Source organism: Erigeron canadensis, chromosome 1 (assembly GCF_010389155.1).
Source record: "Erigeron canadensis isolate Cc75 chromosome 1, C_canadensis_v1, whole genome shotgun sequence".
Lineage (NCBI taxonomy): Eukaryota > Viridiplantae > Streptophyta > Magnoliopsida > Asterales > Asteraceae > Erigeron > Erigeron canadensis.
The window spans coordinates 53,704,827-53,776,915 of record NC_057761.1 but is presented as its reverse complement, the minus strand read 5'-3'; the positions used below and the strand labels follow the sequence as shown (position 1 = coordinate 53,776,915).

General features: G+C 32.2%; 6 protein-coding genes and 2 long non-coding RNA genes across 9 annotated transcripts; 1 reads left to right on the top strand and 7 right to left on the bottom strand.

The window, feature by feature from the left end:
- Positions 1-15,293: 15,293 nt before the first annotated feature.
- LOC122583054 (MYB-like transcription factor EOBII) lies at positions 15,294-17,193 on the bottom strand. Its single transcript, XM_043755496.1, has 4 exons — positions 16,591-17,193; positions 16,358-16,487; positions 15,918-16,015; positions 15,294-15,838 (listed from the first exon to the last, which is right to left on the bottom strand). The coding sequence occupies exons 1-4, from the start codon at positions 16,712-16,714 to the stop codon at positions 15,486-15,488; spliced, it is 705 nt and encodes a 234-aa protein (XP_043611431.1). The 5' UTR covers positions 16,715-17,193; the 3' UTR covers positions 15,294-15,485.
- An 88-nt stretch (positions 17,194-17,281) lies between these two features.
- On the bottom strand, positions 17,282-21,485 carry LOC122583061. The gene is made up of 4 exons (XM_043755507.1): positions 21,132-21,485; positions 20,006-20,116; positions 18,399-18,467; positions 17,282-17,601 (listed from the first exon to the last, which is right to left on the bottom strand). The coding sequence occupies exons 1-4, from the start codon at positions 21,282-21,284 to the stop codon at positions 17,551-17,553; spliced, it is 384 nt and encodes a 127-aa protein (XP_043611442.1). The 5' UTR covers positions 21,285-21,485; the 3' UTR covers positions 17,282-17,550.
- Positions 21,486-22,727: 1,242 nt separating this feature from the next.
- LOC122585326 (serine/threonine protein phosphatase 2A 57 kDa regulatory subunit B' beta isoform-like) lies at positions 22,728-27,204 on the bottom strand. Its single transcript, XM_043757453.1, has 2 exons — positions 25,625-27,204; positions 22,728-23,369 (listed from the first exon to the last, which is right to left on the bottom strand). The coding sequence occupies exons 1-2, from the start codon at positions 26,753-26,755 to the stop codon at positions 23,061-23,063; spliced, it is 1,440 nt and encodes a 479-aa protein (XP_043613388.1). The 5' UTR covers positions 26,756-27,204; the 3' UTR covers positions 22,728-23,060.
- A 9,740-nt stretch (positions 27,205-36,944) lies between these two features.
- LOC122583747 (ACT domain-containing protein ACR10-like) lies at positions 36,945-41,492 on the bottom strand. Its single transcript, XM_043756150.1, has 6 exons — positions 41,153-41,492; positions 40,277-40,495; positions 40,077-40,182; positions 38,721-39,060; positions 37,989-38,273; positions 36,945-37,905 (listed from the first exon to the last, which is right to left on the bottom strand). The coding sequence occupies exons 1-6, from the start codon at positions 41,304-41,306 to the stop codon at positions 37,768-37,770; spliced, it is 1,242 nt and encodes a 413-aa protein (XP_043612085.1). The 5' UTR covers positions 41,307-41,492; the 3' UTR covers positions 36,945-37,767.
- An 8,426-nt stretch (positions 41,493-49,918) lies between these two features.
- On the bottom strand, positions 49,919-51,020 carry LOC122585756. The gene is made up of 3 exons (XR_006321778.1): positions 50,952-51,020; positions 50,588-50,665; positions 49,919-50,240 (listed from the first exon to the last, which is right to left on the bottom strand). It is a non-coding gene; the product is annotated as an uncharacterized LOC122585756 (long non-coding RNA).
- A 1,342-nt stretch (positions 51,021-52,362) lies between these two features.
- Positions 52,363-52,987, bottom strand: LOC122585755. 2 transcript variants are annotated; one of them, XR_006321776.1, is made up of 2 exons: positions 52,909-52,987; positions 52,363-52,653 (listed from the first exon to the last, which is right to left on the bottom strand). It is a non-coding gene; the product is annotated as an uncharacterized LOC122585755 (long non-coding RNA). The 2 variants fall into 2 exon arrangements; XR_006321777.1 differs by having other exon boundaries at positions 52,914-52,985.
- Positions 52,988-56,245: 3,258 nt separating this feature from the next.
- LOC122578185 (probable inactive ATP-dependent zinc metalloprotease FTSHI 4, chloroplastic) lies at positions 56,246-68,065 on the top strand. The gene is made up of 17 exons (XM_043750094.1): positions 56,246-56,633; positions 56,703-56,958; positions 57,316-57,682; positions 58,444-58,702; positions 59,119-59,250; positions 60,066-60,140; positions 60,214-60,339; positions 60,438-60,547; positions 61,243-61,321; positions 61,416-61,553; positions 62,803-62,914; positions 63,012-63,175; positions 63,355-63,460; positions 63,810-63,886; positions 64,454-64,597; positions 64,671-64,832; positions 67,559-68,065. The coding sequence occupies exons 1-16, from the start codon at positions 56,409-56,411 to the stop codon at positions 64,812-64,814; spliced, it is 2,514 nt and encodes an 837-aa protein (XP_043606029.1). The 5' UTR covers positions 56,246-56,408; the 3' UTR covers positions 64,815-64,832; positions 67,559-68,065.
- A 950-nt stretch (positions 68,066-69,015) lies between these two features.
- On the bottom strand, positions 69,016-70,186 carry LOC122582906 (dual specificity phosphatase Cdc25). The gene is made up of 3 exons (XM_043755339.1): positions 70,027-70,186; positions 69,781-69,919; positions 69,016-69,377 (listed from the first exon to the last, which is right to left on the bottom strand). Exons 1-3 carry the CDS (start codon positions 70,107-70,109, stop codon positions 69,210-69,212), a joined length of 390 nt encoding a protein of 129 aa, XP_043611274.1. The 5' UTR covers positions 70,110-70,186; the 3' UTR covers positions 69,016-69,209.
- Positions 70,187-72,089: the final 1,903 nt, after the last annotated feature.

Sequence of the window (72,089 nt, the reverse complement as noted above, 5' to 3'; positions counted from 1 at the left end):
TCCGAATAAAGGATAAACTGTTTGCATTACAGGTCTTCGTTCACCAAACAAACACAATGTCCAAAAGCGGTCCATAAGCAAACCTACTGCTCTAAACCTGAAAAGCATGAAGAAAAAGTGTCAACTACGAGAGTTGAGTGAATTCATAGGTTTTTAACTAATACAATAAGCATATATACACATCATAACAAAATAAATTAGGAATCACCAATATCCATGAATATTTCCAATTCATCCTTTGATAATCGTTTGTTCAATTCAATTTTTAACCCATGTAAATAAATCCTTGGCATATGACCACAAGGGTCTAATTTCATTTTCTTAGATGAGTAAATGCTTGGGCCACTACTACTACCATTTTATTCAAGTCCGATTACAATCCAATAATTCAATTCATAGCACAAGCTGTCAATCAAGTGCCGTAAAAATAATAACAATAATGATAATGGGTCGTGCCATGGAGACGCCCGATTATCTTAAGGTAGTTAGAACACCCGGGGGCCAGACTAGAAGTGGAAGTTGTCACGAAGGCAACCAACCTTCCAACGGTACGCTTTGGGTGGGCGGACGAAACCTAGTTGCGCAACTAACTAACTACAGGCCTCCACTTTCGGAGTAAATAGTAGTGTACCGAACGCCGCGGTTTGACAGAACTCAAGCTCATCACATAATATCCCTTATTATCATGAATCATACGAAACAATTTCATTTCATACTCATATATCAAGAATCATTTCATATAACAAACTCTCTTTCAAGAAACATTGCATATATAGAAAGTAGTTTCATTTATCATGCTTTTCACCCCGAAAGTAAAACACATAAAAGAGTTTGAAAGGGGGCTATGACTCACTTGATTTGAGAGTAATGGGGGCTGATCAAATACGAGATGTGCGCCTAGTGGTGTCGTCCCTCAAGCAAGCCTAAACCATGGTATTCAAATATACACAACGTAAGTGCGTGTTACATGAACTAGTGAACTAGATCATGAGATTTATGCTAGTAGGCTTGCCTATCTTTAGTTGTTACTTAATTATGGAATCAAGGTGCATTATGATGTTTAAGATGTTTGGTTGAATTGGAATTGATGGTTAGAGTAGTTTTTGCGTTAAGCGTTTTTGCACGTTTGTTGGAATTTCGGTAATTCGGCTTTGATTCGCGAGATTTCTTTTGCACACTATGCTTTGTACTATTATTTGATATTGGTATTGTAGTATTTTGGATTTTAAAATATATTTCCTGATTCATATTAATTTCCTTGATTTATTATTATTTAATTAATTATTTATTCCATTTATTCATTAATTAATTAAATAATTCCTTATAATGATTCTTAGGTTCTTAAATTACCTTTAAAATTTATGGATAATTATATTTGGATTATCTACTGATTATTATGTTCTTAAACTTGTAATATTATATTTTATTTATTTATTTAGGCTTTACTATTAATTATTTAATAATAGTGATTAATTAGTGATGTTAACTTAGTTATTTATTCTTAAATTATGTAAAACTTGTTTCTCTCCTTGAAATTATTTTTCTCCAGTAGGTTTGGGTTATCTTAACATTAGTTATGTGATTTTGTCCAAGTTCATGATTTATATAATTTATTATTGATTTATTTATTCCTTAAAATCCCTTTTAAATTCACTAAATTATAAAAACACTTAGAAATCATCACAAGAGCTTTTGTCCAAAAATCCCAGGCCTTTTTAGGCAAATTTTATCAATAAAAATTTGTAACCATTCAACCTCTCTTGTGTCCTTATAATTTGAGGACTTTTAAACGTAAAATCGTTTACCAAAATAGTGATTTTTGCCTCATTTCTCAACCAAATTAAATGTTTCAAAAGGGATTTTTGTTCCTATTTCATTTTGTCCAGAATATCCATCATATTTTGATGTCCTAAATCGTGATTGTGGTGGTGGTGTGCTATGTGCAATTTTGTGCTTTCGGTTGGTGATTATTTGACCCGAAAAGACGATTTTTGAGCTTATTCTTGCCATGCATCAAATGACTTGAGTTTTATACTTTTAATATGTCATATTTCCAGTATGTTCATCACATTTTCATGGTCATAAAGTCATGGTGCATGTGTGTGCTCAAAATGCATTTTAACAAGCTTTCGGTTCTCGATTTCAAGCCTATTTTGCCTTGTTTGGTTCCATAATCATATTTTTGTTATTACCATAATTTTTCCAGAATATAACCCTCATATTATTCATAAATATAACCATTTTTCAAAGGAAAAATCACATCAAGAACTACTAAACATATATCCACACTTTTGGGTCTTAAACTAGTTGAATCCTTGGATCTTTCTTCATGGATTCAACATGCATGAGCATGGAAAGAAAGATCCTACCAACTTTGCCTTCATCAAGTGTATATTCAAGAGAAACATGAAGAAAACATGGACTTTTGATAAAACCTTTTTAATATAAACAAGAATAAGATTAATCTAATAAAGAGATGAAGATATATACCCTTGAAGAACACTTTGAGATAAAGAAAAGATGGCAGAAAATCGTGACTAAAATGGCTCCAAAAACCCTTGTTCAAACCTTGCAACAACCCTTAATCTATAGCTTAATCAAACCCTTTGTTAATCTAGCCTAAACCCTTATTATTAGTATAAGTTTAAGTTGGATTTTTGCCTTGTTCTTGCTCTCCTTTGGCTGCCGAAAATGATGAAGAAAAGAGGGAGAAGAAAGAGTTTTTGAGAGAGAATTGATTAGTGTGTGTGAAATGGGTGTGTAGTGTGTGTTGGAGTGGTGAGTTCCAAGACTAAAAGCATGCAAAGAAATTTGAAATGAAGTGATGTATGTGTGTGTAGGAGGCCGGCCATGGGGGGGGGGGGGGTATTGAAAGGATTTTTCCTTTTTTTTTTATATAATTATTGTATAAGTTGTTGTATAAGTATATGTTAATTATGTATTTGTTTTGTAAGTGTTTAGTTAGTTAAGTGTAAGTATTTGGTTGTTTTAGTTAGGAATGTGTATATATGTGTATAAGTCATGTACATTTATGTGTATGGATATATTTTTGTATTTTTAGTTGGTTACATAAGTCATTGGTTGTAAATTTGTATTAATTTTTAAGCTTATATGCTTACTTATTAAGTTTCCGACGCTTTTACGTACATAATACTTCCAATTATATTTTTAGTTGAAAATTTTATTTATCATGATCATATCTTCTTGATTTGGTTTTATTTTTGATTTGCTGGGCATTCCATAGGAATTTTGATTGGTATCTCAATTGGCGAGTCTTAAGTTATTATTATCGTATCGATTGATCACCTCTAAAAATTTTTGTTCCGAGGTATTTTCATTAGGAAATTCTTATACATATCATTAGCTTTAGATTACTAATTTGGGGCATTACCTACTAGCTTCAAGTATAACTATGGCTTGCGGGAACGTAGACAACCTAACTAGCACATATATAGTATTAAAAGTACGGTTGTTACATCCTTACCCCCTTAGAAGAATTCCGTCCCGGAATTTGAGTTTGCTTAGGGAGTAAGTGCGGGTATTTCCCACGTATGAAGTCCTCGCGCTCCCATGTAAATTCGGGTCCGCGCTTTGTATCCCATCTGACTTTAACGATAGGGATCTTGCTCCTCTTAAGGCGTTTCTCATCGCGGTCAAGAACTTCTATTGGCTCCTCGCGAAATTGGAGCTTATCTTCCACTCGTAGTTCCTCGAGTGGAACTACTTTCGAATCATCCGCCACGCATTTCTTTAAATTTGACACATGGAAAGTGTCATGAACATCTCCCAATTCTTGAGGTAATTTCAACTTATAGGCCACGGGGCCTATCCTAGCCACAATTTCAAATGGCCCAATGTATCGAGGACTTAACTTTCCTCTCTTACCAAATCTCACTGTTCCTTTCCATGGCGACACCTTTAGGAGCACTTTGTCGCCAACTTCAAATTCTAGGGGCTTCCTTCTTTGATCCGCGTAACTCTTTTGCCGATCTCTGGCGGCTTTAAGCTTTTCTTTAATGATGGCTACTTTGTCTGTTGTTTCTTGGATAAAATCGACGGTAGCTAGACTTCTTTCGCCCGTGTCTATCCAACACATCGGAGACCTACACTTGCGTCCATATAGAGCTTCAAACGGTGCACATTGTATGCTAGAGTGATAGCTATTATTGTATGTAAATTCGGCATAAGGCAAGTGCTCATCCCAGCTTCCACTAAATTCTAATGCACAGGCTCTTAACATGTCCTCCAACGTTTGTATTGTTCGCTCACTTTGTCCATCCGTTTGGGGGTGGTAAGCCGTGCTTAATGCTAGTGTTGTGTCCGTTGCCTCTTGCACGTGACCCCAAAAACGTGAGGTAAATCTACCATCCAGATCGGATATTATGGACAAAGGTACACCATGTAGCGTTACAATTTTCTCAACGTACAAGCGAGCTAGACGCTCGGTGTTCCAATCTTCTTTGATGGGGATGAAATGGGCTGATTTCGTAAGACGATCAACAATCACCCATATAGCATCATGACCTTTCTTTGTTCGAGGCAATTTCGTCACTAGGTCCATTGCTATTTGCTCCCACTTCCATTCGGGAATCTCTGGCTGCTTTAAAAGACCAAATGGCTTTTGGTGCTCAGCTTTGACCATCGCACAAGTCATGCATCGGCTCACATATCGGGCTACGTCTCCTTTCATTCCAGGCCACCAAAAATCCCTTCTTAGGCCTTGATACATCTTATCCGCGCCTGGATGAATTGAATATTTCGTATTGTGAGCCTCATTCATAAGTATATCCCTTAAACCATTCACTTTCGGTACCCAAGCTCTTCCCTTGAAGTATAAGATACCTTCATCATCCTTGTCAAACCTCATTTCCATACCACACAATGCTTCATCCTTAATGTTCTTCCCTTCAAAGGCCTTTGCTTGGTCTTTTAAGAAACGATCTCTTAGAGACATTCTTACTTGTAAGTGGCTGATTCTTGCCCTTGGCACCTTGGTATTCACCTTCCTACTAAGTGCATCGGCAACGACGTTTGCCTTCCCCGGATGGTACTTGATTTCACATTCATAGTCATTCAGCAGCTCCATCCATCTCCTTTGCCTCATATTCAACATCTTTTGATCAAAGATGTGTTGCAAGCTTTTGTGGTCGGTGAATATGGTGCATTTAGTGCCATAGAGATAATGTCGCCATATCTTCAAGGCGAATACTACGGCTCCTAACTCCAGATCGTGTGTCGAATAATTTTTCTCATGTGGCTTCAATTGTCTAGACGTGTAGGCAATGACCTTGTCTCTTTGCATAAGCACGCACCCAAGTCCTTTATTCGACGCATCACAATATACCACAAATCCTTCCATTCCATCCGGCAACGCTAGTATGGGTGCTTCACACAACATGTTCTTAAGCGTTTGGAACGCCTGCTCTTGTTCTTCACCCCATATGAATTCTCTTGACTTTTGGGTCAATTGGGTCAGAGGTACCGCAATTTTAGAGATCGTTTTAACTTCAAAATGGTCCAAAACTAGAACGATCTAAAAGAGATCGTTTTAGTTCCTCCAAGAAAGATCGTTTTGTAATACATGCACATATAAACAGAACAGATAAAAGAAATGGTTTTTGATACAAACTTGATCAATTCTCACTCAGTTTTGAGAATTAGGATGTGATCCAAACATCAAAATGCTCAGAAAATGATAGCGCACAATCCTAGAAACAATTCCATATCTCAAATCAACTTATTTGTGAAAATCAAAATTTGATCAAATTTTCGAAAATTTTGATTTATGCTCAAAACTTTGAATTTGATTCTGAAACTTAACAGAATGTTTTGAAATATGATTTGGAAAGTATTAGTGAACAAAAACTAGAAAATTGAACAGAAATTGAATGAAAATTGTTGAAGAACAGAAATGGCGGTAAAAAGTTCTTTGAACACGTAGAAGCAGAATTTGAACAGAATTCAATGAATATGTATTGAATCTGTTATGGATCGTCAACAGATTGTTGTTTTGCTCTGATACCACATGTAATATTACAGAAATCGTTCGTGTTCTGGTGCGGAAGTAAGGTGATTAACAATGGTGAATGTGTGTGTTTTAGTGTGTGTATTGAGAGAGACAGAGAAGTGTGTGTTGAAAGCTTGGAATTATATTTTGCAAGTATGATCAAAAGGTTAAAAAAAAAGATTAAGGCTTGAGGGGTATTTATACTCTAAGTAAATACATAAGCTCCCCCTCAACCTTATATTACATATACACATTTACAAAGATAATGAAATACAACTAAGCACTATTTTGAATTTCTAACACTATACTTCTTACCATGCAACACAGCGGGACACATAGGTTGTGGCAAACACTTCTCAGACAGGTCTTCCAACAAACCATAGTTCATGCACTGGAAAATATATTAAAATATATATACTAAGTTACTAACATGTTTATAATCAAAGACAAAAAGAAATAACATAACATGTACCCGTTGTCTAAATGTGCTCTTTCTAACATTTAACAAACACCTCTCAACAATCAACTCATCGTCATCATTATAAGCAGTTTGGATCCCATTAGATTTGAAAGTTGAAACCAATTATCTGAACTTCATTTGGTGATAACAACTTCAATAACAATTGTGTGATACTCTTATCTCCAATGATATTATCCATTACAAAAGCATGTCAGGGACCAAATGAAATTTTAACATGACCAAACTCAACAGATAAAATAAGAGGTATTAACCTATTATGATAATCAAAATAATTAATATTTCTAAATTACATAGTTCTCTAACTCATATACCAATATTTTGACGATTTAATTTAAATTTAAATATTACCAAAGAGTTTTCCAGCTTTCTTTCATGCAACATATGTATTATACATTGGAAATGAACCTATATATAATCAAAATTTATACTTAAAAACCTTCCACAAAAGTCCGACACCAAATAAACAACATGGAATATTATACAAAAGTAGCAACAGCTTTAAATAGCAATAGATTAGATGACCCCAACTATTAAAAGCAACATAATGGTTTCTGTTTGGAGTAGAATTTTCACTACTAGGATCCTAATACTATTAGTACAATAGGGTCGTGTAATTTCATTTTCATTTATCTACTCGTCATTGTTTAAATGATCATCATTGTCTTAATTTAAGGATCTTGAGTATACTGTCATATTATTTTGGTTTAACAGGATCTTGAGATCATCAACATCAACATAATAACTAACGAACGTATATCTAGTACATAAAGATATTGTATGCATGACTATTCTTTACGATAAAAGTACATTTATAACATGAAGAAACGGTCATCTTCACCAATTTTTCAGCATAAAGAGCAAGTCCAGGAAGATCCCAAATATTTCGTATATTCAGTTCAACGTCTAGCTCTATAAATATGAAGGCATCTTCAGCAGAAAAGGATATACAACGATCAACTCACAACAACTTCATACTTCACTCATTTTTTCTGCAAACAATTATACTATTAGAATAGTTATTCGAACAATCACATTTCTTTCATTTATTGTATTGTAATCTTAAACAAATAATAATAAAAGAACATAGGTAGGAAAGATTGTTTCCTCCCGAGGTTTTTTTTACCTAAGATTCCTGAATTGGATCAAGGGTTTTTCCCCGTCAACAAAATTTTGGTGTCGTTATACTTTTCACATTTCATTTATTCATCTTTAATTCAGGATCACAGTGCTGATCTTAAGACTTTATTATCTTTATCTTCAACCATTTTTACAAAGCTTCTTTATTTAAAGTTCTTCATTCGCATTATTTTTATTTATAATTATCTTATTTTACTTTAAGATCCTAAACACATGATCTTACTTACAAATCTTTTGTCAGAAAGTTATCTTGAATATTTGTATAAAAATATCTTTGGTAACGTTTGTCCAAAACAGTCCCAAAAAAAGTTCCTCAATATATTTCCCCAAAAGGTGAAACATATATTTGATGTGTGTAAAATCTAAGTTTTAAATTTATAACTCAAGGAGCTACTAAGTCTAAATTATCACACAACTAGAACTGTATACCTTGTTTAGTAATAGTATAATCTAGGTAAGTTTGGGTTCATTTACAAAGACTGTCTTAAGAAAATTAAAATAATTATGAAACTACAGTTTGGGGGTTCCTAGTTATCTAAAATGCAAAAAAAAAAAAAACGGAAATATATGTTAAAGCACACATTCGCTTGGTTTTAATTGATATGCTTGAAAGTGTTATGATTGAGGTTGTTGAATGACTCTTTTCACATTTAGATTCTCGTTAGATTTAGTAAATTATTTAGCTTGAGTGTCTTTCGACTAGTCAAACCCTTTAATGAGTTCCTGTTACAGTCACTCACTGAGCTTTAAAAATTGAGTTTGTAACTATGACTAAAATCTTCTATGTAAGTCAAGATCCTTGTTAAATTCACAAGACACTGATTACTCTAGTCACCTGGATTCGGTTTTCGTTCGCCAGATCAACTAAAATAACCTAATAAAAACACATACTCGTTTGAATCAACTATTAGTTTCTCATCAAATGTCCAGTTATAGATCAAATGATTACATTAATTAAAGACTGATTTACGTTTCACAAACAAATTAATTGACTCTAAGGTCGTCGGCCAGATCGACCCAAACAAATCAGTAAAATAAATTTGTATATGTAAACCAACAAAAAATTAGACTCAAATAAATATGGATCTACGATTTAGCATAAAAATAGTTCAACAATCAATCATAATCAACAATCAAGACATGTTTACATCAAGTCCAAACGGATGTCTAATAATTTAGCTACTCATTAAGTGAGTAGCCATTAACAATCTGCAAAAATAAAATAACATGAGATCTAGAGAAACTGAAAAGAGATGAAGAATTAAAACCGGGTGATTATGAATCACGAGGCTGGATTCCTTGATGTTTGATGTTGTTAGATCTGCTTTGGAGTGCTCAAGTAACCCTAATTTTCGACCTCTTAGCTGCTACTTTCGACCTATGTGCCTGTGATATGTTTTTAGGGTTTATAAGCGGGTATTTATAAGCTTTAGACGAAAAACCCTATATCTGTCGACCTAGCCCCAGCGGCGCTGGGATGTGATCTGATGGAACCAGTGGCGCTGGAAATGGTCCGGACTGCTCCTAAACGACTCCAACGACGCTCGGCACCTGACCAGCGGCGCTGGCACCTTCGTGGTGTCCATACTTTCTTGTTTCCTCTCCGTCCTTAATCTTCTTCACTTAATTCCACTTCAACTTAATGTAATCTCCAACATTGAACCTGTTAACAAGCCTGGTGCCTTTAAGTACCACAAAGTTCACATTAGTGGTTCATTTCTACCTAAAATACGTGTCAAACGAATGGGAAAAAAATCACAAAATTTAAATACGTGTCATCAATATTGAAAGAGCAAAATAGTAGATGGCCTTAAGTTTTTTTACTCAGAAAAATGCAAAAAATTGAAAAAATTCACCGTACAAAGAAAAATGCAATTATATCATTTGCCACAACATGAATTTTGTACAGAACAATCATAAATAAAATCTGAAAATGGTCCCAACTAAATACCGATTAAAAGAACACTTATTCCAAAACCGTAAATCCTAATTTGAAAAAAAAAAATCATAAATCAAGATTATTAAGATACCTATTAAAAAAACACTTATTCCAAATTAATTAGAAAAATATATATATTAAGAAACAAAGAAAATACATATTCCGAAATCCTTAAGCAATATAATATAACAAACCACTAAATTGTTATTAAAATATGAATTATCATAATGAACCCTAAAGTTTTTCATATTAAATAACAAAGAAAAATATATATAAATGGTCCCAACTTAATATCTACCAACACAAAAATTGAATATGGTCCCATATCCACATTAAACTTCACGATTTAAATAAAAAAAATAAAAAATAATGATATATCAACTTAAAGATCAACCTAATTATCCCATGACATGTATAATCCACTCATTATCTCTCTCAATCTCTTCCTTTGATTATGTCAAATGTCATCATCATGTACTTAGGTTGATTATTAGGTTGTTTTGGTTAGGTTGATCAATCACTATCAAGATTATTAAAATACCTATTAAAAAAACTAATGCCAAAACCGTTAATCCTAATTAGAAAAGGAAAAACTACCTATATAGTCATATTTGAAGGTGTTTGTCTAAATTTGGACACTTACAAATAAAATTACTTATTTGGTCATGACATTCTTATCATTATATATTGTTAGTAAAAAATAACAATAGTCAATCAAAAAATAACAAGTGTCGTTTGGTGAGCCTTATATGTTATATTAGCTTTGATTTATCTTGTAGTTTTGAATTTAAATTTTAAGAGATATTGGTAAATCATATAGACTTAAAGTTTATATCAAAAATTATTATTTTTAATTGTGTTTATCACTGGGTTATTGTACTACTCGTATAAAGAGTAGTTTGTATTATTGGTATGCTTAGGGCAAAAGTTTTCTTTTCTTTATTTCCTGTTAAAGAAAAATATCACGTGCTCTCTTTCTCTTTGTTCTAGATGTGCTAGTTACTATACATAAAAGCATTTATTGGAAAGATAATTAGATATATCAGGGTTGAGTATTGTAAAACAAGTATAAAGTAAAACAAATAAGACAAGATCTTGACCCTTGGATCATGGTTAAATTGATGCATGAAGATTCACGAAGCAATTGATGTACGATGATTTTCATGATGCACGATGATTATCACTGAAGAAAAACTTTCTGTTTTATTTGTTTTATCTTAATACTTGTTTTATTTTACCTAAAACCTAGATATATATATATATATATAATAGGTTTTTCTTTCACTGAAAATTCATGTATCATGAAAATCATCGTGCATCAATTGCTTCGTGAATCTTCAAGTATCAATATAAGTTATATAACCATAATCTAAGGGTCAAGCTCTTGTCTTATTTATTTACGTTAATACTTATTTTATAATACCTAACCCCATATTATATATAAACATTAAACCAAAAGATAAATAAATGTATTTTAAAATAGTATAAAAAAATAATAAATAACAAATGATAAAGTTAACTATGCTAATTAAAATATTGAAGGGTCAAAGTAAATAACATAAGTTTTGGTCTTGAGATTATGCAAAGCCTAATATATCAACTATTCACCCAAAATAATTTAAATACCATATACTCGTAATACAGATAAATAATAATTTCAGTAGGTTAGAATAATTAAAAAGTAAATATTGTAAAATGTCATCAAAAGAAAATAATAATCCGATGTGACGTCATCATTTTTCTAAAATGTTACTAAATGGTGGATTGTTATGAATTTTAACAAATGATATTATTGATTTATTTTTCAAATAATTAAAACAAAATACCTTTTTACAATGGATTTAAAAGCTAGAACAAATTGACATTTGTCATGTTTTAAATGGCTACTATTGTTTTTTACTAACCATATTAGGTAGTAAGTAAATCCTGACCAATTAGGTAAAAAAATTTATAGGTGTTCAAAGTTGGACATACAATTACAAATATGATTATTTAGGTAATTTTCCCATTAAAAAAAATATATATTAGAAAACAAAGAAAATACATATTCCTAAACTCTAAAGCAATATAATATAACAAACCACTAAAATAATAACTGATATTAAATAACAAAAAGATTGCTATACAGATAAAATTAAAAGAAAGGTAAACAACAAATACCTGATTGTCAAGCGCCATTGATATCCTTTTTCAATAGGATTTTCACACAAATAATGTGAAAGAAGAGTATTCAAGACAAAATCGATCAAAAATGATTTTTTTTTAAAAAACAAACAGTAAAAGATGAATGTTATGTGAAAGAGTTTTTGAACGCTAATTTTACATCCGGGTAGATAATATGAGCATTTGGTTTAATATTTTATTTTCATTATAAATGTGTAATTAAAGGAAATAGGGGTGAAGTATAAAAATAAGTAAGTGAATTTAGCATTATTGGGCTACAAATATTTTGGGCTTCAAATATTTCGGGCCACGATAATTTGGATTAAATACAATTATTATTAATATCATATTTTCAATCATAAAAATAAAATGTAGTTTTACTAATAAAACTATTTTTTTTTATCAAAAATTTATTTAAAATTACAAATATAAATAAAATAACTAACTTAATGGATATAACATTATTTTGGCTAATGTATACATTTGAGGCTACATTTTTTTTACAAACAACTTTTCATTCATACTCAAAACGTATTTCAATTTATTTTCATTAGACGAAATTCATCCTATACAAAACAAATTAAACATGGTTATTACTTCTATACAAGTGTGTAAAAAAAATTTTAATTTTTTATCTATTTCACCCATGTTTAACACGGGATTAAAATCTAGTTTCTAATTATATGAGAGCAGACAATCTTTATATCTTCCCATAAACAACATATGTACTCATCGAATTGATAGTGCCTAAGTTGGAAACGAACCCATGATACAAAGCGACATTAGAAACGAACCTATGTACTCAATGCTTTTTATAATATGGTCAATGACACTTCTACCATAATTTTTGATACTTTTACCAATACCGTGCATTGAAAAACTGTACGGTATAATCTAACTTATTAGTTATTACCGTACTCTTACAACTTATCGGGTCTTTTTCTTTACACATTCAAACTTTTTTTTTTCTTTTCTTATTTATCGAGTCACATTCTGCTCATCTAACTCGGTATAAAGATACATTATCCACTTGCATAGAAATGCTGCTGAGTGATAGGCTATTTTCGATTGACAAAGACTATATTAAGTATTAACTATGTGTCTATGTCTTTGATATGAGAAATGAAATGTATTTGATGATGCTTAGTGGGAAGAAAAGTAATATCATTATATTAAATTATTAATCACTATATTAAACTCGTATGACTAAGATAGTAGATAGAAAATATATTGACAATTACAGTATTACATTTAATTTATGATATTATAAAAAAACTGTCAGATTACGACTCATGCAAATTAATAAGATTATGATTTACGAATATGTCAAGTATTTAAATCATCACTAGTTAAACATTATATTTATAAATTATAAGACTATATTATATTCATAAATAAATAATAATGCATTATAACATTGGAGTTTAGGTTTGTAAAATGAAAACTTGGTTAAAAAATAATATTTACAAAAATAAAACTAGATGTGGGGGTAATAATGATAAAATAATAATAATAATAATAATAATAATAATAATAATAATAATAATAATAATAATAATAATAATACATAATGGAAAAAAAGTGGAAATGGAAGTTAATAATAATAATAATAATAATAATGATAATAATAATAATAATAATAAGTTAATATATAATAGAAGTGAATATCATAGTAAACATAAATAATTAAATTGATAGATGATAGATAAATAATAACAATATTGGTATAAAAAAAAGTATAAAAACATAGCAAAGTCAATTTTTTTGGATTAGAAGACATAGGAAGAAAAAGTTTTTTTTATTATTAATTATTGATGATTAGGAATAATGTAAATGACATGAGACGCTTAAAAGTAAGAAAATAATAGAAAAGTGACAATCATAAAAAATCATGCATAATATACGCTGATAATTGTCAATTTAGCAAAAACATATCATATTTTAGTTATATAGAGATATAAATAAAGCATGGTAAAAATCCTTGAATGTACGAAGACAAGTACCAAGTCTTTTACATTGTTTTCTACCCACAATTGGAAACTAAATCTCCTGTTCTATTAATGTACAACAATTTAAACAATAGCAAAGGTAGAGTTTTAATAAAACGATTTAAATTTGTTGATTTATAAATCTAGTTTTCTAAGATTATTTTTGGTTAAGCAATTCTTTCAACTATTAGAACATGAAATTGGACCTTCTCTCGTAGGTCGTTGGAAGCATTAATCTGTTCCGGTAGAGCAAACTTTATGCTCGCATCATATAAGTTGTACGTAACATTTACCGTTTATCAAGCTATTAAAAAAAAAAACACCTAGTAGAGATCGATTCATGACATGATACGTGGTGTTTGTGGCTAGCGCCTTTTGATTGGGTGAAGCCGAATGGTCTTTATTTATAAGGACACCTCTTCTACAAAAACCTTAAACCTATTATAATTTGCTACATTATCCTTAATCCCTTAAAAAAATATATTGAATTCTTTTATTTTAGGAAATTCAGCACTTTTTTATACCGAAAATACCTTTATTTCTTAATTATAATTTCCTATACACTTAATCTATACTTTTATGCTATCAAATAAAAAAACAACTCTCTCTTTTAATGTTACATGGGGAAATTATCAAAAATAACATTAATGATTAAAATACATTACCAGTCTTTTATCTTTTAAAATATTTTCATTAACTTTTTAAATCAATTGCTTTACATCAATTAACTTTTTATGCTCCCACCACCACACCGTCGCCCGCCACGACCACTGTCGCATTGTGCGGGTACCGTGCTAGTAAAAACAATTGTCTTTGGAGTGTTTGTCAATTCAAAGTATCTTTAAGACACTTGTTTATGGAAATAAAGGTGGCTCTGATGTTTTGTTTAATCAACTTTATATCAATGTAACAATCAAGAGATCGAATAGGGTATGATTTTGTGTTGATGGATAGGGAGTGATATTGTTATAAAGTTGTAGTTCCATACTTCCATATCCATATTTTATTATATGAATGAAAACATTAAAAAAGAATTGATGATAAGTTGTGACAAGAGTTAAAGAGTGACACATGTTGGACTACTGATTTTATGTAGATTTTGTCTCCCCCCACTTTGATTAAAAAGTTCACTCCACCAAAATGTGATTTATCATTCTTTTATGTTATCAACTTCACTTGACCAAACTCAATGACATACTATATGTTTCAAATTTCAAAGCACTTAGTGACACTTGGAACTCCTCTTATACATGTTTTATGTCGCAAACTTAAATTCACACGCTATTCATTGCTCTTGTACATTAGTTCTTGGAGAAAGGTTGTGCGGGTTCCAATAGGAATCTGGATCAAGAATTACCCAACAAACCAACCTTCTATTAGAATTCAAATTTTATTTCAAATACAATTTTCTTTAAAATTTGGATTAATATGTACGTATAATATAAATTCAAAAACACAAGAAACTATCCGTATACACTTATTTAGATATAAAAGAATATACAAACGGAGTAAAAATCATGTACAACATTATCATATTTAATGATACTATCATAATGAGCTTAATCAGACTACGTACTATTTGGATGTAATGCTGTTTTTCATATTTAGGTGGGCTAATGGTTATAGATAGTTTCATGATAACAGCAACGACAAGTGTTTATTTAGAAGCATCTAGCTAATTACGATCCTCAAATTCATTAGTGAGTATTATTTATATACTCTTCACATTTCAATACATGAAGAAGAACACTAAAAGTTTTAACCCATTTCCTAAACCGGATTCCAAAGGTCCCACACACCATGTGTCTTTTCTTCTTCCGAGCTCGATCCAAGTTGACAGAAACCCGGATATGTTCCCATGCAATCTTCCTCATGTTTTAGTCCTTCAACGAGCCAGCAGCACGAAGATAACCAGTCCGAAATCCTGTTTTCATAAGGTGAACAATTCCCGAATGCATTCATGTTAGATGGCTCTAAAGTCTCCGTCGACGATGAAGCCCCAAATAAAATACCATCCTTTTGGTTCATGCTGCTGCTTTCACCAATGATGTAATCATGGCTTTTTTCGCATCTAGGTGTAGAGAACTCTTGATGTGAACTTTTATCCGCATCTTGGAAGCATTCTGCTTTGAAGTTGTTGTTGTTATATAACGTGAACACATTTTTAATCTTGATGGATCAAAGTATAGAAGTAGAAATAACCTTGATGTGCTTCGGCTCTCTTCTTCAGATGACTTCTCCAGTAATTCTTGATCTCGTTATCCGTCCGTCCAGGCAATCTTTTAGCAATTTTTGACCACCTACGAAAATCCCAAATTGTAAACATTTTACTACTAATGTTTTAGCAAACACCAAGGTTTGTGTATATAGACATTCGTTTGTTGTTGTGAGTTAACATATATAGAAACTCATGTTCATTATATAAACTCATTTTCATAATCATTTCCAGAATCGGAAGAATGAATATGATGACGAGGAAAGATAATGGGCGAGCAACTACGTATCTGTTTTTGTTTGTCAAGAAATGATGAATTCGATGGCTGTTATATATCTGAATTACAAAGAGTACTTAGCTTAAGCCATTAATGTACACGCTAATTATTAGCGACACAATTAGGCTTGCAACGATAAGATAGACTTACTTGTTACCCCATTGTTTATGAAGATCAAGAATGATATGTTCTTCTTCATGTGTGATCTCACCATGCTTTAAATTCGGTCGAAGATAGTTCATCCACCTTAACCGACAACTCTTTCCACTCCTCCTTAAACCTTAATCCATACGTTCAAACTCATCAAACAAAACATTTAACAGAAAATAGACAATGTAAAACATAATAAGAGTAACTGAGTAAGTATTAGCATTTATACTTACCTGACTCTTTAGCTAAAGCATCCCAATGTTTTTCTCCTAAAGCTCCAACAATGGTGGTCAATATGTCATCTTCTTCCCCGAGCCAAGGCCCTCTACGCAACTTTCCCACATCAGAATTCGCCATTGAATCAAAACCGACAATTGTATGAAAGTTTAATTATGATGAGTTTGTGTTTGAGTTTATATATCTATATGAAACTTTAAGAGATGGTATTTGGGATAGGGACTACTGTATGTGGAAAGCAAGGGTGATTGTGGGAGCTCCACCATGAGTTTTTGTGACGCCTGTGGGGGGTTTTCTATTGGATTTTCATGGGAGTTTGCGTCATGCTCTTTAGTTTATGCTTTGTTCTTTTTAGTGACTGCTACATCTCAAACTCTATTTTTTAAATTAAAGATATCTAAGAGTGTTTGTGTCATTCTAAAAGAATGCAAGTTGTCAACATAACATGTTCTTTCTATGCACAAGTAACACAACATAAAACATATATTTGGAATGTATACACACCATACATACATGAGATACATCTACATACACATCAATCCTAGCACTTTTCGTGTTCCAAGATCAAAACAAGACAAGAAGTTGACCTTTATAAGGTGAACGCAAAATGGTGTTTCAGGATCAAATCAATTTGGTGATAATTTTTCAAACTTCAAGTACACATACTCTAGGAAAAGAATGCTAAGCTTAAACTTGAAATAGAGAATCATATATTGAGTTTTCAATTTGTAACAAGTTTGACTCAAAAGTCAAAAAATTCATAGATACTTTTGTATTCGTGTGTTCAACTTTAAACACACCATTTTCCACTTAGGAAGCTTAGTATAATGCCTAAACAATGATGAGAACAAAGCAACTACAAACACATTTGGGGAGCAGGGCTCGCAGATTTAACTCATATTCATAAATCATAACTATAATGCCCGCATAATACACCTCAGAAACGACTAGTAATCTTAGCGTTCATCAAATGATTTGTTCATGAGCTCAACTGCTGAATCCATAAACTGCAACACAAAGAACAATAAGCAACATATAATAATATTAGGATGCATATAGAAAAGGAAAAAACTTTATCTTTATCTTTTATAGTAAATTTACAAAGCTGTGAACACATAGACATGCACAACCACAAAAAAGGTTATCTTTTAAGTCATTGCTTCAATGACAAGTACGTGGGTCGATGGCCAACCAAAGTAACTTACTTTCTACATTCTTACCGACACTTTGCTTATGAGATCAACCTAATACTTCTTCATATTTACGATAAAACCTTGAAAGGCTTTCCTAATGAATATAGTTACCAAGATTTTTCTTCCCCTTGTAATTTTTGTGAATAAGCAATGAACCTTTTTCCTGAAATCTTGAATAAATTCGGCAGTTATAAACTTATAACTTGTAAGGTAATCTTTTTGGATCCAAATCTGATCCGTCGATTTATTTATACTGACAATTAATGGGCAAATAGTTCTTATGCTAGAACTTACATTAATGAGCAGATAAAAAGAGTCTCAATTTACATTGAAAAGATATAAAGAATATGTCAACTCTGCATTAGGAGTGTTGGTACTTGGTAAACACCCTTCCCTTTAGATCAAAGGTCATGGGTTCAAATCCTATTACCCCCATAAATTTTAAGCTACCAGGGTAGAGCCCTTTACCCAAAATTATAAATAATGTTGTTGCAATATTTAGGGGATGGAGGCAGTATTAGTTTTGTGCATCTTGGAATCAAGAAACTTCCTCATAAGATACCAAAATGAATAAAAAGGTAAAATTGTAAAGAAAAACGCTTGGAACTTACCTTCCCGATATTCTTCAACTCTTTCCCAACAGGTTCCAAAAACTTCAAATCAATATCAACAGGCCAGACCTTCATATATACAATTAAATGATTAATTACACAGGATGAGACTTCAAAACCAGTTTGAAGACGGTAAGTAAGCATCATAAATTATACATTATTACTAAATAACAATTGGTCTTTTATTTTCATAACAATCATTTCAAAGATAGACACATAAGAATTGCATAAGTGCAAATGAGTGAGACTCACTATGACATCTTCTGTTGACATCTTCATTTCTTTTGATATAGTAAGTATAACCCATGAACAGAGCCGGCTCAATACAAGTACTATACTAGGCAGTGGCCTAAGGCCACCAATTGTAAAAAGGCCTCAAAATTTTAGTTTTAGACTAATAATTAGACTTCTCATTGTAAATATACCAAATAAGTGTCTGCCCATGAAATGAATATACCAAATAAAAAAATAAAGATATAAAACATATTGGATGTTATAGCTTATAAGTGAAAATACTTCATTGAACCAATGAAAGAACACATTATGAGTTACATCAGACACAGACATGCAAACCTTGAGCATCAATGTCGATATAAATCCTTTCAAGTTTGAGGTTTGACGAGTACATTAAATGTTTGACATCTACTATAAGTAGATAACAACGTTCGGTCTGAATCTATCAATCTTATGTTTGAGTTCAACAGCAAAAAATTTAAAAAGGTCAGACACATACATGCAAGCCTTGAGCCTAAATGTCGATATGAATCCTTTTAAGTTTGAGGTTTGACGAGTACATTAAAATGTTTGACTGCTACAATGAGTAGATAACAACGTTTGGGTTGAATCTATCAATCTTATGTTTGACCTCAACAGCAAAAAAAATTAAAAAAGTTACCTACTTAAGTACTTATAGTGAGTTAGTGGGGACACTTTATTTCTAGTAAGATCAGCCATTAGATCACCTCAATGACAATTAGTATATACTTTTGCTTTCTCCATATAATGGCAATACAATGCATTGCAGCTAAAAGAATACATGTACACGTCACAGACATTAATTCATTACAAAAAATCAACCAAATTTAAACTCATCCATAGCTTCATTCACAGGTTTCCATTTTGAATTCCATCAATCAAACCAGAAGATCAAAGATATCTGTAAGGGTTATGATTTTAATTTAAAAGCTCTAAAGCATCAACTTTTTTTATATAAGCTTAGACGATTAAAGTACATAAAAAGTAACTAGTGAAAATTATTAATCTTTGGTTACATTACAACATAGTGGAACCAATGTAAGCAGTAAGTGGCTCCTAGGGGGTCGATACAATGTTAAAGTCTATACTTCAACAAAACAACTTAATGATCGACATCTAAGATCCATTTAAAATCTATAACAGAAATTGGCAGAACATATAGTAACCTTTTAAGGGACATAAAATCAAAGTATAAGACTGCATCCGTCCAAAAAGGGAATCCACTTATTATTATGCATGTGTTCTACACTTTTAGCATCTATATTCAAATTTCTAAATGTTAAGCCAATGATCAACCAGATTAAAACCAAAAACAGCATTGTTTCAAACGACAGAGGTATAAAAAAGTACACCTTTAGTCCAAGAAGTTTAACCGGTGTAACCTGTCCAGGAACAATACACTCTGGCCCTGCAGCTTCCACTATAGCTTCCATTCCAAACCCTTCTCCAATCGGATCAGGGTGCTGCAAAAGTTCATTTCAAGACCCAAGAAGATTCATCATTTTTCAATAACCACAATAAATCATGTAACAGTTTCCAAACAACTAACACCAAATCATGTCCAAAATATAAAGATATCAAATCAAGATTGTGAAAGTCAAACATATCTCTTTCAACAAGAGATATAAAGATTCATAAAACTTTGAAAATCCAAATCAAATCTAAAAAGGGGTCCCAGATACTCATTAGCAATCATGTCCAAAAATCACTGCACACCTGTTTTGTTATAATATAAAAACCTAGCAGGGATAAGCGTGTTGATTATGCATATATAGGTTACAACTAAAGCAAAAAACCAAATACTACTTTTTTTTTTGAACAGCAAACTATTTTACTCCTACTTCTAAGCTAACTCGAATGCCTAGGATGAAATCTACGACTTCAGGAAAATACCCAAAAATACACCCCCCCCCCCCCCCAAACAAAAAAAGTTGCACCCTGGTGGGAAACCCCAAGGTACAAGTACACTACCAACGGACCACCAACCCCAGTGACTAAATACTATTACTAACAAGAGCTAAATGCACCAAAATGTATACAACTTGTCACGTTTTGCCATTGCGTATATCAAACATCCGAACTGTCCATTGAATGTATCAAACTTTCGGTTTTTGCAATTGTATGTGGTTTGACTGACGTGGCACAGGTTTTGATAACGTGGCAACTCATAAGGTTGCCACATCAGCACAAAAACCTGTTACCCAGATAGATATAATATATAACAATGAAATAAAAGTTTGATACAACAAATTGAAAGTTAGATAAATTTTGTTAACCCTGTTATCTAACAAACTAAAGCACTAACTAATAAGGAAAAAAAAAACACTTGGTTCTCCATTTTCAACATATTTGTAAACACCCCATATTATCTTGAACTGGGATTTCTACTTTTAACACACATATAACAAACTGAAACATATATATAATATATAAGCATATATACATAAAAGACACAAAAGGAAAGAACAAAGGGAAGACCTTGATGAGAGAAAGGGCATAGTTGGAATAAGGGTTTTGAGGGAGAGTGAGAACAGGGGAATGATGGATTTTGGGTAAAGGTTTGGTAGTTGAAGAAGGTGGTGCTCTCCATGGTGCATCTTTTTGTAACCCTGCTTTCTTGTTTGAAGACATTAATTATTTAATTTATATAATTTGGGATTCTTGTTTGTTAGAGATAGAAGGAAAGAAAGAAAGAAAGAAAGTGTTTGGATAATGGTGTAACTGAAACCAGATAATAATTGGGTTTGGGATGGGATGGAATGGAATAGTGAAGTTATGGGTGGTGAAGGTTTTGGATTTTTGGTGGTGGTTTAATTTGAGAGTTTAAGAAGGAAAGGAAGGAAGGTTTTGTGATGATGTTTAATTTAATGGATCATTTCATTTCCCTATCCACACGCGCGCGCGCACACACACCCCCAAAATATCCTCTCTTTTTTTACCAAATTTTTCTGGAAAACTAGTGGAATTATATTTTGAGATAATCGTTTTTGTAAAAGTAAGTTTATTTTATATATTTGACATATGAAACAAGATAATTCTTTATATCTCATCATTTTCATAGTAAATTTTACCACAGTATCTTTGTCTTTTCATTACTTATATTTTTAACTTCTAATTTACGACCATCGCAACGCTTTGGACTACCGGCACGATGGCATTAAGCCGGAGCATCATCACTTTGGGGTGATCGTATTTAGTTCGTTTTATTTAAACTGGAGCGAATCTCTTTTTTAAATACTTTTCGTTAAAGCTAACGACTTCTATCATTGTATCTTAATATTTTGTCTTGAAATGAGTTTTTCACTCAATATCGTGTTTTTAGTCAATAATGTAATTAGATTGCAGGTAAACTATTAATACACAATTGATAGGATGTGGTGTTGACATGATAATGTTTCAGTATAATGGGTCTTTGATTGAACATGTTCTTAAGTGTACAAATGAATCCCATTTAGATGGTACCTACCTATTATTTTAGAGATAGTGATATTCATACTACAACGATGGATATATTTATTACACATTTACTTTATTGACTTATACGATATGTTATAAAGGTTGTATATTGTAGTAAATAAATCATTATTTGTGATACTAATATCACTTCTTTTTATTTTAAGATAAACATTTTATGATAAAAACAATATAAGAATAAACAATAGTATTATTTTGATGGACTTATTTTTGCTCTTAAAAATTTTTTGTTAATGAGAAGAAAAGCCGACTGCCGACCAACATAAAATCATATTAAAACTTCAACTTACCATGTTAATTGTACATAACTACAGACAGATCATTCGGATGACACCATAGTTTAAGCTAACGTTAAAATGCTTTAGACACTTATAATATACTCCAATCTTATAGATCCTTAAGCCTTTAAAAGGGAAACCTGCTATTATATAGTCTTGTGTGTTTTTTATGATTCCTGGTATGGCTCTGTTAATTTTCCGTTTGGTTTCTGTGTAATTTCGGACCATTTACACATTTGATTTCTGTGTAATTGCAAATTTTCCAATCCCTCGAGTATGAATCAACTTAGCAAGATTCAAAAATACATTAAAACAAATCGAATCAAATCCAAACCAAACTAGCTTCTTCGATTAGATCATCTAACTAAACCAGACATCATGACGTCTAGAACCGTTGTACCCATAGACGTACCCTACTTATAAACGCAAAACATGAGAGTTTTAGTACATATAATTTTACACACTTCTATTTTCACCATAATTTTTTCCAAAAGCAGATTACAACAAAAAAAAACCCCACAACCCAATCCTAAATCCCCAACACCGTGTTACTCGGAAAAAATATATAAAAATATTCCATGTCTATACCTGAATCCACGATGTGTAGTACGGTTGTAGGGGGAAACTGAAAACCCAATAGGCTCGAGTGTAATTCTCACCCTACTTGGTGCACAGCCGCACTATCTGCTAATCTTTGCCATTTCCGTTCACGTTGATCTTGAGCCACTTTGGCAAGAGCCTGTTTCTCTGTATACTGCTTCTGACACTCCTCAAATAATACCATGTCCATTTCCATGAACATTTTTCTAATATTACTTGTGAGTCCATGAACTGCTGGGTTCCAGTGAGCCTGAATGTTCATCTCTAGAGCTTCAAAGATGATTGGTAGGACCACGGTCCGATTCTGAGCTATCAAGCTAACAATGTGCTCGTTGTTCCACATAAAAAGAGCCCGTTCTGCAACCTGTACAGTGAAATAAAATGACAATTGCTAATGAGTGCAACAATAGGCATGCAGATGTGAACTGTCAAAGATATCTTAGAATTAAAGATATTTTACCCATTCAATGACATAATTAAGAGGTAATGATCCAAAAGATTCTGCTATTGTAATAAAAAGGGAAAACTATGTTGGATTGTATCCAACTATCTGTAGATTACTATACTATGTATCCAACAAAAAAGTGACCACTGTATGTATCATCCTTAAAAGTTGATTTTACTGTATGTATCCAATTAGCTCAACAAAGGATAACCAGTAAACTATTACAAAATTCATATTATCAATTTCCAACTTTTTCCAAACAACGAATTCTAACGTGTCAAAACACCACCCTCACACTAGTCAAAACACCACCCTCACACTAGTCAAAACACCACCACAATCCCAAATTTTCTCTGTTTTCAGTTTTCTGCTTTCTGCAATTAACAAGGCAGCTAATCTTTCTAGATTTTACAATTTCTACCATTAATTAATTGACTTTCTAATTTTATGAGGTAACAGATTACATCATACCCTGGCTTTCAATCTTTATTTGTTTTTGCGATCATCTGATTTGATTATTCATTGACTCAGAACTGGCTTGGGCTCTCTAAATGTCAGACAGAATTACTCAAAAATTATGTGAACCAATTCTGGTTACACGAAATCCTACATCCATACATTTGGAAGGGTGTGATTGTATGAAACTTGGAAGGATTTAATATGTAAATAAACAAAAAATTATTAAACTTTTTTATATACAAAGCTATTTAATGCCGCATTAAAGCTTAATACGAAAATCCATGTCACTAGTCAACACATCTGCCATAAAACATCTAACCGGCTCCAGATCATCAGGTGACAGGAACTTTATTTCTCAAGTACATACGACGGTAATGTAGGATTGTAGGGATAGTTGAATATAGTTCAACCAAATTGAACTCTCAACGTACTTGTTTTTCAATGTTGCATCCTTTGAATATTACAGTAATTAATTATATACATCATTATAGATGTACCTATGGCCCAACTGGGGTTGTTCAATAACCTATAAATTCTTGGTTCAAATCCTACTCCATGAATTACCATCTAAGAAGGGTGCATTGATGTGATTTCCCTAGTCTCTCAAATGAGTTACTCCATAGTATAGTTTTCAAATCATACTTAACACAACTACCATATAACCAAGAAAAACAAATAAGTGTTTGTGGGTCAGCCTGGCCCACTCACTTTGACCTTGTACACAACCCACCCCTTTTTGTCACCTCCACTTTTAGATCATAAGGTCTATGGACTAACTATTACTTATTCCCAACACACACGACTTGATTTCTATATGAACAAGTTCATTTTAACCCATTGATGGTGTAAAAAAATAAGATTCTGAGGCATTCTCAATGTCTCATATAAAATTGACTTTATGAAACATGTGTCAACAATCTCTGCTTGAGTTTATTCTCACTCGGTACCACAAGACCACGTCACACTCACACACCTTCTGATACTTATAATGATATCTACCTTGCGCACTGTGTGCCAACATAGCCACCTTGTACTCTTAGGTAAATTCTCACATAATTTTGTCAAGCTCTATATATACATAGAAACATCGACATCAACTACTATACCACAAAAAGCTGATTGTCCAGCGACAAAATGAGAAATCAAATTCAACAGAGCTTACTCAATGCATGGTACCGCCCTTCATACTCTTATCACTAAACTTAAATCCATATAACTCTATCATAAATTTGAATATAATCTGCTAATACCAATATATATCTCTATGAGTAGCTACATTTCGGGGCCCAGGTTCACCATCTCCGACAATCTCATCACTAAATTTATCCTACATATACTGTTTTCATACCCTGTTTAATCCAAGTATGTGTTTATTGATTAAAAGTTTCTAACTATTTAGGGTCAACAATATCAAACAGTGTAAGTACTTGTTGAAAGAAAAAAGTAATTCTGGTAAACATTAGATTAGCTGATTTTAAAAAACTATCTAATTATCATAATTCTTAGCATTTGCAATAAACACTTTCAAAATAAACACCCATAAACCCCTACAAAAGCTCAAGTGACCCAAAAAGGAGCCATAAGCTGAAAGCAAAAATGGGAAAGAAACACATTCGTATGAGGCCCAACCAATCATCCAATAATACTAGAAACAAAATAACATGAGCACGAAATGCTGAAGAGTACAAAAATATAAGATTAAGGTGATATCGAACCTGAAAATGAGGGCTGTTAAGACACCGAGCTATTTGTCTGAAAAGAGGAACCATGCAGCGCTGGAATTCCGCAGGTTGTGTTGCCTCCAACACTTCTTCAAGCTCCCCGAGAAAAAGTACCTCCTTTTGGCAATTAGTGATTGGCCAAAATTTCAGCAAACCCCTTATAACAGTATCAGCCAACTTGTTGTCTTTTTCTACAAACTGAATGATACAATATGCTAGCTGCTGATGATACATAGAGATCGGCTTTGGTTTGTGAAGTGGTATAAGTGCCCGCATAAGAAACAATTTATGCTCCTCTTTCATTGGCAATGCAAATCCATTGATTATACTCCCAAGAATTTCCAATAACTCGGCGATACCACTATTCCTTTCGGTCTCATAGATAAACTGATAAAAGATATTGTTTATTGCCTTCCTAATAAACGGACGATGCACCATAAATTTCCCATAAATCCTATGTAAAATAGTTTTCAAATATTCTCGCTCACGTGGGTCCTCTGTATCAAACATATCTAGTAGCTTTAACACGAAAGAACTATCAATGTACTTCTTAGCAACTTTAGTATCAGTATCTGTCGAGACAACATACCTTAACAAAAGCTCATAAACAAGTTGCAAATGTGGCCACGAGGGTTCAAGATACGGTTCATCTTCATCTGCCTCAATACCAACAGACCCGGTATTTTCATGAGCACCCGGTGGTAAACACCTAAAAATGTTTAACTTAATCATTTTAATCATCTCCTCTTGGTTACTCTCGATAACCTTCCCTGACCCTGATTGTACATAATCTACAAGCTCAACAAGATTCAACCTCTTAATCTCCTTCTCTCTAACATTTTTCAACGTATCCGTAAAATCAAACAAAAAGCAACAAACATGACACTTTCTGAGAAACAACTGTTGCCTTTCGGAGACGGGAACATCCCGAAACATAGGTAACGCCTCTACAGATGTCACTGGACAGGACACTCCGGCTCCACCATCCGCAGCACCTCGAGGACCGTCGTTTACCACAACATTAGAAGTGGAAACAGAACCAGAAATCTGACTATTACCACTGTAAACATCTGTATCGGTTTTCGAAGGCTTTTTCGGACCACGTTTCATTAACTTATTCAACATCTTATTAATAAAGTATGCCACCACCAAATCAATTGAAATCAATAACTAACTTACAAACCCTAATTTATCGGATCAGTTGATAAGATATACTAAATTAGTCTAAAATTATAGGCTAATGTGAACCCTACGTAAGTCCTATAAGCAAACCCTGAGTTAATTGTTATAATAAAAGTAATTAATTAATAAAAATAGTAGAAATGAATCTATATAATTATTACAGTATTAATTTTATACCATTAGGGTTTACTGAGAGCGACGGAGAAGTGGTGGGATCGGACGGCCGGAAAAGATGAATTTGCGGCGATGATATTGAAGGATTAATAATTTATTTATATATATTATATTTTATAAAATATGTATATATGATGTATTGAGAATATGTATATACAGTATGTGTGTATAGATTTAGATTGGGTAGTGAAGTGTGGGACAAGAATGGGGATAAATTTTGAAATGAGAGATTGGGAGCTATTCAATTTGAAAGTGAAAAATAATCAATCAATTCTTTCATACCAAATGTAATACAGTACTTTTTTTTTTTTTTAAATTTTTAATAATAACGTGTAAAGAAGATACCTTTCCTAACATAGTGGACTATTTCTCTAGATTTACACATAATATGAACAAAAAAATAAGTACGAAGTAATATCCAATATCATTTTTATAAGCTTTTAACACATGTTTGAAATTTATTAAAAACAAACTAGCACGTTACCGCGCAATGCGGCGGTGATCGTGGCGACGACGATGTGGTGGCAGGTGCGATGGTTGGTGACAGATGAGGCGTCGATTGGTGTAGATTATTGATATAAAGGGTTAATGGAGATATTTTAAAAGATAAAGGATTGATAGTGTAACGTAATCATTAATGTTAAGGGGTGTGTAACTGAAAATATCTTAGTGCTAAGTGAAAATATTATATATTTTAAGGGTAGTAGATTAAAATATTACATGAAAGTGTATTTTAGATATTTCCCCTCATGTAACTTTCAACATGGGGGTATTTTTTTTAATAAGTAGTATAGATAAAGAAATTATATTTAGCATACACATGTGTTACGATGATGTGTCTTAATGTTATGCGTTTTCGGTAACAAAGTAATACATGTGATCAGGTACTCAAATACCTTTTTTATATACGAGAGGTTGAGAAATTGAAATGTAAAAATATTATTGCTATTTAAAATAAAGAAATTATTTCCAAGTATTACTACTTAAGGTATAAATAACTTATGGTATTAAAATAAGCAAAGATCGAACCCTTAATGTTCATTTCAATATGCAAGATGTTAATTCCGCATAAATAAGTAAATGGAGTTTTTTTTTCAACAACAATTATATTATATACGATTTTTTTAATGTCTATTCACATGACACATGTTTAATAACATATTAAATGAGGTTAATGTTGTTTGATTACAATAAATTTTTTATTTTTTTTAATTTAACTTTTATTCACATCCATCTCACCCCCAAATAGTGATGAGGCTCGCCAAACAACGATCAATTTACATAAACTCGAATGTACACCATTTTTCTCACGTAATACAGTGAGATTTGTTTCTATTTCTATATCACAAAAAACCTAAATACTAAATATCTTGAAAAATCTTCTCGATGTTAATCATCTCGTTAGCAAACCTTTTATCATTCCGTGCCATCCATAGACACCAGCAGGTGGGGAACACGATGCCTTGTACTCCCATAGCCTTTCATTTCCCCATCCTAGCGTGAGTATGCACATCAAACAAGTCCAACACTGAAAACAGGTGAATTGGTTGGATATTGCACCAAAAGGAAACCTTATGTCAAACCTCCATTGCAACCTCACAAGAATAGAAGATGTGATTTGCACTCTCCTCCTCTTTGTCACAAAAAGTACAAAGAAGCGAGTTGAAGTGACAATTTCGATCTTTAAGGGCACGAATAGTAGGTATGCGATCCAATCCGACCCTCCACATGAAAATATTACATTTTTTGGGAACCCATTTCGACCAAGAAAAAACGAAACTATTGCTAAAATCTTTATCACAACTCAGGAACTCTTTGACGCCTTTAACACTGAAACTTGTATCTTTCCCTCCAATCCACTTCCATGTGTCTTTTCTCCCTGACATAGTTCTACCTTCAAGTAACCGATCCAAAGCAGCGCTTCCATCATCAGGGGCGTACTCCATAAGCTTACTCTTTATATTTCCCCCAAATCTTTTGAACATATTTGATCTAGTGTCAAATTTCTCATACACCAAACATTTTTTTTTTTATCTTTTTCTCTTTTAAACAAGATAGGGAATACTGTTTTCAAAGGCTCATTGCATAACCAAGAATCAAACCAAAATCTAATACTTTTACCGTCTTCACACTTGCCTTTGACCAACGAGCTAAAATTGAGACCCGAAACACTTACCTTATTAACCGTTTTGACAATAGAGCTCCAAACACCCGAAATGGCTTTATTAACAGAAAGTGACTCCCAACATCTCTTCCTATCATGAATTGCACCAACGACTTTCCTCCATAAGCCCACTTGATCTGACTTGAACCTCCACAACCATTAGGCGAGAAGCACCACATTGCTATCCATAATTTTATTTAAACCCAGTCTCCCTTTTGAAACAGGAGAAGTCACTTTATCCCATGCTATCCAATGTATCTTGTTTCTTCTATCTTCAATTCCACTCCATAAGAAATTCATTATATACTTCATTAATATAAATTAAGTGTATTTATTTTCATTTATAGAAAACTTTAGCTTATTCTAAATGGACTAGAGGGATACCCGCGCGTTGTAGCCCTCTAAAAAAAGGTTGTTAAATGTGGGGTATCATGAACAAAAAACAATGGGTTTTATTGAATAGAAATACACCATATGCGGCTAATAATTTTAATCGAATATAGAAATTAAACTAAGATCTTGTCTTCTACATCAACTAACCCTTATCAATCCAGCGTTATAAAGATTAAAATGAAATTGAAAAAAAATTACTTTCAATCTACATGATTGTACATAGTGAACAACATGCAAAGATCAACATACCACAATGTCAATTACCTAAACGCACAAACATCTCTATTCCAAAAAATCAATGATAGATACGTAGATGCATAAGGTTCTTTTAAGGGTATATTAGAAAGTTCAGGAAAAAAGTGTTTGGGAAAATGTAAATTATAAGGGTAAAATAAGGAATTTAAAGGTAGAGTGTTTAATTCTGACAAGGGGTAGTTTGTTTATATATGGAGTATAGATAAAATCTTTTGGGTATAAATTTGAGTAATTAATAAACATTAGTTTCCATGAATTAATGTCTAGACACATTTAATGAATAATGTTTTCTCTAAATAAATATAAATATATTTAATAGGCTTTAATAAAACAAAAAACTTGCCATTTTAAAATATAAATTTTTATATTTCAAGAAACATTGACTTTATTAAATGTTACTAAACATGTGTCTTAGTGGGCATATATTAGAAAATCTTTTCTTATAAAAATTCAAATTATTAATAAAATTTTCATGGTCAAATCCGAAAAAAATAATTAATGTAAATACAATTATAACGGTTGTAGTTAACGTAAAACAAAAAATTGTCCATTTCATATGAAAAAGTTCACCCCTCTTAATTTTATAATAAGTATACTACGAGTATTATTTAATGCATTTTAAGTAAGCTCTATGACGTATTTAACAATACACGATACTGAAATCACATGTAACGGTTTTGATTCTGGATGGGTTTGTTGCATAATTTCATGACATTGAAATCAGCTAAGAAGGAAATAACATATAATAAAAAAGTTAAATGTATTAATCAACTTTGAAAGTCGAGACATTATAGAAAAGGTTTAAAATTTCTTAGAAATATAATGGATGAAAATGAAAAAGACCAGGAAGATAAGGTGTAAATTACATAAAACAATTATGTGTATATATTTGTGTGGAAGTTATAAAAGGTCTTAGGTAATCGAAGTTTATAAGGGGGAGGGAGTGGTCACCCATCCTCCTCCAACACTAACCAATAAAAACTTGACACCTCAATTTTCCTCCATCTTTCTCAAATCACTGGCAACACTTTCCTCATCTTCCCCCTATCTCCACTTCATCATTTACTATATAATATCATAATCTATAAAAACTAAAAAGATATAGAAAAGAATTGGGTTCCACCACTTTCTTTCTTCTCCAATCAACTCCCTCCTCTTTCCTTCCCCCTTTCTCTTTCCTCTCTTCCCCCCATCGGGGTTCTTCATCGAAAAAAATACTCTCTCTCATGCGGGTAACCGCCGGCGGCGGTGTGCCCGCGCGGCCCCGCTTCCCCGCTTCACCTTCCCCGCGATCATTCCCTCCCCCTAATGATGTGTACAAAAAAAATTGGATTTCTTTCAGAACGCCTATTAAAAAATATGGATTTTTGGATAAATCTCAATTTTTAATTAGAGTCATTAGATCAGAATAATGATATCATATAATTTTTTAGATATAACTTTAATTTAATAAATTTAAATATGGTCATTAACTTTAAAAAGTAATTTCCTACGTTTTATGATTAAAAAAATATTTAATTTAATGATATAATTATAGAAAGTAATCCATAAACTTTATAATAGTTTTTAAAAATTACTTTTTTGATTTTTGTAGTTATCAAACTATAACTTCATATATATGCTTTTATGATATAATGTAATAAGTATTGGTTATACTTTTAAGTATTGAATTTTATATCGTTAATATCTGATATTTAAATAAATCATATTTTTATAATATATATAGTGTCTAGAATAATAATAAATATAAAAAGTTATAAAAATAACAACATCATCAAAAATCGACATCTTTTATTTATATTTGTTAAATTGATACAGATATATTATGAAGATTATGTAACCATCTAGGTTACAGGCTTAAGCTTAGTGGTCATTTGCCCCCCAAAAAGCGACTTAGTGGAAACACTACCCAGGTTTGAAGCTTTGCAAAAGCATATTCAACCAATTAAGATTAATGGGGTCCAGCCGCCAGAAAGCGTTGCAGGGACGCTTGCTCGAGAGTAAAATTTTCTTTATGGGACTAAGGGGTTCATAGGCATTTATCATTTTTATTTACTTTAAAGATTATGTATGTGGAGAATTGATCACTAAAACCTCTTACATATATATATATATATATATATATATATATATGGATGGCTATCAAATGAGAACCAAATTAAAATGAGAACAAATGAGAATACTTAAAAACTACATTTTGATGCATTAAACGTCCATAAAACTAACATAATGCATAACTAATTATCATTATTTAAGTATTTAACAACACATTAATCCGTCAAAATCGAAAAAATCACATTTTTTGTTGGATGCATCATTTTGATGAATATGCATCCAAGATGGATGCACAAAATAAAAAACGTGATTTTTTCAATCTTGACGAATCAATGTATTGTTAAACACTTAAATAATGATAATTAGTTATGCACTATGTTAGTTTTATGGACTTTTAATGCATCAAAATGATGTTTTTAAGTGTTCTCGTCATTCTTATTTTAAAAATGTTCTCACTGGAGTGTTACCCATATATATATATATATATGGACAATCAAATATGAACAGTCTTAAAATAAGAAAACGGTGAGAACACTTAAAAACTACATTTTGATGCATTAAAAGTCCACAAAACTAACATAGTGCATAACTAATTATCATTATTTAAGTGTTTAAAACACATTGATCCGTCAAAATTAAAAAATCACGTTTTTTGTTGGATGCATCATTTTGATGAATATGTATCCAAGATGGATGTACAAAAAAAAACATGATTTTGACGGATCAATGTGTTGGTAAACACTTAAATAATGATAATTAGTTATGCACTATTTTAGTTTTATGGACTTTTAATGCATCAAAATGATGTTTTTAAGTGTTCTCATTATTTTTATTTTAAGAGTGTTCTTACTGGAGTGTTATCCTATATATATATATATATATATATATATATATATTATATACATTATGCAAATCTTTTTATATATATACTTAAACTCATTTAGTTATGTAAATAAATATAACATTATTGTTTTTTAACACATTTTATTTACAATTTGTCAATATATAATATTATAAGATATTAGTATTTTATTAGCTATATATGTCTATTTGTTATAAAAAGAATACAACCATATCACATTTACCGTTCGTGATGCGAACAAATACCGCTCAACTTTCCTTCCATATCACTTTTACGGTTCGTGATGCAAACAAATACCTCTCAACTTTCCATGATAAGGATATGCATCCTCCTAAATTGACTATAAACCCAGATTTTGAATTGGATTTTTGATAGCTACATGCTAATAATATGGTGTAAAACAAAGGGGGATTAGTATTATCTCTTGTTGGGCTTAAAGACCATGGTTTTGTTGCGGGACACGTCGCACTCAAGGCGAAGGTAAACAAAGTTGCAATATAGGAGAAAGCTTGCCTTGAGAATCAACATGTATTTGTCTCGTTTGGTTCTGACACCTTTGTGTTCTTGCCCCCGACGTTGTGCGACTTCTGAAATGGGTTCAAAAAGTCGATGATAGTAATTCCTCGACCCAAGGCCCAAAACGTTGTTTTTAATAAAATCAGGGTTCAAAAAGTCGATGATAGTAATTACAACCTGTGATTAAAAAAAAACTCATTTCCATATAAAAAGTACAAAGTTTAGTAACACAAAATATATGAACTATCCACTTCATATTTATTTACAGTAATAATACCGTATTAATATTAAAGATTTTACAAAAGTTTTGAAATTATAAATGCTTAGAGGTTTTGAGTTTAGTGTTAAAAATGACATTTGTGAAAGATAAGATGTTAGACTACAATCTCGTTTAAGTGGGGATAATATGTGATGCAATACTCCTCCGGTCTCTTTCTCTTCCTCTCGCAACACCTTATCTACTCTAGAAAGTCTAAAGCTCAAATCTTTTTAGATACGAGTAATATTTTAAAGTCTTCAAAGAAGATTAAGAATTGATCACCGGATACAAAGATAAAGAGTTTGGCCAAATTCATATACATAGTAGTATAGTACTGTACTAGTATGGGTTCTATTAAATCTTCTTCTCTCATACACATTTTAATTCTTTCATACATCTATTTCGTTCACACACAATTTTCTACTTATTCCCTCTTATTTTTATATTTCTAAATAATATTTGGATTTTATTTATAATTTTTTTTATTACCTTTATATACTAATTGACAACTTGTAATTATCAAATCTGTAAACCACCCTAAAACTTTGGTGTGGTATGTAATTTATTCTCATCGTTGTCATTTGTGAAGGGAATCCAAAACTAAAAATGTAGTCAGAGTCAAAGATGCCACTAACAGTAATTTGTACTCACTAATTGATATTAGTCTTGTTTCTTTGTGGGCTGAGAAGAGCATTTTATTGGCTTTGAATCTTTGATTACAAATGGGTTATTATTATTTTCTTTAATTTACGACTATTTTGTATACTAGTGTCAACAACTCCAGCTTTATATATATTTTTAGGTATTTAATTAGTCTTGTGTCGAATAAATTACGATAAGGCTGTTTTCGAGAGAATAACAGATTACTTTTATTCATTTGTTCATTTAGTGTACATATAACATATAAGTCTAGTTTTTATAGATTCATCGTTATTTGGTATGGTAGCTTAACTACAATCCATATTTATATTGGGTTAAATCACTGGATAAACAATGTACTTTCCTTTATTTACATGGTTGCTCATTGAATTGGATTATTGATGTGTATCACCCATATACTTTTCAATTTTTTACATGGTTGACCAACTGCTAACCTGATAACCTGCTATAACAGGTTAAACTCTATTTACATGGTTGTCCATTGAACTGGATGACCAATGTATTTTCCCTCATTTACATGGTTGCCCATTGAACTGAATTATTAATATACATCACTCACATATTTTTCTAATTTTCACATGGTTGACCAAATATTGACCTGATAACCTACAATAACAAGTTAATCTCTATTTTTATTTTTTATTTTTTCAGAAATTTATTAGTTTTTACTTCATCCTCTTCATTAAAATTCAATAAAAACTTATTATATAACTATATTATAATATTATATAATAATTGTACAAGCATATAATATATATGTTTATATTTTTAATAATATCATAATAATATAATTGTACTAGTAACATAAGTTAGTCTATCATCTTCAACCTTGAAAGCTTTAATAACCCAGCAATCAACTCAATCCATTATGACCCATACTCTAGGATTTTACTTTTCCTTTTGATCAATAATAATCCGCCTGAAAATATTTTAAAGTCTAATATCACCTAAATTTTTGAACTGACGACCCAGTATGACCAAGTTTACGGACGTTTCGGTCAATGTGAAACGAAAGAACATGGTTGCCGAATTTTTTACCGGAATTTTTGCCCAGAAAATGAAGATGATGAAGATAATTTCTGAAAAAATAAAAAGTAAATATAGAGTTTAACATGTTATTGTAGGTCATCAGGTCAACATTTGGTCAAACAAGTAAAATATAGAAATGTATGTTGGAGATATATACTAATAATCCAGTTCAATGGGGAACCATGTAAATGAAAGAAAGTATATTAGTCATCAAGTTCAATGAGGAACCATGTAAATAGAGATTAACCTGTTATAGCAAGTCATCAAGTCAGCACTTGGTCAACCATGTAAAAAATTGAAAAGTATATGAGTGATACACATCAATAATCCAGCTCAATGGACAACCATGTAAATAAGGGAAAGTACATTGTTTATCTAGTGACTTAACCCAATAAAAAAATATATAGTTAAGTTAAGAAGTCTATATACCAATTGTAGTTTTATTTTTGAATTTGTTAATCAATCCAGATTCAACCCGGACATGTTAATTAAAAATTTAAAATTATAAAATATATTTTAAAAAATATATATGATGTTTGTAATTAAAGCAATATAACTTGATATAAATCTAATAATTCAACTAACACAATAACTATATAGTTAATAAATCACTAACACAATAATAATTTTTAAAATAAAAATGACTACTGCATTAAGTAAATAAAAAAAGACAACTATTATCTAAGAGAGAATTTTCTTTTTACTTTATATAAATGATTGACTTGATATAAATCTAATAATTCAACTAACACAATAATAAATCACTAACACAATAGTAATTTTTAAAATAAAAATGACTACTGCATTAAGTAAATAAAAAAGACAAATATTATCTAACAGAGATTTTTTTTTTACTTTATATAAATGATTAATACTTTTATTAAAGATGTAAAAGGCTTTTTCTATTTTATAAACATGACATCATAATTAAATAAATTTTTTTTAAGATGAACTATAGATTTGTCACATAAAATTTTTTAAAAAAATACTTATAGAAAACAATCTTGTTTTATTATATATAAAGAAAGATAAAGATAGAGATAGAGATAGCAAGTTGTTAGTTGTATATTAAGTGTTTTAAAACCTAGTTTAAACTACCTGATTTATTTGGTAGCCAATTTAATTGGTATTCGGTTGGTTGTTTAAAAGTTGATCCAGTTTAATATTTATCTTTTATTAATGTTATAATTTTATGATAATTAATATACTCAATATTATTTTGTTTTTTTTTTAAAGTTTAAAATTTTATACTATACTTATTTACTATAACTGTTTTGTATTATATTGAGTGTATGATTGTTAGATTTTAACTAGAATGATACCTGCACAATGCGACGCCGGCGACGGCAATACGATGGTGACGGGTGAGGGCGGTGACTGATGGTGGTGACGACGACTAGTGTAAGTTATTGATGTAAATGTATTTAATATAATGGTTAGTATAGTTATTTTTAAAGTTGAAGTACTGACGGTGTATTTATTTCATTTATAAGGTGAGAGTGTATTGTATTTAAAGTGTGTTGTTTTGATGGAGAGTAACTCGGACCATTCTCTCATGTAACTTTCAAGAGAATCTATTCTCCTTGATAAGAAGTGTAGATAATTTTGTAACATTCATAAAAAAAAAATGACTATTCAACCCGCATCAACCGGTTTTAAACTGTTTTATTACCCTAGTAATTACATTATAAAACCGATTTTAAACACTGAGTCGTATATGGTATATGCATTCATTTGTGAGGTTCAATGAAAATGAGAAGATGTGTGAAACAAAAAAGACAACTTTAGAAGCGGAAGGCCCATACGTACATACACACCATATATTTACATCAGCTAATAAAAGTATTCTTTCAACATATTCCATATACAGTAAATAGTAACTCGTATCCATATGATATGTGCCTAAAGCATAAACACGTGACTCTAGTAAACAACAGTACAACCGTGTTGTACGTCAAGCCGAAACACCAGTACCACCGGAACCTTGAACCACTGGTTCTCATTTTGTGTTTCTAGTGTATCATGGAGTATATACAGAATCTATTATATGCAAGCATGGCAGGACCTATCATGGCATCTCCTTCTTTGCAACTACATCCTACATTGTAATACCAGCGAGATGTCCATTTCACCCATCCTATTTGATTACTATTCATTGCTTTTCATCAGCTTAGAGCAAAAGTTGGGACAGAACATCTATAACCTTGATAAAGACCGAGCTATTCACAATGTATTTATGCCTAAGTTTTCATATGCACCTGTTATGAGAGTATGAGGTAAAGAGCTCATATCATGCTTTTCATCGGCTTAGAGAAAAAGTTGGGACGAAAAACCTATAATTTTGTTTAAGACTGAGCTATTCACAATGCATATATGCCTAAAGTTTCATATGCACCTGTTATGAGAGTACGAGGTAAAAGGATCATATCATGCTTTTCATCGGCCTAGAGAAAAAGTTGGGACTTGGGACGAAAAGCCTAGAATTTTGATTAAGACCGAACTTTTCACAAATGCATTTATGCCTAAGTTTTCATATGCACCTGTTATGAGAGTATGGGAGTTGGGACAGATCTCATATCATGTCATCTTCATTCCCAACCCATCAAATTTCTCCAAACCGCTTCCTCAATCTTTCTTCTTGGCACAGAGGATCCGTCCTCTTCATCGAGTAAAACACGGTAAACTTCCCATTCCCTTCCCCCAATCATGTGCCTACTAATTTCTGCCTGCAAGAACATATCAATATATTACTCAAAAAAAAGCATATATAGATACATGAAATGTGTGGGGAGGGTATATAAGGAATTACCGAGAAAATGTCAGTATTGAGCATCTTAAGAGCAAGAGTAATATCGTAAAACACAAGGGGTCTACCCTTTCCACATAATTCCACGGGATTTGCAACAAGTAGCTCAGTATCAGGACCACGATTCACCGAAACTACTCTAAGTGGCCGAAATAACTCCATACGAATTCTCGAACATAATGCATTCTGTTTGCTAGGGTCAATTATCTTCTTTCCATCGGCTTGTATAATAAATAAGTCAATTTCACAATCCTTTTTCCCTTTTGTTGTAAATCGTCCATATGAAATCTGTTACACAGAAGTTACATATTAACTATAATCCAATTTAATCGCAACAAAAGTAAAAGAATTTCTAGATAAGTACTCCACACGATTCATCATTCATCTATGTTGTCATCAGAAAACGTTACTTCCAACACTTGACTAAAAATCAAAAACTTAACTTCATTTGGTCATGGGACTTTTGGAAGCGTTGCTAAAAACATTTAGCTTTCCAACAATACAAAAGCCATTCAATTTTGTCAGTTTTTACAGGCCTTCTACTCAATATTAACCCAAAACAATCGGTCTTGGAAACAAAATTAGTTTTTGTAGCGATTTTTTAGAAGCCAAATGACCAAATCAGCAATGAGCTTACAAATGTTGCTACTTGTTGCTGTTTAAAAACTATATGCATAATCAAAACTAAAAAAATGTCACAAGGACAGATAAATAAACAACTTTGCTCATAACAACCTGGATGTTGTAATCTTTCAAAGTTCTCATTATATCATATAGTAGACCTTTGTGATCACGGCAAACAATTTGGATGAGTGTATGGACAGGACTGAGAGAGTTGTCAATCATGACCGAGACACTGTTGGAATGGCTTGACCCGTTTTGACATAGATCGAGCATCTCTAGGTTGAAAGTATCTTCTGTAATTGCAGGAGAAATAAGAAATGGCGGGCCTTGAGAGCATGCAGTAATTTCAGGGCCCACCTTTTCTATATCACAACTCACCATGGCGTCCCCAACAACAGCTTTTAAATGATCATATGTATCATTCTTCCTGGTTTTTGTATGTAGTAGCTCCCTGGTAACACAATTTCAGATTTCATATAACTGTATATTAGTCGTCAAATACTTGACACTTAAAGGTAATTGAGTCAAGTTTCTTATGCAATGCTCCTTCTCATACACTATATGAAAATTCAATATATAATTTTACACAAAATCATCTTTCAGTACCTTTTCATCGTTACATATAATAGCAAAGTGGATTGAAAATTCCACTTACTTAGCCACTACTTCAAGATATTCCACCATTTTACATGTCTGACAACTCATTTAATATCTTTCTTAAGCTATAAACCAAGTTAGCTAAACACCTAAACCAAGTTAAGTTTCATCCGATACAAAGAGAAGTTTGGACAGTTTAATTTAGTTATTAGATTTCTGTCATAGACCATGTGAAAATTTTGCTGGATCTGTAACTGGATATAGTTCTTAAACAATTGAGACCTTCAAAGTCAAAGTTTGCCTCTTTCTTTGCATAGTGGAAACGACTGGCTGGTTAAAATGTTAAATAATAAGAATAAACTGGGCAACAGAAAACAACCACAGACTTTGTGGCATTCCAAGGTCCAAAATCCAAATCAAATAAAAAAAGCATCTTTTTTCCATATTTCTAGAAGTACAGCGAACTTGATCCAAAGATGACTATATCTTTTACTCGTATAATGATCATGTTTAATCTTCACTTCTCCAGCAGGTCAACCGGGTTAATTGAGTTCAAATGGAAAGCATCAAACAGCTGAAAAGTTGCCCAAAGTTTGTTTTTGACGCACATCACCTCCTAAACCATTTTATTGAAAACTTAAATTTATACTGAAACAGAATGCTTTGGTAATCATATTGATACACTTACTGTGTATAATAAAATTAGAATAATTGGACATATAGAGTTTCGGGTCAACAGCACCCGCATAACAATTTGCACCGTTTGACCATTTACCCAACCTGTCGACCCACCCATTTTGCCAACTATTTCAATAGCAATCAAAGGCACCCTTAAAGAAACATCCAAACTAAAGGTTAAAAAGTATTAACCTGGCATCAGTGATGAAAAACAAGTCCATCACCATTCCATTTGGTGTAGTCGACACTTTCACCCTTTGAATAATCAACTCGAGCTCACAAAGAACATGCGTCACATCTGTCAAACACAAAATTACACAACAACCAAAACATCAACTCACATATAATTACCGAAGCTACTGCAAAATCATAACATGCAAAACTGCATATACCGTGTAATAAGCCTTGACGATCATGCCCACAAAACTTAAGTAAAAACACATCTGGTGGCTTAGGTGGCTGCAACTCAGCTGGATAGTATATGAGTGTGTTAGAGGCAGAACACGAAGGACAGGCCTCCAACAGTCTCTTCTTCAATAAACTCCACTGCGTGCTGGGTTTCCCAAGTACCCAAAACACTATATAACACCACTTTCCATCCGTCGATACATCTGTACATATATACAAAACTTTAGGAAATAGTTGATGCAAAAATACAGAATTCACTATGACTCACCAATAAATCTTATTCGTATACAAACGACAATCACCTTCCCCAAAAATATTCATAAATATGGATGCATCTATATGTATTACATTAATATTACATCGACATAAACAACTAGATATGTATTTTAATCTAGGGGGCAAGCTAGCTACTAATAAGTGCACCGTATCTAATTCGTCATGTTTTGTAATTATGTGTATCCAACTTTCAAATTGTATGTATGGAACTTTTGATTTATTGTTATTATTGTACGTATAGACGGTATAGTGTTGCCTCCTAATCAGCAGGTAATAACCAGAATTTTTGCTCACATGACATCCAAATTAGTTGCCAAGTGTGACGTCACTACTAGATATAATTAGATAATACTCGTAACTAATAAGAATATGCCATGGATGTTGGAATACATACAAATTTTAAAATTAAAAAATAAAAAATAAATAAAAAAACAAATCAGAACACAAATTTTCTTTTTTTGAAGTATAAAGATCAAAACTACTAATTATGATATCTAATCATTCAATACATCAAATCACCCAGAAATTTATATGAAAAGAAGAAAAATATAACAAATAGATATGAGTATGTGTGTAAAATATACCGCCGCGAACGATGGTGAGGGAGAAGAAGAGAATAATGCGACAAAGATCACAACCAAGGCCGGTTTTATCGGGACAATTGATAGTAATGACAGTAGCTTCGTCTTTTTTCTCGCTTTGTTTTATTATCACTACGTCTTCGTGTAATATCCCCATACTGATAATAACAATTATTTCCTTCCAAGATTTCTGGACGGAAAACACAGGCCGGAGGAGATTTTATGAAAATCCTGAGCGGTGTATGTATGTATATATGTAAATAAGTAAATGTAAAAATAATATAATACTATTATATATGGTCTGTGTGTGATGTGTGTTGTGATTGTGATGACTCAACTAAGGTTCAACTTTGTGTGTGTGTGTGTGTGTTGGTGAGAGAGAGATAAATAGAATTTTAAAGTATCGGCGCGAGAAATCCGTGATGAAAAAGGAGGAGTTGGTGTTTGACTCTAGACAAAGTGCAAACCAAACCTCGCCTTCTTTCTTTGCCCCTTCTTTTGTCACTAGTATTTTTGACTATTCGGATTAGGGATGAACTCACCCGACAAGGAAACCCGATATCGGAGGAGGTTATCCATTACCCGAACCCGTTTGGGGAGGGATTAGGGCATGTGTACCTGACGTGATATTGATAGCTATATCTATATATTTATAAATGATTAGTTTTGAATCAATATTTCACATTTATAAATACAACATTCAACACTAATTTCAAACTAATTATGTTTGTACATTCATTCTCAAAGCATCAAATAGTAGGTAGTTACGTTTCTCAAATCGTGCAACTTTGGTATTTATTTTTGAAAAACAGTTATCTTTATCGAGTCAGGTTTTAGGTTTTTGACATAATTTTATCTCCTATGAGTATCGGATCGAGTTCGGGTCACATATTTCTTATCGGCTTCGAGTTTGGCACAACTTGCTCTGAACCCGACCCATTGTCATTTCTAATTCGGATGCCAATGCTCAAACAATCCATTGTCAATTTCTAAAATTTTATCTGTGTCAATTTTAACACTTTACTATTACTATTATATAACAAAACTGTATAAAGATATAATAATTTTGTTCTACAAAACAAAAATAATTGAAAGATATTTGTTGACTCAAGTTTCATAAAAATAGTTTGTCGACCATTTGGCAGTTTTATTATGTTTCAGACGAGTTTATATATCTTTAGATACATATAATAACAATATCTAAAATTTTGATAAATACATCCCACTGAACTCAACAATGGATTATACATTTATGCATTTTGAAACCTCAGGGGTTTGGATCTTTTATTAATTGCTAAATGATTGTAAGGATAAATAATGTTTTATGCATTAAGTTAATAGAGTCATTTTTACATAGTTTAGAGTTAATGGGTTGAACAGTCGTTTTTACATGGTCTAGGGTTATTAAGAAATTATATGATTTCCAAAATTACACAAACTCACAAAGCACGACAGAAGTGCGAAGAACTTGGAATATGCTATTGCTAATATAGTTAATTTCACGATAATTTCATTATATCATATCGCGGTCACAATATTAAACTCCAGCTTGGCCAACCATTCACGTGTTTTAATTTATTTTCCTATTTGGATGCTCCTACTCACATGCGTTTCTTTATAGTGGAATCTCCAAGAAAGTTTGGTAAAAAACTAAAAGTCTAAGGCTCTTTTTTTTTTTTTTTTAAAGAAAAAAAAGGAAAAGATAAGCAATTTCACATTTTTACATTTTTGAGTTTTTTTTTAAAAAAAAAAAGAAAATGTAAGGAAGGTAAACTTAAGGTTTTTTCATCCCAAAACTTTCTTGCCATATTTGACCTGATTTGGAGGGAAAAGAAAATGCAGGTGGTGGAAAGCGAGTTTCAGGTGGTGGTTGCGTGGAAAGGGTGGTTGCAGGTGGAAGGGATGGTTGTAGGTGGTGGTTGCGTGGTGGACGGGGTTGTAGGTGGTGGAAAGGGTGGTTGCGTGGAAGGGATGGTTGCAGGTGGTGGGGGCAGGTGGTAAGGGTGGTTGCTGGTGGTGGTTACTGGTTGCAGGTGGTGGTTGAAGTTATGATTTTTTTTCTTTTATTTTACTTTCCTTTCAAACTCAAGAATGAGTTTTTTAAATGTATTCTTTTATCCTTTCTTCTCCTATCCAATCTTTCTCTTTTCTTTTCTTTTAATAAAAACTCGAGAATGAAGCGTAAAATCACTAGTTAAGTTTGTGATATTTTACCTTTCAAAAAGAAAGTTTGTGATATATTGTCGTTTGGCTGGTACTATATACATGGAACTTCAATTCATAAACTGGCTGGACGAATAACCATGTGGATTCGGGGAAGCAGACTAAAGTGTTTGAAAGCTACTGTATAATTTTTGTTGCGTGTTAATTGTTCGCATATAGAGAGCATCAAATTCAAATGAAAAAGGCTTGCAAACATGGAGGTTCGGAGAAGATATATTGTTCATCATGACATTTTATCACTTAGTTTCCTTTGGTATAAAATTAAAACATATATATATATATAATAGAATTAATTTGGGATAATTGACGTAGATTCAATATCTTGTGAATTATGGTAATTTATGTTGTCTTAGCTCACAGTTGTGAGGGACAGAGTGAATAGAAGTTGAACTCTCAAAAAAATTAAAGAAAAAAAGAAGAATTTGATCTATAATTTTGTTAGAATAATTTGCATGTTACGAGTATTTATTTAAAAAAATGTCAAAAAAAAAGGAAGAGCAAATCAATATCTATATCTATACTCCCTTATAAAACATATTGGACATCTATTTTAGGAAATTTAAGCATTTTTTTTAGTATTCTCATTTTACCCCTAACTATCTATATTATATATCTACTTTACCCTTATTTAAACATAAAACACTTATATACTCTCCTTTCTTCCATTCTCTCTAATCATAACACACTTTCATCTACCTTTTATCACCTTCCGTTATCGCCCTCCTTCTCCACCACTCTTCATCTCCACCACCGCTGCAACACGCGGGCACTATGCTCGTTTTAACAAAACATATCGACCTCAACTCCTCAGGCATTACTCGGTAATTTATTGAAATGATTAAGACAATGGTTTGAAATTTGTCACATGATAGCTCGATTACAACGCATAAATTTGAGTTTAAAACTCATTTTCTGAATATTATAAAGACGGATACATCTTTCGTGTATTCCATTTAGTAGTATTTTAAAAGTTATAGTATATATATTATATTCAGGGCAGAGAGTTGCATTCTAGTACACTTCATCCCTAGTTATCCATGTACAATTTAGTATTTTTCTTCTTTTTTGTGAAGAAAATCGTTGAACAAATTTCGGATTTACGTTAGAAATTACTCAATTAGATTCATTGAAAGGATCAATAGAATATTCAACTACTTATATATGGTCCAAATGCACAAATAGATTCCTCCCAAGCCCCCACTCCCACCCATATTTGTTTTTTATTTTGTTTTTATTCCCATAGGTCATAGGCTCATAGCAAATAGGTCACATTGTACAAAAAATTAAGTCTCATTTTATCAAATTGTCTTAAGAATAAAATGACACTTGACTAAAATTGAAGTAAAACTTAATTCATGTGTTAAAGCACACCCACATATCAAATGGCTTCCTTGAATATTATTTGGAAGTATTGTAAAAGATTTTTATAACATGAATTATATAAAAAGACTCAACTAAAAGCATTTTTTTTTCTTCTAAAACATACCATATACTTTAGTGAAGAGTGAAGACTAATGATACATCATTAGCAAAACATAGTATAGAATGACAATGATGTCACAAAGAGCGCACCCAACGGTGTCGTCATTAGAAACTGATGACCTCGTAACGTTGTGACGCCATTAGCATCGGCTCTTCACTTGCTTTGTCAGTTTGGTTTCTTTATTTAAGCGACGAGCAAGACATGAAAAGCATGAGGTCCCTTCTGGTTTTTTCTTTAAAATTAAAAAAATGAAGTGACAATTGATAAGAGTACATCCGTTTTAAAATGTTGATGTAATATTCAACAGACACAAACCAATGAAATAAATGACGAAATCATCATTACTAATGCTCAAATAAGTTCAAAGAATTCATGGTATAAGGTTAATTATTTTAGTATATTGTTTACACTACATCTTGACTTCGGGTCATTAGATTCCTACAGCTAGCTAGCTTTTGTGTTATGGATATGATTTTTTTTTTCTTAATATCAACTTATATATTAGATATTTTCCTTTGTGGAACAAGCATATCCCATTTTGCATCCCATAAAGAAGGCAAATTTTATATATCTAATAAAATAATTTGTTGGATTGTGTTGGGCAACATATAATATCTACAATTTGCTACTTAATTAATCAGTTAATCACTCTAATACGGGTGGTCCACAGGCTGCACTACCTTTTTTTTTTTAAAGGTAAATTTCTTTAGAAACTTCGTGTCGTGATTCGATAGCAAAAGGTCTAGCATACATTATTCTAACCGGGTCCGCGCTAGAGAGCTCCCTCGAAATAAAAATGCCTATTTCAAATACCCGATGAGAGAAAAAACCCCTGCTAATCCACCTGAAGGCACGACGATCATAATGCATAACGAATTTACACTATGTGTAAAATATTATGGAAAAAGTGAATGTGAGGTTGTCATATACCTAACTTAAGTGAAAATTTCCTTACATAATATATTTTAATATTTTTTGTATAATTAATATATGATGGGGCTCCATGAATTTTATGTAATAATAAAAAACAAGATGTAAAGGATTTTCACCAAATTTAAATGTGAAACAATCTCACCTTCACTTTACCCCAATAATATATCATCTATGATCTACCACATTTAGATTCTAGAGGACTATATATGATTAAAAAGAAAAAGAATAAAATAGTAATGAATGATTACATGCAAAGGCATATATTATTTTCTTACGAAAATCAATTTAAGTGTGCGTTTAATTCATGAAAAGAGTGGAAGTTTGTATGTTTAAAGTATTGATTTTATCTTGCTTAACTTTCATAAAAATGAATATGTTTTATTAAAGTTCATTATGTCTAGTAGAAAGAAGAAGAAAAAAATAGTCTTGTAAACTTTATGGTATACGGTACGTCTTTGATTTTGTCACGAATTATATATGTCCTCGATTTTGTGCTAAAACTGGTAACACAAAGTCTTTAAATTATCGCAATGTGATATTCTCGATACCCCAACATGCATGATATCTAAAGATCGAGTTATTTGTAAATAAATTGTAAATGTAAATGATATCATCAACGGCGGTGTTTGCTTAGTTGGGTGGGTTAGAGTGCACTTGTGGGAAACCCATCAAGAAAGGGACATGGTCACCACTTGCTTGTGAAAACGTTGCCTTCCACACCACCCCACTCATCTCATACTATATGATGTCACTCTATGACAACATTTTCAACCTCGTAGTTTTAACTTTTTTTTATTTGAATTCATAATCTTAATACTCAAGTTTGAATATGTCTCATACATGATTTATGAGTATGAAATAAATTGTGGTTAAAGTAAATCGATGATCGAAGCTAAATTATAATAAACAGTAATGATAAATATGTTTAGTTAGAGTTTTGGATTTACCTTAAATTTTTAGAACCACATCAAAATCCGAACTTGTAAACATAGTGGATGATGACAAATAACATTATATTGCGGATCGTAAACTCAAATTTTTGAAGTCTTTCATGTTAACAACTTATTATAATTAATATAACTAATAAGAATTGAAGAATTGAAAAAGAAAATGAGACAATTTATTAATGAGAAACGATTAATCAAATAGGGTTATAATGTCTTTTGTATTAATAAGGCAAGAGTTAGAGTTTAATTCTAAGTTGAATAAGGAAATTTATGTACAACTAAAAAAGCTAATTTAACAAAATAAATAAATTAAAAAGACATGTGTCGATCAAAGATTACGCCACATGTCGTTTCAAAAACATGTCAATCTTGTTTTAGTATATTGATAGATATTTTATATTACTTTTACAATAATTATAATAATCTGAAGTATCATACAATACAACAAAATAAAAAATTTTGGGGGTGCAATTTTTGCAAAGAAGTTTAGTATAAGAAAATAATGGGATATATTTCCATTTTTTTTAAATAATCTTTCAATAGATTACAAAACAGTAAATTAGTTTGTTAATAAAAACTTAAGTTCTGGATAATTTACGATGTCTTTATGCATATTATAGTTTTTAGAATAATATCATTATTGAAATATATAAATTATTATACATCATTAAAATCTAAGTTGTAATTAAATTTGATAACTAAAATTATAAGGAAGATTGAACTACCGTTTAAGTTGTTATTACATGCGTCGAAAGTCATAATTTGCAATTTCAATTTGAATGCGTAAATATATGAGACATTTATGTTTTCTTACTCATTTATAAAACAAAATACCCCTCTCCCATTTTAAACTTTTTATCTTTAAAAAACCCAAATTACCCTACACTTTCAACACATTTTCAATTCACACACTTCATATACCCAAACTACCATTTAAATATTTTACAACCCGTATTTTATCCAAACTACATATTTCCTTTATTCACAAATTAAATATTTGCATCTGATATATATATAACATTCTTAATAAAACAATTTACAACTTACATTAATTAACTTTTATAATAACTACATTACCTCCATTTATATCAATTATTGAGGTCACTTATATTTATATATGATTGAAAATACTGTATCATATGCTTGTAGTATACATTTGAAGAAGATGATAACATAGCCCTCAAAATATAATTAATATATTACATATTAGTATATTACATACATTAATAATTTATACGTTACGAGAAGGGTACCCGCACAATGCATCGGAGGTGACGGTGATGGTGACTGTAACGATGTAGTTATTAATGTAAAAATTACTAACCAAGTATTCAAGTAAGATATTTTAGCGGGTTCAAAATCTTGAAAACAAAAATCAAAAGATCAAAGTCATTATCTAGATGAGTTGCTAAAACAATAATAATGTGCTTTTCATAAGTCAGTAAAATTAACGGAAATTACTTTTGTCTTAGAGTGGACTAACAACGACCTAGTAAAAAACGACAATTGATCTTTACAGATTCACGGTATCCGAATATTGTAAATAAAATAAAATTATCATAATATTTAAAATACATACGATTTGGTAACGATGCCCATCAAATGATAATAAACAAATCGAAAGTTGCAACATGGACCATCGATGCAAATATAATTATGAATAAATAAACTATAGATTAAGCTTGTGGTCCAAAGATGGTTTTGTAGTTTTGATAAGTATTCTTTCCTAAAAGTCCTAGGTTTCATCAAATAATACTATTCTCGTGTAAGACCATTTATGCCATGATAATAAACAGTATTATGTTTCATGAAATAATACTTTACATTAGCTCCGGTTCAGTTTTTAATCGATTTCTTTCATATGAAACTGAAAACAAACTGATCCGTTTAGTTTTAGAAAACAAAAACTCAATTCGGTTTTCAGTTTTAATGGTTTGATTTTCTTCATTTATTCGGTTTTCAGTTTTCTAGGGAAATTATCAAGTTTTATAAAGGTACAGATGAATCATAAAATTGTCACTAACTTAGAAAATGCTATAAAGTCTAGAATCTAGATCACCTCAATGGTTAAATTCTTAAATGACAGCTAATACCGGTCCAACATGAATCTAAGTGGGCCCAGCCCAAATAGATTCTCCAATACCGACTCCCAGACTTTTCCTTTATCTTTTACAAATCCTTTTCACACTTTTTATTAGTCCCTTTAGTAAATTTTAGCCCATGTATACATGGGTAAACTATTACTACTTTTATATATACTAAAAGACAATTGACAGAATAGTTTATTGACCAATCATAAGTCTCGATTTTATCAAATTAAACATTGATGATGTCATAATTGTAAAAAACACATTTCTTGGCCATTAAAACTGCTTACCCACACAGCATGTGCTTGCAATATCACATATGAGACTGCTCGTGTCCACATATAGGATCAAAAGTTAATACTGCATTCTTGAATTTTTTTAGGGAGGGATAAGGAAAGAAAAGATAGGAAAATAGCTATCTTTTTCATTCTTGAGTTTTTTTTACCCAAGAAAAGAAAAGGAATGATAAGAAAACTCAAAGGATTTTTGTTCCAAAGTTTTCCAGCCAAATTTAGCCTGATTTTGATGGAAAAGTTTGCATAAAAAAAAAGTACTAATATAACCTTTCAATTTCTTGCTGCTGCAACTGCTTGAGCATGGTAGGGGATTGGCTTTCTTTGTGGACAACCGTGGAATTCAAAAGGCGGAGGAGCAGAGTAGGTGGTGACGCTTTTTAATCTTTTTGAAAGATAATACTGATAATAGTTATTTTAATTTAATTATTATTGATGGAATCAATGATTCAATGGATAAGATTGCTGGCCGCTTGGATCTCTTTTTATGAGATGAAATTTTCTCAATACCAATTTTATCATTTCATCCAATCTTTAATATTAGTTAGACAAAATGGATCGGTGTTTATTTTTTCAAGTGTATGAATTTTTATTAGTATTATAGATATAATGAGGGTATAATTGTAAAATTATATATGTTTATCTTTTCTTTTCTTATCAATTCTATTTAACTCAAGAATGTCTTTTTTTAATGTAATTTTCTATCATTTACTCTCCTATCCAATCTTTTACTTTCTTTCCTTTTAAAAAAATCTCGAGAATGGAGTGTAAAAGTAAAACATTAATATTGACTAAACAACTCGTTGGCAATAGTTGAAGTTACATTCAGCCCATGGCAATCATTTTCAAGCATCAAAGCAAAAGTATAATAACAAATTCGAAACAATGTAATAACCAAATATGTGTCAAACAACTAACGTGTCATAATAATAATGATGTGCTCACCTGATAACGGCAAGCATTGAGCCCTTTGCATGCACTGATGACCTGAAGGACTGCCAAGCATAAATGCAACATCACTAAGCCGATTCATTTACAAAACATGCATGTTGACGCATCTCCTCGTGGGATCCTCGTGCCTGATGCAGCTTTCCTTATTTTAGACTCTTCTTTCGGCATCCTGGCCTGTAGAAACCAATGAATTCAAGATACGAATATTGGCTACAGCCAACTAATATGGCAACTGTTTACATGGTGTTTCTCCGATTCAAGGCTGATGAAAATGATTACTGATCTAGCTTGGAAGTCAGTGGGAATGGCAGCTAACTCGCATAGACCAAGCCGCCAACTGTGAACTATTACCCAACCTACCCATTTTGACAATCTATTTATAGGTCATCATTCTTGTCAACAACCTCAGGTTGCTATAACATATATAGATGAATAGATTTAGCTTTCAGCCATGATAAGCTGAAAGCAATAGTTAACAACATGCATATACAGGTGTTTGATAACATAAGTGAAGAGCTTACTACTTTCATTTTTTTAAAGAATGCCATTAAACTGTGCCACGTCAAATGCTCATGTATTCGGCTTGTTTAAACCAACACCTGCAAATTATAACCACAATGGGAAAATGATCAAAATTAAAAATAATTACTATATATATAATTATACGGTTAAACTAATGAAAAAAATCACTGTATCATCCATGATCCACAGTTTCAAGAGTAAAGGTTCTACTCCTTGAACCCGCTTCAATTACTTGGTGTCACCCATCTGGAAATTAGTCTCTTATATTGATTAAAACTATGAAAATCAAATGAAGTGCAAAAAATACTTTTGAAGGTAATTAATAATACTAATAGCATGTAACCTAGACTACATTAGCTCTACCTCTAAGGCAACTTTTTCAAAGTTAGACACTTCTAGCCAAAACAGGTCGACCTAGAAACTTGTACAAACCGACTTAAATGTAAATAAGCAAAGTGACATCTATTTACTTCATAAGTACCCCATGTCAGCGAATACCTAAAGACTTTTATCTTCATAAATTTCTTTCTTGGGGACGCCTTTTAATAATTTCCATTTAAGTCGAAAAAAGCAAAGATAATAATGCCCCAAAAAGAAGGGCTGAATTTTTTATGTCAAAAACAAAAATGGTCCTTGTTATTGTGTGCCTTGATCCTTAAATAGTCAAACTACAAAGTAAACGGGAAAAGAAAAGAAAAGACAGCATACTTAATTACTTATATCAGTAGACACTAAACTTCCATAGTTATAACGTTATGAATATTTCTAAACTTTGGAAAGCAAAAGAACTGATCTAGGGGTGGGTCGTGCCCTCAACTTAACCTACAAAATTACCACTAATCAAGATCAATTATGGGCAGTTTTTAGAGTATTGTATTTTTATAGTGATTGAAGATGTCAGTGCCTTTTATAAAAATAAAAGGTATTGGAAATTTGAACAATGCACCTGAACAAATACATACCGATGCAAACATAGAATGTTTTATGTGTCTGGTACCTATTGCATGATACTGGCCACTATATTATATTTAGACCGAGAAGTAGATTCTTTTTTTAGGTAAAAAGGATTACCCCGGCTAAATTCCGAGAAGTGGATTCTTGAACTATACTCTTTAAAAGTGCAGGCTTATTTAGCCACTATAGTTTTTTAATCATATTCATCACTTATTACCCAACCCAGACGTCCCACCCAATATACCACGTCTAGCAAAAACTTTAAGACGGTGAATAGCCAATTACATTCCGATCGATTTCCTTTCTTTTAAAAAAGTGGGAGCGAGTGGTCGAGTGTAAGCTATGCATTGTAAAACCACAATGGCAAATCAGCTATTGTTAGTATTCCAAAAAAACATCATATCATAAGAGCGATTCTTAGCAAGAAAATGAGGTGCAATGAATGAATCTATATGATGCATGTTTTTCTAGAAGATGGGGTGCAATGAACGAATCTATATGATGCATGTTTTTCTAGAGGATGAGGTGCAATGAACGAATCAAGCTACCAACACATAACAAAACATATATATATATATATATTGCCAAAAACAACATCGAAGAAAGAAAGTATTAAAAACAATAAGATATGAAAGGAATGTGCAAAAACAGATTAAAACAATACCAACATATCATAAGAGCGATTCTTAGCAAGAAAATTCCTAATATAAGAAAATAAACAAACCAACATGTTTAAAGTTTGTTATATATAGCGATGTTTCGCCTGTATCGTTGAAGTAGATGGAAAGATTAGTTGAGGAGCTTTATCAAACATCTGGAGTGCATCATAAAAACATACATTATTCTGATTGAAAACTTAAGATTACATTATAATTGAGAAAGAAAGGTCCCAAGATTGAAAACTTAAGATTACATTATAATAAGCAAAAAATGATAGAGATGATGACTATGTATAACAAAAGAGACCTATATTTACAAACAGTAGAACTGCTTACAGAACACAACTTCTTTTCATCAATATTTATACCTTCAACATCGTTCAACGAATCAACGCTCATTCGCTCAATCCACTTAATCCCAACTCTCTAACACTTGCAGCAAATGTCGTTAGCTTCAGAAAGACAAAATAATAGTAAACAATTAAAGATCAAAGATAAATACTATTTTACAGCCGTACAGATAGGTCCATGATCAGACAAAGAAAAAAAAAAAGATATATCAACCTACTTATTCTTAGTCTCTAATTTTCTTAAAATTCAATGGTGTGTAGCACCATCTGTAATTATTATCCAAACACAAATGAAACAATAACTAATTAATAATTTAATTGTCAAATTAAGAGATTTAATTAGAATAGATTAGTTACCTTACCCTTAATTGACACTTTGACAGCGTTGGTGGAAGAAAAAGGGATGGAGACCTGTTTTAATTTAAGTGGCTGAGATGAATCCAATGATTAATTTTAATGGCTGAGATTATATTTAAATATTATTTTTTTGTCTTAGCTGTGGTAGTCATTAATATATACTAGCATAGTGCCCGTACAATACAGCGGTGAGATGGCGGAGATGATAGGTCATAGAAGGTGATAAGTCATAGAGTGTGATAGCCAAATGTCTTAGCCGTGCAGGCTCCTCCCGCGAATTTAAAAATTCGTCGAAAGTATATCGAATGACATCTCTAAAGTTATCTCTAATGGAGGCGTCCTTAGGTGCCATTGGATATCCTTTGCCGTTGAAGCTTGTCCAAAAGTAAGGATTTTGTGAAGCTCTTACCTAAGGGCATGTCCTTACTTGTTTTTACTTAATATACATTTGTTTTCAGTTGGAACTAAAAGAATATGTAAGGACATGTAAGGATGTTTGTATGGTTGGAGATAAAATTATAAGATTTGAAGGATTTGTAAGGATATGATAGCGTCCTTAACATTGGAGATGACCTAATGAAAGAGAATGAAATTTTAAAAACACCCATACAATTTTTATAATTTATCGATATACGGTTTTTGAGATAAAAGATTTGAATGAATTTGAGGAATCTAATGATTTATGCAATAGAGAAAAAAATGAGTGATAGAGATTTGAGGAGAGAGAAAAAATGAGTGGTTGAGATTTAAAGGTATTATAGGTATATTAGGTAGAGATGTTTAAATTAGTGAATAAAAAATATGGGTAATTTAAATAGTTCCAAGTTGTAAAATAAAGGCTTCCTCCATTATATAGGAGTAAAGTAAAAATAAAGATAATTGTTTCAAATTGATTAGTGCTTCAGTTTATTATCGTGAAACTAATGTAACACTTCTACCTGTTAAAAAAGAAAGTTAAATGCTTTTTTTTTTTTATTTTCTTTCCTTTTAGACAAATTACCCTTACATGTAAACAAAAGATAGAAAATAATTTAAAATCTTTTACATGTTACACTAGTACACTACTAAATCTATTAGTTATTTATACTACTTTATCATAATTCTACACCTCCCATGTTAAAATTTTATATTGTTGTGCAACTATACTAGTTTATAATAATTTTACACCCCAATGTGCCAATATTAATATTCCGTAGTTGATGAATTAATTTACACGTTCAAATCCTTATATCTAAAATATATGTCTACCGTTTTTTTACATCAATTAGTTACCATTTAATGTCGTTATCATCAACAGTTATAACCACCATCACTTTATTATGCAAATATCCTTCTATATTAAACAAACTTTATATCCCAAAAAAGTTACAACTACGAACTTAAACAAGTAAAAAAACCTATTTTTGATTTGATGACTGATACTCGTATCCATTAAAGCCATAAGAATGGTTAAAAATAAATAAATTACACCAAAATCTCACTAGCATCAAGCAATTCAACTTTTCACACATTTTAAATAAACTACTGAGATGGAGGTAGATACAAACACTAGATCTCTCATAAGCAGTTAAGCACATATGTTAGGAATTAGGATAATCCCACGAACAATCTTTTTACAGGCCAATCGCAAATATAAAATATTGGATTGGATGACTTTGTTTTTCACCTTGTAGTTTGATTTGATCACAGACACAATCATATAATGACTTCCTATGCATCGTTATTTGTTTCGAAATAAATGGGTTCATAACCATTTAATATGTAGCATTATACAAAAGAAATAAGCACCGAGTTTATTCAAGGGAACCCGACACAAATTTGTTGTAGATAGATGTGTTTAAATATTCGAATCTGAATCCATGATTTGAATATAAAGTTCTTTCAAATATTCAAATTTAGATAATGGATGTCACTTTTCAGAATAATTGATCATGATAATCATAGTGATCAAACTCGCACAAGTCTAATCAAAACAAAATGAAATTGAGACGACTCGATGGATAATTCGACCTTGCTACGTACTTATAGCAAGACTCGTGTTTTGTGGTGTAACTCAGTTTGAGTCGAAGCGAGTCATGTCAAAAAATAAATTTTTACTTAAGCATAATTATTTATAATTTGATCTTATATATAATATTTATATATTTCTATATCTATATTTATATCTATACTTCATTATAATACAAACTAGGTATTCTATTTTTAGAATCTCTTAATTTCTTAAAATAATTATAGCATACATCTTTAATTTACTAAGTTACCTTCATTAACTCTTTAAATCACATAAATTATTTTACATCAATTATCTATCTTACTCGCCGTAGTTATCACCACAAGTCGCCACCACCACCACCGACACGCCGCCGCCTACACCGACGCATTGCGCGGGTATTCATCTAGTTTTAACTTAATATATAACTACAGTTATATATTTTACAATAAATACTTGCATATTAATATAAAACAAAATATAATAAAATAAAATTTTACAATAAATATTTGGATACATTATAAAAGTATATTATATATTTACTAATATTAATGTTCGTACGATATACGGATTGACTATATATTATTCATGTACTATTTAATATTTGTGTTAATAGAAAAGAAATTTTGAACATGGTTTATCACATACATTTAGTCTCTCCGATGGTAGTTTAATAGTTAGAAATATGTATAACAATTCACAAACGAATCTATCAAAGATCTAGTTTGAACTTCAACCACATTTTATTATATTAATAGATAAATAAATAATAATTAATATCAAATTATAAGTTAGAAATATAAAATATTGTTATCAAGTAATTGATTTAAAATATCAGATGTCAAATTAATAAGGTGTTTTGACTTTGAGAAAGTTCAGTTGGGTTCAAATATCGCATCCCTCACATGTTAGGATGAATTAATAGGGAGTTTTTTTAGAGTTTTGAGTTTCATAACAAAAATATGTCAGAGTTTAGGAGTAAAAATATGATAGATAAAAAAAATTTAATATCATGACTCTTATAATTCTTAATGTATCTGCTACTTCAATCTATATTTAACGTAGCCATGTGATGATAGGCCGTCAGGTCTAATTATTGACCTCTTACAATCTACTATTACCTTCTCGTTTAACTGGAGGTTTTTATGGAAACAAGCTTTTTAATTACCTTTAAATAAAATAAAATAAAAAATATATACATCTTACCACCTTCATACTTTGTCTATGTAGGGACTTGATAATGTTGTTGAAGACTCTTATAATTCATACACTTTTTAAAAGAACACGAGTTCGGGCTTATATAATTTGGTTGGGTTGGGCCGGGCCGCTACCTGCAGACAAAAAGTGATTTGGATAATGAACACCCCTCTTTCCCTCCCTCGTCAGGCATCACTCCCGGAAAACCGGTCCAAAGTAAAAACTACTACCTTGCCCCGGCCGCCCATTTCATGTTTTGTGTTGTCCGTCTGGAACAAGCTCCAACATTTGATTTGATTTGATTTGATTGGCAATGGAAATGGCGTGTTTATTATCATCATCCCACCCACTCTGTAGTAGTAAAACCCTAGTAGTCAAACAACCACCAACATTATCTCCCTTTTTCTTCACTAGTACTAAATTCCCGTCTTTCCTTCATCATCATCATCTCAATCCTGCCCTTCTTCAAATTAGGAAGGCGTCGTCTTCTTCTATTCAGAATCAAAATGACGATTCAGACACTTTACAGCTAGTTGAGGTTATTATTTCAAGGGTTGATTGATACTCCAATGTCATCATCTAATTTGCTTGCTTGTTTATTTTTCAGAAGCTCAAGGACACCGAGAAACGGCGAATAAATGAACTGGAGGAGCTTGACCGAAAAGCAAACACTCAGTTAGAAAGGCAGCTCATCTTGGCTTCTAATTGGAGCCGAACTTTATTAACCCTCCAGAATAAACTAAAGGGAACTCAATGGGATCCACATCATTCTCACAAAATTCACTACAGTGATTTCCTTAGCCTTCTCAATTCCAATAATGTTCAGTTCATGGAGTATTCCAATTACGGCCAGACCGTCTCAGGTTATTACCTCTCCACCTCCTTGTTCATCTCTACTTTTTTATATCACTATTAAATTAATTCTGTCATCTGCCAATAGCTTATACAAGTCTACATTGCAAGTTTATATTGGCATGTGTCATATCTCATATGCAATGTGGGATTTCATTATTTGCACAAGATATTTCATATACATGTTTAAAGAAACCCAGTTTGGCTCGTAGAATTACTGGATTTTATTGTATACATGTGTCAACTACTTAGTTTTGTGTTTATATCACTGTATTTCCTTAACACTAATGTTAAAATGCAAGGTTTGTTAGAATGCCACGATGTTAGTACTTTTTTAAATCCTTCCTAAATCTTTGGTTTTCTTACAGTGATTCTACCGTATGATAAGGATGGAGACTCGACAAGTGAGTCAAAGAAAGATGTTATTTTCAAGAGGCATGTCGTTGACCGTATGCCTGTTGACAGCTGGAATGATGTTTGGCAAAAGTTGCATCAACAACTCGTGAATGTTGATGTCATTAATGCGAATACAGTTCCTGCAGAGGTCTACTCGAGTGTCGCCACAATTGTTGTGTGGTCAATGCGACTTGCTCTTGCTATAGGATTGTACGTATGGATTGATAATATGATGAGGCCAATCTATGCAAAGTTAATACCTTGTGATTTGGGAAGCCCCCCTAAACAGATAAGACAGCCGATCAAGAACCAGACACTTGGATCATTAGGCGAGAGTCGGTAAGTAAATATACTTCATTATGCATCAATTATGATGAAACCAACCCTTGTTTGATTCAGGCTCAACTTTCATTAGGCGAGAGTCTTCTACCATGCACATTGGGATTCAGGCTCAACTTTCATTATGCAGTTAATTTTGTACTTTTAAAGAGGCGGCCTTCTTAAGTCCACTCTTTAATGCGAAGGCAGCAACATAAGCTAATTATGGTTGAGCCACAAACAATTATTAACAGTCAAGTAATTATGGTTACAAAAACAATCTTTTACCACAAAAATCTAAAGCTTTGATATAAAACAATTAAAATACTGTGCATTTAAAATAGAGATGTATTCTTAAAGAGGTGGCTTTTCCATGTCCAACCTGTTATGTGGAGGTGTCAAGATAGGTGGGGTTGAATAACGGGTCAAAAAGCATCGCCTCAGGTTGAGCCGCACACTATTACTTACTGTTGGCTAATTATGGTTATAAAAAGCATTATTTATTATGTATAACAATAGTCTAAGTCTAAATCGTTGATTAAAACAACATAGAAAGTTGTATGCAAATCGTATATTTGATGGAAACTTTGCTACAGGTGCTTGATATTACTCTGAATATTAAACGTCAGGTGACCTTTGAGGCTTTGACCCTTTTGACCTGTTTCCTGTTAGCTATTTTAGTCGACTCTTTTGAGATGAAACAACTCAAATTCATTCATATCCACATTTTAGAATTGATCTCTAGAAACGGTTTTTCATAGTTTTCTTGCATCACTTTGCAGAGCTAAATTTATATCAGCAGAAGAGACAACTGGTGTCTCCTTTGATGATTTTGCAGGACAAGAATATATAAAGAGGGAATTACAAGAGATTGTTAGAATACTAAAGAATGATGAAGAATTCCAAAATAAAGGCATATACTGTCCTAAGGGTGTCCTACTTCATGGTCCTCCTGGAACTGGTAAAACTCTACTAGCAAAAGCTATAGCTGGTGAAGCAGGTCTTCCTTTCTTTGCAGCCAATGGCACTGATTTTGTTGAGGTCAAAACCTTTATCTTTTTATTATATCTTTGTTTTTATTAAACTTGCAAGTGAATTTGGAAAAATTGGGCAGATTGGCTAACAGGTTGAAATAGGAAAGGTTTTGTTAACTTAGTAATACTTCTTGGTTCTTTTTTTTTTCAATAAAGACATATAAAATCTGTATTTTTGTAATTATAATTTAATTAATTAATATTATTATTTGGGATGCTTTAGACATTTTCGGGTGACTTATAACCCATCTGACTTAAAATACATTTATCTTTGTTAATTTAGTTTGTTTTATCATATATCTAACCCAATGGTGATAAAACCTAACCCGAATAACATATTCATAAGTAATTGGGTTGGAAAATTTTTTCCAGTAAAAATAGCAGGATCATGGCTACAAGCCTATAAGTTGAAATTGTATGCAGATGTTTGTTGGGGTTGCGGCGTCTCGTGTGAAGGATCTTTTTGCTAGTTCAAGAACATTTGCTCCTTCTATTATTTTTATTGACGAGATAGATGCTATTGGCAGCAAACGTGGTGGCCCGGACATTGGCGGGGTACGGTGACAAAAGCTTCTTTCATCATTGAAATGTTTGAACACCTTACATTGCCATACTAAAATTAATTAAGATTAACGTAAGCAGATTTTTGATAAATGCGGATTTCAATTTGCTTTTGTCTCTTCTAATAATCTAATTACTGGTTGTTATCTTTTGACACTAGATCACTTTTACGCAACACTGACTGTTGAAAGATTGTCGTTAAAGCCTTATGATAGAAAAAGAAGTTGCTGCCATGACATAGATTACCAGTTTTATTGTTGATAGACAAGAATATCAATTTGGTTTATGAATGTGATTGTTATTATTTTTTTTTTTAAATTATTTTTTAATCTTAAGTAGCATTGGATTTTAGCTTGCTACCCATATGAGAGGATTTACTGTAATTTATAAGATGGCAGCAAATAAGTAAAGTCTATGTGTGCCTTGGAGATAAATAGATATAATGTTTAGTTTATCACCCATATGAGATGTAAATTGTAATAAGATGACTGCAGGTAAATAAAATTTATGTGTGCCATGGACATTGATAGATAATATATAATTTATTATGTCTCTTTGCTTTTGGAGTTAACTATTTATTCATACAGAAGTATCAGGAGATATTTACAATTTGGTTATTGGTATGAATGTAACTTCTTTGTTTGGTGTATAAATGACCGGCAAACACACACACACACACATGCACATATGTATATGCACATAGTTATACATGCATACATATATACATAGCCACATGGGTACAAAGCCACCCATATCTGCTCCACACCATCTTTTGACTATGTCACTCGTCTATGCTTATTACTTAATAGGGTGGTGCAGAGAGGGAACAGGGTCTGCTTCAAATATTAACAGAAATGGATGGTTTCAAAGAGTCAACATCTCAGGTATTGATTTTATTTCCATTATAGTTCATACAAAGAGTTAGAGGCCACGGACAAGCTAACCTTGCCTACACAGGTGCTAGTTATTGGAGCAACCAACAGGCTGGATATTCTTGATCCTGCTCTTTTGAGAAAAGGCCGTTTCGATAAGATAATAAGGGTTGGTTTGCCCTCTAAAGATGGTAGATTTGCTATATTGAAGGTACCTTCCCTAAAGATTTTGGTTTTCACTCTTCAGTATCCAGCTTCATTAGTTCATTACAATTTATTGTTAGGCTTATCTGAGGTATGATATAACAGGTTCATGCAAAAAACAAATATTTTCGTTCTGAGGAAGAGAAGGAAAACTTATTGCTGGAAATTGCAGAGAAAACAGAAGATTTTACAGGAGCAGAGCTGCAGAATATACTGTAATTTTATTACGTATCTATAGATGTGGAAAATGGGCGGGTTGGGTGACAGGTTAACATGGGATGGAAAGGGTTGAGTGGGTTGATAAACATTTGGGTTTCCAAAAATAGATCAAAACCAACTGGGTTGGATCAGTGGTTGGAGCCCTTGCCTCTGGAAACAGAGTTCATGGGTTCGATTCTCATGCCCAACAAGGCTGGAGGTCCTTTTCTACCTTTGGTAGTTACTGTAAGCAGCCTCATTACCTTTGGCAGCGGTAAGGTTGTCTACATATTAATCTCCCCCATACACCATCGAAGACGGTATTGGGACCCAAAACCCGTGGAAGACGGCATTGGGAGTTTCTTTTATATGTGTGTCAAATAAGCTAACACTAGCTATACCCAAAACCCGTGGAAGACGGCATTGGGAGTTACTTTTATATGTGTGTCAAATAAGCTAACACTAGCTATATCATTACAACAGTAATCTAAGAAGAAAATAATTTAATAAAGTTATATCGAAAATGTGACTCATCTAATCCATTTGACGTGTTACCTTTTAAGTTAATTCCTCAAGTTTAACGGTCTTAGCCATTAGAGATAAAAACATAACTATGATCTAGCCTTTATAACTTAATAGGTCGAGATGTCACCTCTAATGTTTTAGTTTGTTCCAGTTTTTCTAAGATTGAAGCTAACAACTTGGTAAACAGGAATGAAGCTGGTATTTTGACTGCCAGAAAGGACTTGGATTATATAGGACGAGAAGAACTTCTCGAGGCCTTGAAAAGGGTACATGCTAAAACTTATGAAGCACATAAATTTAGCATTCGGCTAACATGTCTTTATTTCTTGTACTAAATTTGTTTATGTGTCTGAATGGCAGCAAAAAGGAACGTTTGAAACAGGTCAAGAAGATAGAAGTGAAGTCCCTGAAGAGCTAAAACTGAGGCTGGCATATAGAGAAGCAGCTGTCTCTGTTCTTGCATCCTACTTTCCAGATCCCCACCGTCCTTTCATGGGGGTAAAGTAGAAATATTCCTCAGAATTTCCCTCAGTTATTTTGTTCCTCACTAGTCATCTGGCTTTATGGGTAAAGTAAGGTTTCAAGGGTGGTTTGTTGTGAGGTTGGTAATAAGGAATTAAAACGTGATTAGTAGGGGTTGACCCCAAAACACTTTATTGCTCATATATTTGGTTATAGCTAGTGAATCATTAGATATGTTCCATCATATAGAGATTTTTTGCATGCTACTTTCCAGATCCTTACTATCTTTTCATGGGCGTAAAGTAGAAACATTTCTTAGAGATTCCCCAGTTATTCTGCCCCTCACTATTTGTCTCTTTTTATGGGTAAACCAAGTTTTCAAGGGTGGTTTGCTGTCAGGTCGGTAACAATGAAGCAAAACGTGATTAGTAGGGGTTAACCCAAAAACACTTTTTGTCCATTATTGGTAATAGTTAATCAATCGTTGGATATGTTTATTTGCTTATAAAACAATAAGCTTGTCTTAATTAGCTAGATCTCCAAGAGGTTGTATGCATAAAAGAATACACGTTGGGAGGCTTTAAATCTGTGGCATGTTGCTTATTTGACCAGTTCTTTACATCTAAATTTTATTTGATCTACTTTAGACTAAAAACAACCCAAGCAACCCATTGATAAGTAAATGGGTCGAAAGTATGTCCTTTAAGACCGTCTCTAATGTATACACCGTGTTTTGGTGTTAAAATTTCATCTCCAACCAAGTCACCAACTTTGGTGTAACTTTTAGTGCAACACTAAATTGTTAGAAATTTTACACCAAATTTGGTACAACATGAAACGTTACACCAAATATTAATTTCTTCTCTATCATCTTACATTATTTTGTTTTTCTATAAACCCTTATAAACATTGTATTACGTTTGTTTAATCTCTCAATTTTTCAAGGTCTAAAAATATGTAAAATACCCATAGCATTTAAGTTCTGTTAGCTTAAGTCAACTATCTAACTTAGTAACAAACAAATGTCAAAAATTTCTTTTTAGTAACTTACTCCTAAGTTTATACTTTCCTTTAACATTTAGTTAATTTCTACATTTCTGTAGTTATATCATTTAATTACCAACTTAATTTATTATTAGTTATTTATAATCTACATTTAGTGTAAAAAGATTCTCATTTTACACCAAATTTGATACACTAATTGGTGCATACATTGGAGATGCCCCAAGGTAATGCAAGTTTCTGGATCCTATTTCTTGACAATCTGAAAATTTTACATCTACAGACAGATATCAATTCTGTTAAAAGTCAATCCAACATGCGCTACGTAGAGATTTCAGGACGGGTCTTCAAAAGGAAGGCAGATTATGTAAATGCCATAGTCCGTGCTTGTGCTCGTATGTATATTAAACTCCATTCTTCTAGATTAGCCATTTACCAGTTTATTTGGATGCTATCTCGGTATCTCTTTATAATCTTTACCTTACTCTATAGCCAGAGTGATTGAAGAGGAGATGTTTGGATTAGACAATTTATGCTGGATATCTGCGAAGGCTACATTAGAAGCTTCAATGCTTGCTGAGTCCTTAATTCTCCAGTCTGGAATGACATCATTTGGGAAGGCATACTACCGGAAACAGCACGATTTAGTACCAAATGTAAATGTCTCTATCCAATCACAGGGGTTAAGCTTGCATTTTTAGATTTTGTTTTGGTTTATTTTCTTTTTGCCAGTTACGTTCTTGCATTTTGGCTATTTTTGTTATTAGTGTAGCTAATCGATTCACCTCCGGTTTATTCATATTTAAAGTTTCATAGGTTTTTTTTTTAACTGTAGCTTGCAGCCAAACTTGAAGCACTTAAGGATGAGTACATGCGGTTTGCCATGGAAAAATGTTATTCTGTTTTACGGGAGTATTATTCTGCGGTAGAAGAGATCACAGGTTTGGGGTGCTCAGTTTGTATAGAAAAGAATCATAATCTTGATAATTGAATGAATGTTTCTGGATTTTAACTTACCAATTGCCTCTGGCCTAGCGGGTATCAAACGTGTATCCCCAAGTAGTTGTTGGTTTTTGTCCCACTTGGGACAACGGTGTTTAGAAAGGAGTGTAGGTTGTGCTGATAAAAAAATAAAATAAAAAATCTAGATGGCAACTTAGCAGTTTAAACCTCTCATGCACACATAAATAATATGCATGAATGATTGTCACAACATAAAACATTAGAGCTGCATCTTTATATAGCAAAAAGGACAGTAAGTGATAAGATATTGTTACTATATGACTTCAGATATTCTACTTGAGAAGGGTGAGATTGAAGCGGATGAAATTTGGAGTATATTCAAAACTACACCTCGGATAGCTCAGGTTATATCCAAAATACTGCCCTGATAACATTTATATGCATATAGTCACACATTTTAATTCGTACTTTTGTGACTATAGTTATATCCATCTCAGATACATAAAATAAGATGTATCATGCATCTAACTATATAAGATGTTTATTATCATGCTATGTAATTGGACTAATTATCAATTCATGTAAGACATCTACCTCATAAGCTACTGGCTCCAGTTGCACATGACATGATATCATGCAATCTAGAGTTGGCAAATTAGACTGGTCAGATCAATGGTAATCGGTCAAAACATGTAATATTTTGCATGTCTAACCGAGTAACCGGGTTATATTGGGCTTGGTTGACCCTGGATATAAATATTCTTCAATACTCAAATGGTTAAAACAATATTTGTATTATTACATGAAATCTAACCTTTTGATAATGCATAGGAGGTTATATGAATTCTAAATATCTTGTTAGCCGACTTTCCACCTATTCGACTTGTTCCTAGCTAACTTAATTCGAAGTAAATGGGTCGAAACTGCCTATCTCTTATGCCATGTTATCTTTTCATGTATTAATTGTTCAGCCTAGTGTTCCCCCCATTGATGAATATGCTGCACTGATATATGCCGGAAGATGGGGCATCCACGGTGCTTCACTTCCAGGTAGGGCTACATTTGCACCCGGCAATGTTGGATTTGTGACTTTTGGATCCCCACGTCCAATGGAGGTTAGTGCAGAAATGATTTCAGCTTTAATTATGCGTATTCTTGCTGTAATGGCCGAATTTTTGTTTTCTACAGACTCAGATTGTTAGTGATGATACCTGGAAGCTAGTTGACAAAATTTGGGACACTAGGGTTCAGGAAATTAGAGATGGGGCCAAAAAAGAAATCGAAGCTGAACAGGAGACGCCACGGGTTTTAATAGCCAGCCATTTTCTATGATGGTTGCCGTCTTTTATGGTTAGTGTCTACTTGTCCTCAAATATAGTGTTCTAAGAAGTAGAGATGGCAAAAAAGGCGTGTTAGGGAATGGGTCAGTCCAAAATGGTAGTTGGTCAAAACAGTCAGTGTTGGGGTGAGTGATGATGAGGATATATTTCCTTAAATAACCATTTAACTTCCAAAACATCTCAAAACACAGTTAAAAAGACTTTAAAATACATTAACTACATTATGATTAATCATTCTCGTTATATGTATTGATCATGAATGTCGATTCATAGGCTATTCAAACTGCTTTACCACATTAATTTATGTTATTTATCAAATATAATAAATAAATTTAACGACTTTAACATAAGGCTGGTGGCCTAGTGTTATAGACCTTCTCTCTAAGGGTGAAAATACCTGGAGGTCCTATTTTACACTCAATCACAAAACGAGTTGGATACCTAATGACGTTTACTAGCTTTTTCATTATCATTGCACATTAAAACTTTTGAAACATGGTTATCATAAATTTCTGCACTAAAATCTAGTTATATCACTACAATTGTAAGATTAATAAAACGATTTTGGACGTTGTATGCGTTAAGAATACACTTTCGGCAACTTCAATTCGTTGGACCCTTTGACCCATTTTCTTTGACCCTTTCTTTTATCCATTTTACACATCAAAGATTAAAACATAACCCAAATCGACTCATTTACAAGTGAATGGGTCAAATTTGCAACCTGTGCTAAGAAGCATTAAGCAAAGCTAGGCACTTGAGTATGATAATTTCGAATCTCAAAGACTCTTCTTTTATGCACAATCTTTGCATGACACTTTATAAGCTGAAGGTCTTTTTGGAATAATATCTTACCAGCCCCATACCCCGCTTAGTCGCTTACCAGTGGGACTGGGTATGGTTATACTTAAGCAGGAATTAAATGGTTGTTTTTACTGGTTTTATTTTTAGTTGAAAAAAATATGATATGCTTTATATTACGTGAAAGTAACAAAAGTAGTGTGATTTTGATGCCATTTCTATATACTGCATAAAATACTTTGGGTGTGGAAGCCTCAGGACTATATAATCCAAACCTGAACCCTGAGTATCTATGGTGTTGTGCACTTAATGCCAACACTTATGCTTTTAGTTTTTAAACCGCACATCAATATATGTGCGAGACTAGAAAAGTAATGTTTGATAATTGCTTGCATGGTTGAAGCACAACAACAACAATATACATGTTTTTAATACATATTTGCATTGTCACTTTCTTCCGTACAGTAATACTTTCCCTAAAGAGTAGTTAATTCCAAGATAAATTTACAATTTCGCTACATATTTTTATTGAAATAATACTTTTCTTTTCTGCCTTTTTATAAACTTCAAATACCTATAGGTTAGCTGTTTGCTTACTGGCAACAATACTTAAATTTGCACATAAATATAGAACGAAGAATCAGAAATCGTTGGATTTACTAAAAGCAAAAAGAATGCAAACTTGTGACCGTAAGTTTACATAAAGATAGGGAAGGTCTTGAAATTCAGTTGAATGAATTGAACTTCTTGTCATTAGGCAGTACTCATTTAAAGGTGGCGATCACAACCCATTTAAACATGAAATAGGTCATATTTCCTTCCAACAGTTTAAATGGGTTTCATAACTGTATCTGTTACACTATTTAATTGTTACTTAAGCTGGACAAAAAAAATATGTGGGTCAACCCAACCTGAAATGATCTCTTTTTACCTGCATTAAAATCCAACAGTTATGACCTGGACCTAGGGATGGCAAAAAAATCCGTACCCAATGGAGAAATCCGAAACCTGACAGTTTTAGGCGGGGTCCAACCTGCATACCCGGCCCGCATACTTGAAAGCCGGCCCGAACCTGTATACCCGATCCGTATGTATTACATTATAATAATATTGATATTTGTATTTCCAATAGGTATTTAAATATATGAAATCCTAATTAATATTTTAAGAGTTAATCACAAATATTTATACTTTTGGAAATTATTAACATGATTGAATGAAAGGGCCACTATATGGTACTGTCCTAAATAACGTTTAATTGGAGCATCAGTAACATTTTCGCATATCACAATTGAGTCTTGTAACTATAAGTTTAGTCAATCAAACAGATTAAAGTTCTTGTAACCATTACTACGGAAGTTAGAGGTACTGACTATACGTACAGATATATTATACGTATATAAATTAACGGGTCCCCAATTACCCGTGGGGAAACCCGTTACCCAACGGTCAGTAAGTATATGGGGACTCTTCGGCCCCGGGTTTGGGACGGGCATTTTTAATCAAGTCCGGGTCTGGGATTACTAAAACCCGATCCATACCCAGCCTGTTGCCATCCCTACCTGGACCCAGTTCTAGTTACCCAACCAGCCATTTTTCTACCTCTTTCACAAGAACATTAGGTCTATATATCGATAAAAAACATTTAAGAATTAAGAAAGAAAATTTCAAATCTAAGCGTGGTAATCTACCATTTTGATCAATGATTCCTTCCCCCCCACCCCCCCTTTTCTCCTTTCTTTAATAAAGTTGTAGGTAGTAAGTAGTAACGCCACAAGCATCTTGTTTATTTGTCAACAATATGTCCATAAATTTGAGTTTATAGCTAAGAATCCTTTATACAGTTAAAGAGTGGAATTTTGTATTTGTTTCCAGATCCTTATAGCTGTACCACAGTCAATGATATGTTTCTGATTTGCTCAATCCTCTTCGCAGGCAATTTCATGCTCAAATTATGTCGACTAGTTTTGGTAGTCTAGCCACATTTTCTTGATCACGCGAACCTTATATGCACTAAAAAAGACCCGAGCTTTGTTGTATCATGGTTCCCAGGCCATCAAAAGATCATGCGATTGCACACAGCAAATATAGTGTCAGTTTAATGGAAAACTTGATTGCAATCAATCATGGAGGGTGAAGATGATCGTGACCATTCTGTGATTTGCATGTAATATTGTATAAGTTGACATGTAAGAGGCCCATGGTCTACTACGCTTAAATGGAATTTCACGCTGGTTTTGATCTTGAAGATGCGTCGCACAAGTCATTTGTTGAGTTAGATCCAAGACGTAGAAAAAGGCTATGTAGTACAATTATGCAACATCATCATCTTCTGCGTATATAGAGTTGTATTTATTTGAATTATAAAAAGGTTTTTGTAGTCTATTGTTGTATTCAATCAAATCTTTATATTTATGTGCATCTAATTTCTTTATAATTTTATCTCTCATAAGCGGTTAATGTATAGGTCAAATGAATGTTACCACTAGAATGAGCATTCTTTTCTCGTTCTGTAGAATGGTATAAGTTCTAAAATAACATTTGATTGATTTTTGGGTTTTTATGTATTTAATTAAAAGGGGGTTTGGAATGTTTTGGAGAAGCTATTTGATTAGTGCTTTAGAAAAACACATCTAATCAGAATAAGTTGTTTGATTAAAAAGGTAATGATTTGTGTTTTCATAGAGAGATTGCCGTTTCAAGACACGTATAATCAGAAAAAAATGTTTGGCTAAAAAATGTACTCGTACAGTCGTACTAGTATGTGTTTTTGGTTTTGAAGTTTTTTCGCAGTTTTAAAATTGCAAATTTTATTTTGAAAAGGTAATGCCAAACACATACCCCCTAAGTTGTACGTTCTTTAATATTTATTAATATTGAAATTCAAAATTTTGAATACAAATTATATGCATATTTTGCCAAAAAAAAAAAAAAAAAGTCAAGAATAAGAAAAAAAAAAAAAAGATTTGTTTTTGAATACTCCAATAATCCTAGGTTGTAATATATGATTTTTTGATACTCCAATAATCCACTCTCACTCACAAACATAGATAGTATTACTCGAACCACGATGAATCCTTCAAAATCAAATACCTTACTCATTGACCATCAACCCATTGACTTTATGGGTTTTAATTGCTTTACGTCATACAACAATGGTATGTCTTAATATTTTATATTTAGAGTTAAACTCACTATCACATTATACATTTTAATGATAAAAACCAAGATCTGGGTGATTACAATCATCATAGGCAACTTTCCTAAGCACATTTTAAAGAAAATCCCACAAACAATCCTAAACAGAAAACATTTAAATGGATGACTTTGTGTTTCTCACTTTGTAGTTTGACTGGGCACGAGCATATTTAAACATTAACGATACAATCATATAATGACTTCAAATGCATCCTTATACGTTTCCAGTTAAATGGGTTCATAACCATTCAATGTGTAGGATTATACAAAAGAAATAAGTGTCGGGTTCAGTCAAGTAACCAACCCGACAGAAACTTGTAGCAGGGCAGCAGATGATAATATAATAATAGTATATGTATGTCATATAATAACAAGAAAGCCTCTTGATTTAGCATCCACCTTTGCAAGTAGTTCCAGTGCAGCGACAAACAGGTTTGCCAGAAGCTTCCCAACCATTATAACCGCGTTCAAGCACCATTATACTCTTGATTCCTACATCTTCCTTCGCTCCAGCTAGATAATCTGCAAATCTGCGTGCACATTTGGGTCCACGAACCTGAAACAAATAACATAATTACTATACTTAACAATATGGTTGATTTTAGAATTTAGACACCAATTGTAGACATATTAGATGACAAAGAATTGCAGTCTTAACTGCCTATTATAGACACCAATAGTGTTTAAGCGAGACTTGAATCCATAACCTCATGGTTGATTTTTGGTATACACTTTAACGAACCCAACAACCGATTATATTCAGATAAAATGATGATAAGGAGTTTAATCAAGTGCTTGAGAACTTAAAACACAATATGGGATACAAGGAGCATAAAATAGTACTGGTTTCAATGGTATGAAAAAAAAAGGACCTAAAACCCTAAATCTAATCCTAAGTATTGTGGGTAAAGAAAAAAACATAAGTATATATAAATGTAAAAAAAAAAAAAAAGACATGCCTGACTAAGGGCACAGTGAAAAACAAGGGTATCTTTGCCTTTAGCAGCCTGAACAAGATTAGGGATCCTATCCTGGAACGAGTCACTAGCAAAGTGAAGTGATCCAGCTATATGTCCGTCGTAGCTCCTTTCATCGTCCCTGTTGTTATATTTATATTATATTATTATATGTTTTATATATGCATACAAAGTCAAGGAAAACGGGGGTATAATAATAAAAATAAAATCGGGAGATGAATTAATTACCTGACGTCAACAATGGCGACATTAGCGCGTTCTTTAAGAGACAAGAGCTCAGATCCAGTGATGTAGGATATCGATTTCGCCATTATTGGTAGCACCGGAGATTTTTTCACCGATTCTGATTGGTGTGGTGAGGAGCAACACCATTTTAGAGGAAAGAATCTGATGCTAGTTTTGACCATTGGTTTATTTCACTTGTACACATTCAATCCCCTATGTTATATAACATTTTCCAAATCATCCGTGAGTTAGTAACCAAACAACAACTGTACCCAATCTCTGAGCGGGGTATGGGGGAGGTGAGCTGTAAACAGTCTTACCTCTAGAAAGACTGCTTCCATAAGGACCTCCGGGCAAGAATATGTAAAAGTCGTACAAGGGTAAAGTGTTTATACCTGTCTGTCGAGAAAATGCTAAGACGATATACCTGTCAGCTGTGTCCGCTGGATATGGCTACCTGAAGATTAGGGAAGAGTAGCAAATGTACGGACTAAAAAATACCTTAGCATAGTACATAAGATCTAGCAACCATAATACGCAAATAACAGCATAAAATGTAGGAACATAATAAACAAAGTCTTTAGCAAGGGGCTCAAACAAGAGGGATGTAAACCGCCATAACAACCAAACCTATACGCAAGAATTGACTAAAGACTAAGGGGATTAAAATATTTCTAAACAACCTACGTAGCAAAGTACCCTAGGCCACTAGTCCAAACTAATCCTAGTCTACTCGCAAAAACGCTCCAACACGACAAAGGTAACCTATACACATAGTCCTTTACACGCTAACTTAGCTGCCTAGCTAGACATTAACTTAGACTAATCGTGTCCTCTTCCAAGCACCCAAACCCCTAAACTAGTCCTAGTCCTTTAATAAACTTTCATCGGTCATGTCCTCCAACAGGTAAAGCAATTTGGGGCAGCCAAAAGTAACCTTCCCCCTCGATTTTGGCCTCCCTCTACTCCGGCCAAAACCTCTACAGAGGTTACTGAGAAAGAAATCAAATGTTATAAAACAATTTGGTTTGAACACCTATGTTATAACATAGGAACACCTGTGTTATAAAACAATTTGGTTTGAATGAATGGTAACATTTTGATATTTCGAGAAAGAAATCAAATGTTCGATTCTCATATTATGAAAAGGTCGAAAGTCTTTTTCTACCATTTAGGTAGAACCTGCAGCAAACTCTCTATCTAGATAGGGGTAAAATATGTCTACATCTTAACCATTTCACCGAGATATTATGGTACAAATCCCATGAAAGACGGCGGCGAGCAGTTCCTTTTATCCGTGAGTTGGAAACAAGAAAGTTTCCTCAAATTCCCGTATAAGTCAGAAAGTGGTATAGAATTTCACATAAGATAGAAAACGATATTTATTTTCGATAGTTTTCGAAGTTGGTTTAAGAAAATATTTAAGTTAGTCATTAATTTCTTTCCCATCCTATATATAACTAATGTTTTAAATTAAAAATTAATAATTATATATATATATATATATATATATATATATATATATATATATTGCCGGTAGAACTGAGAGAAAAAAAGATTGAATTCTCTAGCTTCTTATTGGCTGATGGTTTTATTTTCTTGTGTTTTGATTGGTTGAGTCTATTTTTGGAAATGATTTAAAATTTATTTAAAAAGAATCTTTTCATTAGTAAAGTTAAATATAAAACAAATATATTAGTAATTATATTTGGAATTTAAAGAAGATGCTTAATACTAGATACAAACAAATTATTTTAAAAAAATACGGAATATAATAGTTTTTATTTATTTTTAATTTAATTTGAACATAATAAAAACCAAATTAATATATGGGTTGGTAAATTGACTGCAGTCTATATAACTAGAACACAATTGTGAAACATAATGAGAAATAGCAGCTTATCAACATTATTACTATATATTTTTAAACATGTGATTTTTTAAAGTTCGTTTAAAAGAAGAGGGATTATGTACTCCACCATTATTTTTCATGCAAGAATTATAACTATTTATAGTGTATAATTTTTCTCAAATTTATAATTAAATTTTTTTAACAATAAGAGTTT

Bases quoted from the DNA above. Each gene is read 5' to 3' on its own strand.
- LOC122583061 (XM_043755507.1), bottom strand. From the start codon at position 21,284: ATGTCTTCAAACAAGAAAGCAGGGTTACAAAAAGATGCACCATGGAGA. The intron at 20,117-21,131 runs GTCTTCCCTTTG...GAACTTTTGCAG, and splicing joins ATGCCCTTTCTCTCATCAAG to CACCCTGATCCGATTGGAGA. The intron at 17,602-18,398 runs GTAAGTTCCAAG...TTTGTGTTGCAG, and splicing joins AGTTGAAGAATATCGGGAAG to TTTATGGATTCAGCAGTTGA.
- LOC122583054 (XM_043755496.1), bottom strand. From the start codon at position 16,714: ATGGCGAATTCTGATGTGGGAAAGTTGCGTAGAGGGCCTTGGCTCGGG. The intron at 16,488-16,590 runs GTAAGTATAAAT...GTATGGATTAAG, and splicing joins TGCTTTAGCTAAAGAGTCAG to GTTTAAGGAGGAGTGGAAAG. The intron at 16,016-16,357 runs GTAAGTCTATCT...GGATTTTCGTAG, and splicing joins CATAAACAATGGGGTAACAA to GTGGTCAAAAATTGCTAAAA.
- LOC122578185 (XM_043750094.1), top strand. From the start codon at position 56,409: ATGGAAATGGCGTGTTTATTATCATCATCCCACCCACTCTGTAGTAGT. The intron at 58,703-59,118 runs GTCAAAACCTTT...AATTGTATGCAG, and splicing joins ATGGCACTGATTTTGTTGAG to ATGTTTGTTGGGGTTGCGGC. The intron at 64,598-64,670 runs GTTAGTGCAGAA...TGTTTTCTACAG, and splicing joins GATCCCCACGTCCAATGGAG to ACTCAGATTGTTAGTGATGA.
- LOC122582906 (XM_043755339.1), bottom strand. From the start codon at position 70,109: ATGGCGAAATCGATATCCTACATCACTGGATCTGAGCTCTTGTCTCTT. The intron at 69,920-70,026 runs GTAATTAATTCA...ATATAACAACAG, and splicing joins GTCGCCATTGTTGACGTCAG to GGACGATGAAAGGAGCTACG. The intron at 69,378-69,780 runs GCATGTCTTTTT...TATTTGTTTCAG, and splicing joins TTCACTGTGCCCTTAGTCAG to GTTCGTGGACCCAAATGTGC.
- LOC122585326 (XM_043757453.1), bottom strand. From the start codon at position 26,755: ATGTTGAATAAGTTAATGAAACGTGGTCCGAAAAAGCCTTCGAAAACC. The intron at 23,370-25,624 runs GTTCGATATCAC...TTCACTGTACAG, and splicing joins TTAACAGCCCTCATTTTCAG to GTTGCAGAACGGGCTCTTTT.
- LOC122583747 (XM_043756150.1), bottom strand. From the start codon at position 41,306: ATGGGGATATTACACGAAGACGTAGTGATAATAAAACAAAGCGAGAAA. The intron at 39,061-40,076 runs GTTAATACTTTT...TTGTGTTACCAG, and splicing joins TTTTTCATCACTGATGCCAG to GGAGCTACTACATACAAAAA. The intron at 37,906-37,988 runs GTAATTCCTTAT...ATGTTCTTGCAG, and splicing joins TCAATACTGACATTTTCTCG to GCAGAAATTAGTAGGCACAT.